The sequence below is a fragment of the Microcaecilia unicolor genome, chromosome 8, assembly GCF_901765095.1.
Source record: "Microcaecilia unicolor chromosome 8, aMicUni1.1, whole genome shotgun sequence".
Lineage (NCBI taxonomy): Eukaryota > Metazoa > Chordata > Amphibia > Gymnophiona > Siphonopidae > Microcaecilia > Microcaecilia unicolor.
The window spans coordinates 78,163,225-78,235,313 of NC_044038.1; the positions used below are offsets into that span (position 1 = coordinate 78,163,225).

General features: G+C 43.5%; 1 protein-coding gene across 1 annotated transcript; it reads left to right on the plus strand.

The window, feature by feature from the left end:
• Positions 1-2,632: 2,632 nt before the first annotated feature.
• On the plus strand, positions 2,633-45,181 carry LOC115476272 (hyaluronan synthase 1-like). Its single transcript, XM_030212556.1, has 4 exons — positions 2,633-3,337; positions 12,070-12,295; positions 12,521-12,653; positions 44,422-45,181. The coding sequence occupies exons 1-4, from the start codon at positions 2,633-2,635 to the stop codon at positions 45,179-45,181; spliced, it is 1,824 nt and encodes a 607-aa protein (XP_030068416.1).
• Positions 45,182-72,089: the final 26,908 nt, after the last annotated feature.

Sequence of the window (72,089 nt, forward strand, 5' to 3'; positions counted from 1 at the left end):
GTGTCAATAAGTGGCAATTATCGGCACTGGTTGGCTTGTTAACTAATTAAGTTGCATGCACAAATCCGGAATACAACCAGATTTGCACATGCAACTTGTCACGCTATATAGAATCCAGGGGTTTGTGCTCAGTGCATTTTTCTTTTGTGACTATTTATAAAAAAAAGTCTAAGGGAAAAATGCACAAAAACAAGTGATTGGGATATACAGGGGGTCAGCATTCTTAGCAGACTGGCCACCCAGATATCCCAGCAGAACATAGGGGGCGTTGCAGTGGACTTCAAATAAAAGATCCCAGGTACACGTCTCACCACGTCCCCCTTATATTGTATGGTGAGCTCTCTAAAACCCACCAAACACTTACTATACCCAACTGTTTACCACTACAATAGTCCTTATGCTGCTTAAATTGCTGCATGATATATAGAATAACGCCAATCACCTCTCCACATGACCAAATATAGTCATAGTCATTTACGCCATATTTTACTTGGTGTAAATCCTGATGCCTAAATTAGGCGCAGAGCAGGTGTAATCTATAACAAAGCGCATAGATTTTAGACATGCCCACATCCTGCCCATGGCCATGCTCCCTTTTCAACTAGGCGACTTAGAATTTAGGCGTACCAAATTACAGAATATGCTTTGCGAGTTGTGTACGTAAATCTTAATTAATGCCAATTAGTGATGATAATTGCTTGTTAACATCCAATTAACAGCACTGATTAGCTAGTTAACCAATTAAGTTACACACATTCTTATGGAATACACTTCGATTTCCACGTGGATATTAAGGTGCCATATACAGAACCCTAAGGTATATTGAGCGGGTCTGATTCCATCTGCATTTCAGCTGAATATTGCTGTTACACAGATAAGTCTTGGTATCTTCTCCTCTATCTTGGTCCCTTTTTATCCCATTAGTATCTGGCTATTTAGCGATCTAAGGAGCCAAATATTATCTAGATAACTTTTAAAAATATCTGAATAGGTGAGTTATATGTTGCCCAGCCACCGGCCAGTACATAACTCACTTTGAATACTGACCCCCATGTCTTCCATTGCTTCTTTGACATTTGGCAAATATCAGGTTGGAGATAAAGCTCTTTGGGCTATATGCTCCTTGAATAGGAGCAATAAAAGAAGAAAGCTTTTTTTTTTTCCTGATTACCAACAATTCAATTTCTCTTGGAGAAGAATTCTCAGAAATGTGATCTGGCTTCTTTCCCCCAAGGAGATGATTCCTACTATGATGGTGTTACAGTAACAACTGGGGTTGACCCCTTCTTTTTGTGACACTGTATTCCTGTAGAAGTTTATGGTTGCTAACAATGCATATTTTAGTTTTCATTATTTTGATTTCTGAAGTCTTTCATCCAAATGGGTACTGAATAACCTCATAGTTGAGGAACATAGAAGCAGCCTCCATCGATGTCCTGTCTGCACATTTTAGGTACCTGTGTTTACATGAAGGTTTCTCGAGGAGCAAGAAGGAAGAAAAGAGCATTATAAATGTTATTACCAAATTCCATCTGGGTAATGTGAGGTGTGGAGATAAAGTAACTTTTTATAAGCTCCCATGGAGATTCAGTGGCAGAGCTGGACGCTCTCTTCCTCTTTTTCATAGGTTTTCTGTTTTCTAGATCCCATCTCATCCCAACACATACATTAATTTTGGGTCTAAAGACATTTAGGATGTACCATTCTTCAAGGGAAATATTAGCCTTAGGATTCATGTCAGTCAATAGACTCCTGTAAGCCAATAGTCTGAGCAGAGGAGCGCCTCACAAGCCATTTTGAACTGTACCGGTATGAAATCGTAGACCAGACTCAGCTCTTGATATCCTATATAATAAAATGCACCTCCAACATTCTGAAGCTGACTGCATGGCTGAGGCATTCTTGCTCTCTGTATCCATCTCCTGAATTGACATCACATACTTCCGGGTTCGTCACAAGCAGAAGTGACCAACCACACGAGGTTTCTCGGCTTCAGAATGTTGGAGGTGCATTCTATTAAATAGGATTGGTCAGTTCCTTGAAGCACAGCCAGAGCTCAGCGTCCTGCACAGTAACGCTCAGACACCAGGCAGAGAGAGAGAGAGAGGGGGGGGGGCCTGACACCAGAGAGGGGGGGAGGTATCCCTGTCACACGCACTCTCTCTCTCTCTCAGTCAATGTCTTTCTCTCTCTCACTCTCACACACTGTCTCTCACACACTCTATGTCTCACACTGTATCACATTCACTCTCTATGTGTCACACAGTCACTCACACACTCTCTTGGTCTCATACACTCAGTCTCACACACACTCTCTCTCTCGCACATACTGTATCTGTGTGAAACACACTCTCTCTCTCTCACACTGTCTCACATATGCACTTGCACACACTCTCATTGTCACACACACACACTCTCTCACAGACACACTCGCACCCAGACTCACTCTCTCTCTCACACACACACACTCGCACATTCACTCTCTCACACACACAGTCACTCTCACATACACTATCTCAAACATACACACTCCGAGGAAAACCTTGCTAGCGCCCGTTTCATTTGTGTCAGAAATGGGCCTTTTTTACTAGTTTTACAATAATTTACTCTTCTTCTTCTCTTCCTTTTAGATATGGGGTACACCAAGCTGCACAAAACCACATCATCCTTGGCACGACGCATCATTACCATTGTCTTTGCTGTGGTTGTCTTTACTTGTGTCCTGGCTGCCTACATCATTGAGTTCCAGATCACTCATGACCCCTTCAAGCTCACTTCCTTTGGTCTCTATGGTGCCATCTTGGTTTTCCACCTGCTTATGCAGAGCTTCTTTGCCTACTTGGAGCATCGCCAGATGAGAAGGGACAACCTAGTGTGCAGTTACCAAAAGACAGTAGCCCTGACCATTTCAGCCTTCCAGGAAGACCCCACATACCTCAGGCAGTGCTTGGTCTCAGCCAAGGACAGCAACTACCCATCAGATAAGCTGAAGGTTATTATGATTATCGATGGTAACAGCCGGGAAGACTTGTATATGATGAACATGTTCCTAGAGGTCTTCAGGGAAGAGAAAGAGGTGGGGACCTACATCTGGCAGGAGAACTATCACTCTTGGTGGACAGAAACCAGGAAAGAAAAGAAAGGAAGTCTCCATGAGATAAACCAGAAGAATAGCCAAGGGAGTCTCCATCACTCCTTGGCAGATTCTGGAAGGGAGAAGGTAGAGGAACTCATCAAGACCAAGCGTTGTGTCTGCATCATGCAAAAGTGGGGTGGAAAGAGAGAGGTGATGTATACTGCATTCAAGGCTCTTGGAGATTCAGTGGATTATATTCAGGTACAATCTGTTTTGCAACCCTTTGGGGATGAAAGGCTAAAAATGAGATGCTGGATTATGCTTGTCGATGACTGCTCTGTGACTTCCACCTCATATCTGCTTGGTTTTATTTATTTTATCGTTTTATTTATTTATTTTTTATATTCTCATTTGCAGCACAGTAGCAATAGACTACAAAGTTCAGAATGTGTTTTGCACTGAAATGATAGCCAGCTGACAGTTTGCTGACATACTCAGAACATGACCAACTGTTGATATGAACCTGAACTTTATAGTCCATTTATTAAAGCAGCAAAATTGTCTGCACACAGCATTACTGATAGTTAATACCCATCCAGAGAAAGGTGAATGTGGACAGGGCATGAACTGTTAGTAAAAGCCCAGTACAGAGGAGGCTACTGTATTTTCTTAGGGGTCTTTATTCAGCTGGTGGCACTCAGCATTTCTTTTGGCTGCTGAAGGCATTATGCTTGAATATTCAATGCTGGCCATAGGAGCCAGCTCTGTGGGTGCTGTGGGTGTTTGAGCACTCCCAATATTGAACAAACTTCTTGACTATGTCCAGAAAGAGATAATTTGTGTTGGGTTTAGCACCCCCAATAATTTTGAAAAGTGGGGGTGCTGGCCATATCTGGGCATTGACATTGAATATACAGTTATGGTTGGCCGGCTATCACTTATTTGGTTAAGTGCAATGTTAAAGCACTTAACCGCCTAAGTTACACCAGACAAAGATAGAACTGAGTTTCATGTGGTCATTTTTTTTCAAGATACATTTTTTGTATATATTAAATAATGCAACAAGCAAAAATATAAATTAACCTCAAACAGAGGCATAACTCAAAAGTAATTGAGTAGTAAAATAAAACACATGTTAAGTACCCTGCAACATAATTAAACATTTGCAGGGAAACATAAGGTCATTTACTACTACTACTACTACTTAACATTTCTAAAGCGCTACTAGGGTTATGCAGCGCTGTACAATTTAACAGAGAAGGACAATCCCTGCTCAAAGGAGCTTACAATCTAAAGGACAAAGTGTGCAGTCAGTCAAATTGGGGCAGTCTAGATTTCCTGAATAGGGTATAAATGTTAGGTGCCGAAAGCAACATTGAACATTTATCCAATTAACTTAGAGGCCTTTTTATCAAGGTGCACTAATGGATTTAGCACATGATAAGGGCCTTATTCTATAAAAGTTATGCTCCTAAATTATGAGCACACTCCGTTCTCCAAAATAGATTATGCTCCTAATTTAGGAGCATAAATTTAGGAGCATAACATTTATAGAATAAGGTCCTAAGGGGTCCATTTACTAAGGTGCGTTGAAAAATAGCTTGCAGTAGTGTAGGCGTGGGTTTTGGGCACAGGCTGGTCTATTTTTCAGCGTGCCTGTAAAAAAGGCCTTTTTTTATTTTTGCCAAAAATAGACGTGTGGCTAAATCAAAATTGGTGCGCATCCATTTTGGGTCTGAGACCTTACTGCCAGCCATTGACCTAGTGGTAAAGTCTCACATGGTAATGACCTGCGCGAATCCGATATGCGTGTCCGAAAATAAAAATTATTTTTCAGACATGCGTTTCGAACGCGTACTAAAAATGAAATTACCGCAAGAGCCACACGGTACCCAGGCAGTAACTCTATTTTGGCACACACTGGGTGCACGTAGACGCTTATGTGGCTTAGTAAAAAGGCCACTCAATCTGTTAGCACACTTTGGTAAATGGACCCCTTAGGCAGTTAAGTGCTGAATATTGGCACTTAACCGCGTAAGTGCCAACTCTGCCCCTGGCTCGCCCACAAAATATCTGTCTACAGCTTTAGTGGTTATTCAGGGGCACTAACCGCTGCGGATATGCTGCGGAATAGCAGTGGATAGCTCCACACATACAGTTTCACTGACCAGGTTAAATCGCTTTGAATATTTATCCCTTATTATTTTGGGCATTTGTAAGCTAAAAGCAGTGGACTTCACTTAAGAGCTAAGAAAGTAGTAGAATGTCCATTATTGACGGATTTTTGAAGCAGTGTAGACACATATTTCTGGAATTGTTTAGGGGTGTTGAATATAGTTTGGAAGAAGAAATGGACTAGATTACCTTTGAGAGAGTTACATGATTCCTTGAACTTTCTTCCACCTATATCATTCTATGATCTTCTAAGAAACAGTTACAGTCTAGGGGTCATGTTTGCTAAGCTGTGCTGTAGGCGCGCTAACTTTTTAGCACACGCTAAAAATTAGTGTGTGCTAATGATAGAGACACCCATTATATTCCAATGGGTGTTGCCAGCATTAGCACATGCTAAAGTTGTAAACAGGGCCCTAGGTGGAGTTAAAATCTTATTTTCTAATTAATCAGGTTGACAGAGAAAGTATTCTGTTTTCATTTAATTTGGGTGGCCTGCTCTTCAGTAGCCAAAGTTATATTCCCTAATTCCCTTCACCTGTAGTGTTAAATGAATCCTGAAAGACTTGATTATGTTATAAACTCACTAATATACCTTTCTTAGTTGAAAAAAAGGGTTTTAAATCCCTCATAATACATGGAGCTGATGTAGCACTAAACACTAGCTAGCACCGCCACAAATGATCACTTATACAGTCATAGATCTGAAATGTCCATAATTATTTTGGGAAAATTTTTAATGCATTTGAACCTGGTATATATTCTGGCAAGGACTAAGTTTCAGTTCTTCTCTGCATCAGGGGGATCAGTGTTTCTGAACAAGCTGGCATTTTCTGGTCATCCACCCTTAGAACACATATGGGGCAATTCTTTAAATTGGCATCTCAGTTTGGGTATTCCAGTGCCATGCACATGGCATCAATTCTATAATGTCATCCAGTTGCCAAGATTCCATTATAGAATACTAGCTTACGTTATCAGTAGTCTATAGTTTATTGCAGGTTTTATATTCCTAAAGGGACAATAGGCTCAATATGTGCTAATGTGATAAATATAAAAACAAATAGACCAAAGAGTAGGGTAGTCTGGCTCTTCCAAAGGACTCAAGGGAGATGCAATAGTTCTTACATATAGCAATTTAACTAAGAATGCACCAAAGACTCGACATAGCAGCTGTGGTTTGGCGCTTATAAAGTCATATATATAAAAACTTACATAAACATATACAGAAATCATAAAATGTAGTATAGAGTCAGATCTACAATACTGTACTGAGTATATAATCTGTTACAATAATACTTCAATAATAATTAATAACAATCTAAATTCTTAAAAATCATATAGGCCTTAAAAAAACACACACTTGCTATATAAAAGAGGCAAAACATCACATAAAAATTTCACATAAAGGTGTGCTTCAGAAAAAATACAGAAAACACACATATGTCTTCCATAAATTGAGTAGATCTGGTAAATCTGCATGGATTACAATATATGAACATCCCCATCTCTTGCGTTCAGGAGAAAAAAGGCAGGATAACTAATTTAGGAGCTCTTTTACAAAGGCATGGGTGGACCTACACGCGTACAGCATGTGCCAAATCAGCACTACCACTCAGCTAGTGCATGAGAAGGGCGGTAATTCTGAATTTGGCGTGTGGTGAATCCTGCGGTAGAAAATAATTCTCTGTTTTCTACTGCGGGCCGCTTACCCAGCAGTAAACAGCAGTTGGTGCATGCTTACTGTGTGGGTATCGCATGAGACCTTACTTCTAGGTCAGTGGGTGGCGGTAAGGTCTCTGGCCGAAAAGGGATTTGCATTGGTTTCAATTTTAGCACATGTCCATTTTCCAGCCCCTTAAAAAAGGCCCTTTTTCCTAGACATGGTAAAAAATAGCCCAGCATGCCAAAAAGACGCACTCACCCCACCGCAGGCCACTTTTTACTGCGGCTTAATAAAAGGACCCCTTAAAGCTTTGGTGTAAAAGAGAGAGCGAAAAATTGCTAACCTGGGAATATGATGTGCATTAGGATATGTTGTGCCTCCGATATATATATATATATATATATATATATATATATATATTTTTTTTTGGTTCACTGATACTGCTCACTGCACTACGTGATGCGCTGTTGCGATATCAACCTAAAGACTTCTCTAAGGTCTTTTTCAAAACCGTTTCATTTTTTTTTCAATACACATTGACCTACTTGGTTTTACATACCATCGAGACTCCTGAGCCAGGCCTGTGGCCGAAACACAGATCTGTGTTGAGTCATCAATAAAACATTATCAGTTTCTGATTTAACTGTCCCAGTCTCAGAAGTTCTTGGTCCACTTCCCACTTTCCCCTGCATTCTGTTTGGTCTTGTGAGACTTCGTTGTCCATCCACTTGTGGATTTTTCTTCCTTCCTCCAATATTATACACAGGAAATATTGCTGAGTAGCAATATGCTTCAGTAAAGCACAACTCAATTCCTAAATATGAAGATTAATGTTTACAATACATATCACACAGGCAACAAACACATAATGAATGTGTAATTGGAGAATAAACATCATTTTGATCAAAAAAGACCAGATAATTTAGTAAAAAAGACCAGATAATTTACTAAATGAACACCGAGTGGTAGTCCTCCAATTGTATCAAAAACATGTTGAAAATAAACGGCGAGACATGCTATAGTGATAGTAAAAACCATGCGATGCCAAGAAAAGAAAACAAAAAACAGCAAGTAGGTAAATAAACTCTACTGAGGATTATTGAAAAACAGGAGGAAAAGACTTCAGACGCTAAGGGGATTTTTTACTAAGGCGCACTAGCGTTTTTAGCATACACTAAGAATAGGTGTACGCTAAATGCTAGAGATGCCAATGTATTCCTATAAATAGTCAATGTCCCAAACATTTATGTCAAACACAGGATTTAGCAACATACCAGTTGGTACCTGGGGAAAATCAGATTAACTGCTTCTCACAACCATATGAACAATCTTGTTCTATCGCACAGGCGAAATGGTGTGGAGCAAATCCTCATATATTCCCCTTATTTCTTTTAATATTAATCTTATGCTTTTTAATTCTCAGGAACTGTGCAAGTACGCATAAAGCATTATATTTATCCTTTACAAACATTCACTTATCTGTAAGGCAGCAATCTAACAGTAACAGGGAACCCCCGCCTGTTACTGTTAGATTGCTGCCTTACAGATAAGTGAATGTTTGTAAAGGATAAATATAATGCTTTATGCGTACTTGCACAGTTCCTGAGAATTAAAAAGCATAAGATTAATATTAAAAGAAATAAGGGGAATATATGAGGATTTGCTCCACACCATTTCGCCTGTGCGATAGAACAAGATTGTTCATATGGTTGTGAGAAGCAGTTAATCTGATTTTCCCCAGGTACCAACTGGTATGTTGCTAAATCCTGTGTTTGACATAAATGTTTGGGACATTGACTATTTATTGTGATTTCCAGTCCCCACAGTGTGCGATTTGGGTGATACTTTATTTAAGAGTTTCTAATGTATTCCTATAGGCATCTCTAGCATTTAGCGCACACCTATTTTTAGCATGCGCTAAAAATGCTAGCGCGCCTTAGTAAAAGATCCCCTCAGTAACCTGTGCATTACAAGCACTATTCCAACTGAGGAGCTACTTCATAAGTCTAAAAAAAACTCCCATTAAATTTTATTTTAATTATATTTCAATTAAATCTTCTTCTTTATCAGTTTTTCGTTTTTATTCATTTAAAATATCATTATCAGTATCAATATGGGACACCACTTATCTGGAAAAAAGATGTACTCAACAGAGCACTGCCGTTTCACAAACAAGTTTAATCAGGAGCAATAGCAGTAGACTCCTTGACAAACTTCAAATAAAATTTGGAATAGTGCATGCAATGCACAGGTAACTGAGCGTCTGAGGTCTTTTCCTCCTGTTTTTCAAAATACTCAATAGAGTTTAATTACTTACTCGCTATTTTTTTGTTAGGTTTGATATATCACCAATACAAAATTAATTGATCATAACAGTTTACTGCTAATCGACCAACACCAAGGACCCTGTGGAGGGGAGTGGAGGAGTAGCCTAGTGGTTAGTGCAGTGGACTTTGATCCTGGGGAACTGAGTTCAATTCCCACTGCAGCTCCTTGTGGCTCTGGGCAAGTCACTTAACCCTCCATTGCCCCTGGTACAAAATAAAGTACCTGGATATATGTAAACCGCTTTGAATGTAGTTGCAAAAACCTCAGAAAGGCAGTGTATCAAGTCCCATTTCCTTTCCCCTACTTAGGTGCACTAAAATTAGCACATGCTAAGGCTAGAGACACCCATATGTGTTTCTAGTGTTAGCACACACTAAAAATGCCTTGTGCACCCTAGTAAACAGAGCCCTAAAACAGAAAGGAACTCCATTTCATTTTTCAATAGGACAAAAATCATTCATACACAAAGGAGACACCGTAGAGGCTGACAACCCTGAGCCCGTGACAGCAGGTAAAGAAAGCAAATTACTGAGACATGGCCATAGGCCCCAGGGCCAACTGAAAGTGAGTCTTCAACACTGACTTAAATTTAGAGAAAGAAGTTTCACTTCTGATTGATGGTGAGAGGTCATTCCAAGATTTAGGAGCAATGAAGAAGGATGCCAAAGAATGTGTGGACTCATAATGGGCCATTTCAGGGGAAGGTAATCTGAGACAGTTGGCATCTAGTGATCTAAGAGAGTATAGGGTATAGGCTGGGAGTGTAGGGTCTAATCAAGGAAGAAAGATAGGAGAGAGAGCCTATGTGAAGGGCCCTATGAGTGAGACAAAGGATTTTTAAAAAATGAAGCCAGTGTAATTGTACCAGAAGGCATAAGTTGGCATGCGTAACTGGGAGACACATCCATGGTCTGCCCCTGTTCCGTCCATGAATATGCCCCTTTGCTGTTAGGGGCTACCGCAGAGAATAGCACCTAGTGTACATAGGCCTCTAATTGTCAATTAATGGCACCTTTGATATACGTAAGTGGCACCTGCCTCTAGGCACCAGTTTATAGAATTGCCCCAAAAGTGAATTTATACACATCACAATGTAAATCACATACTTTTAAGCAAGCCAACTTTGTTGCTTCATGCAACCACATGTAGCATAAATTTGGTCGTAGCAGCCTCCATTTTGAAATCACTACATACAGCCCATTACTATTGAAATCATTGTCTTCATTCAGACTGTAGCTCAAAAATCCTTCCAATTCAGGATTGCTGTCCGATCACCTCTTCTCCATAAGAGAATAATTTGTGCAATAATAAACCACTCTATATCTTTCAATTGATGTGATTTTTCTAGGCAGTGTGGAACAAAGTGTTGTCAAATTTCTAATACACAAACAGCTGTGATATTCCATTAATCTGACCTTTATCATGATGCTGGCCACATAAGTCAAATTACAAGGACAAATGCTAATGTAGATAACAAACAGAATTTGAAATTTATGGTTTCTCTTAGATGCTATATCTGAGAGGAAGGATGTTCCTACCGATGGCCATGTGAAGGTTAATTCTATAAACAGGTGCCTATTTTTAGGCTCCAAGAACTTGCCTAATTGGAGCCCATTCTATAAAGGAAAGTGGACACTTGGCTTTCTATTTAGGATACTAGTGTAACAGGATACATACACACCTAGGGGCACTTTTACTAAAGGGCTGCTATGTGGCAACCTGGAACTACCGCCAGCGGTAGTTCTGCCTCCAGCGTGTGCCATTTCCAGTGCTACTGGATTTAAAAAATATATACACTGCAGGGCAGCGCAGGAGCCATTACCGCCACCCAAGTGTTCCCTCCTCCCGCATGGCCATGTGGGTTTTTTTGGACTTTTTACCCGCTGCAGTAAAAAGGGCACTGGCGCGCAGCAAAAATGGCCGCCACCACTACCACAGTACCCTTTTTACTGCAGCTTGGTAAAAGGATCCCCTATATTTTAGGTGCAAGCACTTAACACCAGTTATAGAGTTGGTGTAAATACTAGTGCCTAGATTATGAAGTTATGTGCACACATTATAGTATTTTATCTCTGTGCATATAAGTGAGCCGCCCTCTCCCCAAACAATACTCATGTGAAAGCCTACCTGCAAAATATACGCCATCGAATATTGATGGGACTGTACAGAATAGCATTTGACACTTTGGGGTCAATATTCAGTTGGTAACAGTGAGTGTTTTTTAAAATGCTGATCATTGCTGGCTACATTAGACTGGATATTCAGTGCCGGACCATATCCAGGCACTGGCACTGAATATCTGGGTTAATGGAGGCACCTGAAAGTTATTTGGGTATGGCCAATATTCAGTGCCATACTGCCATAGCTAACTGGGCAAAGTTAGAAATGCCTTTTGTGCCCAGTTAGCTATGCAGGCACCCACACTGAGGGATCATTTTTACAAAGGCGTGCTAGCATGTTTAGCATGTGCTAAAAATAAGCATGCACTATATGCTAGAGACACCCATATATTCCTATGGGCGTCTTCAGCATTTAGCGCGCACTAAAACGCTAGCGTACCTTTTTAAAAGACCCTCTGAATGTCATTGGAGCCCACATAACTTCCAGCTTCTCCCTGCCTTCCCTCCTGGACTGCTCTGGCACTAACAAGTGCCACAGTGGTCAGAGGGCATATTCAGCGACACTGTTTGATTAAATGCAGCTGACTATCCCCTCCTGATCTTCTCAGCACAATTTAACTGGGCAGGACTTTCTCCTACCCAGTTAAATCTTTTTAAATATTGGGACCTTCAAACCTAGGCATCACCATTCTTGATTTGATTGCTAGGTCTGTGACTCTGACACGAAACTAGATCGATTGGCCACTGTTGAACTGGTAAAAGTCCTGGAGTCCAACGAGAGATATGGGGCAGTGGGAGGAGACGTAAGGATCCTGAACCTCTCTGACTCCTTCATTAGCTTCATGAGCAGCCTCAGATACTGGATGGCCTTCAATGTGGAGAGAGCCTGCCAGTCCTACTTCGACTGTGTCTCCTGCATCAGTGGGCCACTGGGTGAGTTGGTGGACCATCAAGGTAGGGGAGGCAAACAGTGATGATTGAATTCAGGACAGTTCAGCGGTAAGAGTTTGATCTGGTCCATATATGAGGACCACATTAAACTTCAGTTGACAATGAGGTGGCTAGTTTAAACCTACCACAAATCAGTAGTAGACATAAGCCTTTGATGGCCAATTAGTATCCATCTCAATCCACCCATTGCTACATTTTGCACTACAGGCTTGTACCGCAATGACCTTCTGCAGGAGTTCTTGGAACCCTGGTACCACCAGACCTTCCTAGGTACCCATTGCACCTTTGGAGATGATAGACATCTGACCAACAGAATGCTGAGCATTGGGTATGCCACCAAGTAAGTAAAGAATCCTTTCCCTGCTCCCCCACAAGTTATCCAGAAATAGATACTAGGGGTGCGCAGCCTGAAAATGTTCATGTCATCTTGTTTAGCAAAAAAACAGCACAAAGGGCCTTTAAAAACAAACGGGAACACAGTTTTTTCATATAAAAAGCTTTTAATGGTTAACTTTGCACAAAGGGCCTTTAAAAACAAACGGGAACACAGTTTTTTCATATAAAAAGCTTTTAATGGTTAACTTAAAAGTTAACCATTAAAAGTTTTTTTATATGAAAAAACTGTGTTCCCTTTTGTTTTTAAAGGCCCTTTGTGCTGTTTTTTTGCTTGGTTTGTTTTTGTACTTAGTTCCCTCTCTTTGTTACTTCATGTCATCTTGTTTCCCATGTCATTTCTGGGAAAGTTCATTTTTTTCAATTTTGATTTCTTTTGTCATCACGGGAACAATGTTAAGAGTGTGTGCTTGTTTTGAAAAAATGCACATTCTTTCAGACACAGTGTGTACTCCTTCAATAGAACACACACTCAGTCGAAAGATGATTGTGGTTCTTTTTCTTCTTGTTTTCATTTGTCATGAAATGATACAGGAAATGTTGTCTCAAAAACTCTATGAAGAGTCCAGTACTCTGGTAATATATAATTCTTTCTTATATATTGTTTATCTTAAAGAAGATGAGGAAAAGACCTCAAAACGCCCTATCGCTTACTTTCAATTTTCAGCGGCTTTAACTGGAGGCATGGTGGCAATCACTGGTCATAAAAACCTTGTCATTTCATTTTTAATTTATTTTTTGAAATTTTTAGAAACTTATTCAACTTATATTCTTAATTGATTGAAAGTTTTCAATGCTTGTTGTGAACAATTCTTCAACAAAGCCAACTGCTAACAGGATACAATGAAATTATCAATGCTACTTATGTCAATGCACAGCCCTTGAAAAAGCCAATCAAGCAAAAAGGATGTGGTCGCCGTCGGGCAACAAATAAGTGCTCAACCTTTTTCTGCTTCAAATAATTGCTAATAGCATATAAGATAATGGCCTTTGAAGAATTGTTCACAACAAGCAATGAAAACTTTAAATCAATTAAGAATATAAGTTGAATAAGTTTCTAAAAATTTCAAAAAATAAATTAAAAATGAAATAATGAGGTTTTTATGACCAGTGATGAACACCACGCCTCCAGTTAAAGCCGCCGAAAATTGAAAGTAACCAGTAGGGTGTTTTGAGGTCTTTTCCTCGACTTCTTTAAGATAAACAATATATAAGAAAGAATTATATATTACCAGAGCACTGGACTCTTCATAGAGGTTTTGAGAAATTACATGTTTAGAGTTTCAGATTGCTTCCTCCTCTTTGCTATTTTACTGGAAATGTTGTGACATTTTCTATGTCATTTCAAAAGAATGGATATCCCTAATAGCTAAAGAAACAAAAAAAAAAAAAAAAAAAAGGAAGAACTAGCCTTTACACACACATGCAGAAGCACAAACAGCAAAGTTGACACAAAAGTCCAACAAAACGAATGGTGTGGTGCAACAATTTATTCCAATATTAATGACAGGTATCGATGACTCGACACAGGCAGTGTGTTGGTCACAAAGGGCCTTCTTCAGGAGTCAATACCATAAATGCACTTGATCAGTATGTTCTTATAGGATGGAATAAAGAAAGCACCAATCGAGCACAAAGACAGCGCTATGATAAGGTAGATGGTATTGACTCCTGAGGCAGGCCCTTTGTGGCTGAAACACGGTCCGTGTCGAGTCATTGATACCTGTCATTGATATTAGAATGAATTGCTGCACCACACCATTCATTTTGTTGGACTTTCATGTCACCTTTGCTGTTTGTGCTTCTTCTATCCTACTGCTACTACTACTTAACATTTCTAAAGCGCTACTAGGGTTACGCAGCGCTGTACAATTTAACATAGAAGGACAGTCCCTGCTCAACGAGCTTACAATCTAAAAGACAAGTGTACAGACAAAGTGGGGCAGTCTAGATTTCCAAAAGGTTAGGTGCCGAAAGCAGCATTGAAGAGGTGAGCTTTCAGCAAAGATTTGAAGATGGGTAGGGAGGGGGCTTAGCGTAGGGGTTCAGGAAGTTTGTTCCAGGCATAGGGTGAGGCGAGGCAGAATGAGCGGAGCCTGGAGTTGGCGGTAGCTACCAGTGGCTAAAGATCCCTCTTTTCATCCTCATTCCTGAATTACTGAAAAAGGTTCCAATGGTGCCTGCCTGAACCCTCCTCCAGAGTGTAAATCAAAGGAACTAACCAGTTCCATTGATTACCCCAGCCTCCTCACCTATCCCATTGTATACTAGCTACTCAATGAACGAGAAAGATGGCACCACTGCTTTGGTCCTAGCCCAGGTACCTCCAAATTTAAAAAATGGCACCATGTGATCTCATGTACAGGATCATTTTTAAAATTAAAACTGCAGTGATGACTGGAGACAGTGGTGCTCCCTGCCCCATAGTTACTCTGCATTCAAGTCTGTTGATTGATGGCAGAGCTTCTCTTGGGATAACTGGTGAATTGCAAAGTGTAAATCGTGATGAAAAATATCTGAGAGAAGACATTTCTCTGGGTAAGTGAACATTATTTTTCTCTGTGCTTGGTGATTTAAAAATTGGGGATAAAAGAGAAATTGTAGGTTTATTGATAAAGACAGTTTGAATTAAAAGAAAAAAAAACTATTAACTAGTTTCCATACTGTAAAACCCTTTTCCCCATAGTTTCGAGTAAAGTGGTGTGGTAGCTGTGTTAGTTCACTTTTAATTAGGATAACAAGACTGGAGCTTTCATTACAGAGTTTTAATTACATTTCATTACTTTCTGAGAAGCAAACACTAAATAAATCACACAACATACCATATAATCTTAAGGCTCTTTATATTAGACTAATATTCCTAGTACCTTAAAAAGTTTTAATTAATTAAACAACTTAATAATACTAGGATGCAGGTAGCAGTCCAGCAGTGAAAGAGGTGCTATCCAGTCTTTTACATTGATTGTCACATGTATGCTTATCTCCAAGTTGGCAAAAGTTATATGTATGTGATCGATGCAAAGAGCTCCTTGCTCTCAGAGAATGAGTCATTCTCTTGAAGCTAGATTAGCAGACTTGGAAGAGCTGAGGAAGATAGAGAAGTATATAGAGGAGACCTACAGGGACATTGTAGAGAAGTCCCACCTCAGCCCCTGTGCTGCCTTGGAAAAGGAAGGTCTCCTAAAAGGACAGCATCACCCTGGTGAAATAGAAAGTAATCCTGTAGCCTGGACCTGCCCACCAGGGGATGCAATATTCTCTCGTACCAAGGATGTGTCTCCAGGAGCTTCTGCCCAGGAGGGAAGGTTTAGGACAGCTGTTGTGGTTGGTGATTTATTAGGCATGTGGATAGCTGGCTGGATGGTGGAGATGAGGATCTCCTGGTCACTTTCTTGCCTGCTGCGAAGGTGGTGGCCCTCACGTGTCACGTTGATAGGATTTTAGATAGTGCTGGGGAGGAGCCAGCTGTCTTGGTACATGTGGGTACCAATAATATAGGAAAATGTAAGAGGGAGGTTCTGGAAGCCAAATTTAGGGGCCCTTTTACAGAGCAGTAAGGCTAATGCAGGCTTACTGCTCGCTCTTTTGGGACTACCGCCAGCACAATGCAGCCACCAGCAGTAGTCCCGCCCTGAGCATGTGCCATTTCCGGTGGGGGGGTGGGGGAACCTCCGGAAATGGTTTGTGCAGCAATAACCCCGCAGTAATTGGGCATCACCTCGTGCTGCCCAGTTACCACCGGGTTAGCGCAGGAGCTCTTATCACCACCTCAATGGGCTCCCTGTCGCATGGCCATGCGGTAAGAGTTCTCTTACCGCATGGCCATGTGTGCCTGGGGTCTTTTTACCCGCTGCAGTAAAAAGGGCCTTGGCTTGCGGGAAAAATGGCCCCCACCAACAGCGCAGGGCCCTTTTTCCCACAGCTTGATAAAAGGGCTCCTTAGGCTCTTAGGTAGACAGCAGAAATACAGATCCTCCAGGGTAACATTTTCAGAAATGCTACCTGTTCTACGTGCAGACTTGCATGGAAACAGGATTCACGGGGTTCCTATGGGGACAGAAAACAATTCCTGTGGGGTTCCCGTGGGGATGGAAAAAATTCCGTGTGGGGGGGGGGGGTTCTGTGGAAGCGTACGCTGCACTTCTGCCAGCCTCTCACCTACCGAGTACCAAGTTCTTTGAGTGTTGTCTCCTCCTCCTTGCTTTAACAACACAGATGTGGAAAGTCTCCATTAAGGAGGTGGTAGAGACATAAATGGTGACAGAATTCAAAAAGGCATGGGAAGAACACAGAGGATCTCTAATTAGAAAATGGAAGTTATAAAAAACCTAACCTTAAATGGCTGCATGTGTGGGGATGTGTCGAGTGACGCTTAGATGGTGAATCCAGCTGTGATGAACTAGGGCCGACACTGGGCAGACTTGTAATTTCTATGTCTCATATATGGCAATCTGGTTTAGGATGGGCTGGAAAGGGCTTAGATAGCAACTTTTGTGGCTGGAACATGAGGACAGTACTGGCCAGGCTTTTATAGTCTGTGTCCTGCAAATGAGAAGATGAATAGGCTGGAGTGGGCTTTGACGGCAACTCCAGCAGTTGGAAAATAAGGATAGGGCCGGGCAGACTTCTATGTCTATGTCCCAGAAACGCCAAAGAAAGATCATAATCAAGTATATAACATCATGTTCATTATTGATTTAATTATGAATTGATAATGAGTGTGACTATTGGGCAGACTGGATGGACTGTTCAGGTTTTTATCTGCAGTCACTTACTATGTTTCTATTAATCCTCTTTGTTCCCGGGCTGATGCGCAGACCTCAGCTCTGACACAGGCACAAGCATCAGATGTCACCTGACCTACTTTCGTGTGCATATGGCGACCTCTTAGAACACAGTGCCAGTGAATCAGAGACAAGTCTTACATGTGCACAGCAGAGTGTTCCAACTTCCAACTTCTGTTCCTTCCTTGCCTGCAGTGCTGTAGCTTGAACCCAGAGAGAGACAAAGAGCAGACAAGAATTTTTTTTTATATACCATTAAATTCTTGCGGGACTGAGTCGGGACAGGTTAAAGTCTTGCGGGTACGAGTGGGGACAGGTTAAAGTCTTGCGGGGACAGGTGGGGGCGGGTTAAATTCTTGCAGGGATGGGTGGGGATGGGTAAGATTCCAGCGGGGATGGGCAGGGATGGGTAAGATTTCTGTCCCCATGCAACTCTCTAGCACAGAACGAGAGACAGGAAGAGCTCCAAAGTCTCAATGCATGGTTGAGACGATGATGTGGGGATAAGGGATTTAGATTTGTTAGGAACTAAGCAACATTCTGGGAAAGGGGGAAACCCATTCCAAAAGGATAGACTCCACCTTAATCAGGATGAAACCTGGCTGCTGGCACTAACATTTAAAAAGGAGATAGAGTGGCTTTTAATCTAAAATGAGGGAGGAGGGGAGGCAAAAAATTGCCCAGCAACGCCTGGTTTGGTGTGGAGTTTCCTTGAAGGATACTATTGAAACAGGTCATTTAGGGAATCCCAATAGAGAGATTACAACAATGGTGAAAAAAAATGCCAGGAGTGTTTAAGGGGGGAGCAGAGTAAAGGATGCAAATTATCCGCATCAACTTCAAACCAGCTTGTAGATACATGAAAAAAACACAGTTTGAAGTGCCTGTATGCAAATGCTGGGAGCCTATAAAATAAGATGGGAGAGTTAGCGCTGCGTACGTCTAGTAGCGCTATAGAAATGATAATTAGTAGTAGCAGTATATAGCACTAAATGAAGAGGTAGATATAATAGGCATCTCAGAGACCTGGTGGAAGGAGGACAATCAATGGGACACTGTTGGGCTCATTTTCAAAAGAGAAAAATGTCCAAAAAGTGGCAAAAATCTGGAATTGGATGTTTTTCTCAGAAAAACTTCCAAATTGATAGTTTCAAAACCAATTTTTAGATGTTTTTCTGTAAAGTCCATCAGAAGTGCATTCAAATCACAAGGGGGCATGTCAGGGGCATGTTAAGATTGGGATTTGGGCGTTCCTAACACTTAGATGTTTTTCAGCCATAATGGAACAGAACAAAATCATCAAAGACTAACACTAAGATGTTTTGAGCTAGACCAGGTGCCCTAAATGACCACTGGAGGGAATCAGGGGTGACTTCCCATTACTCCCCCAGTGGTCACTAACTCCCTCCCACCCCCCAAAAATGTGATTTAAAACATTACTTGCCAGCCTCTATGCCAACCTCAGATGTTATACTTAGGTCCATTAGAACAGCATGCAGGTCCCTGGAATAGTCTAATGGTGGGTATAGTGCACTGCAGACAGGTGGACCCAGGCCCATACTTCTCCCTACCTGTTACACTTGTGGAGGAAACTGTGAGCCTTCCAAAACTCACCAGAAACCCACTGTACCCACATATAGGTGCCCCCTTCACCCGTAAGGGCTATGGTAGTGGGTTTTGTGGGGCTCAGCAGACAAGATAAGGGCGCAATGGTGAGATGTGTACCTGGGTGCATTTTATGAAGTCCACTGCAGTGCCCCCTAGGGTGCCCTATTGCTTTCCTAGGATGTCAGGGGGACCAGTCTACTAAAAATGCTGGCTCCTCCTACACCCCAATGGCTTGATTTTGTGCGTTTTGCAGTTGGACGTTTTTTGTTTGAAAATGGACCAAAATACAAAACATCCAAATCACAAAATCTTGTATTTTCAAAAACATAAGATAGACGTTTTTCTTTTTGCAAAACGTCCAAAGTTGGTCTTAGACGTCATATTGAAAATGCCCCTCTGTGTTATCAGGGTACAAATTATATTGCAATGACAGAGTGGATCAAATTGGAGGGGAGAGGGATTGTGCTACATATTAAAAAGTGAATTGAGTCAAATAAAATAACCATTCTACATGAAACAGATAGCAGTGTGGAATTCTTATGGGTACAAAGGGGAGGAGTATGCTGGTAGGGCTGTATTACCGTCCGCCAGGACAGAACGAACAGACAGATTAATAAATGCTTACAGAAATGAGGAAGCTGGCAAATTGGGTAACATTATAATAATGGATAATTTCAATTACCCCAATATTGATTTGATAAATGTTACATCAGGGCTACGGGGGTAAAATTCCTAGATGTAATAAATGACTGCTTCTTGGAACAACTGGTCCAGGAACCAACAAGAGGGGGATCTCATTTAGATCTAGTCCTTAGTGGAATGCAGGGCATAGTACGAGAGGTAACAGGGTTTTAGGCATTATTTTAGACTCTTCATTGACTTTCAAACCTCAAATAAATCATTTGTGGCAACAAACATTTTTAAAATTAAGGCAGTTACTTCTGGTGAGAGCTTATTTCGATCAGCCTACTTTTCCTCTTTTGATTTAAATGTTAATCCTTTCTTGTGTTGACTACTGTAATGTTTTGTATTTGGGACTGTCATCTAGGTTAATGGATAAACTTCAAATGATTCAAAACACTGCTGCCTGATTTATTTTGGGGTTAAAGAAATATGATAGGGTTACTCCATGTTTATCAAAATTACATTCGCTCCTAATATGAAAACCCAGATAATACATGGGTTTACATCAGAGCTGTTGATTGATATATTTAAAGACTTTTTCAGTTATTTAGCTCAGTTAGAGTCATTATTACTATTTCATCCACCCAGTTCTAGGGGTTTGCTTTTCTAGTATTTTTAATACTTTGTTCTCATTTGCTATAGTTCCTTTATGGAATTTATCACCTGATGTGGAGAGGCATTTTCTATATGTCCAGAATCCGAATAGCGAACATAGCCATTTTCAAAAAAGCAAAATGTCTACCTTTTTTTTTTTTCGAAAGTATGCATTTAACGATTTAGGCCATTAAAAAAAAATACATCCAAGTGAAAAACAGAGAAAATCAAGCCATTGAGATGTAGGAGGGGAGCCAGCATTTTTATTAGACAGGTCCCCCAGACATCCCAGGAGAAGAATGGGGCACTGCAATGGACTTCTTATAAATGCTCCCAGGTACACATCTCACCATTTCTCTCTTCTTGTCTGCTGAGCCCTCCAAAACCCACCCAAAACCCGCTATTCTACTACAACTACTACTATTTAGCATTTCTATAGCGCTACAAAGCGTACGCAGTGCTGCACAAACATAGAAGAAAGACAGACCCTGCTCAAAGAGCTTACAATCTAATAGACAAAAATAAAGCAAGCAAATCAATTAATGTGTAGAGGAAAGAGGAGAGGAGGGTAGGTGGGGCGAGTGGTTACACGTCAAAAGCAATGTTAAAGAGGTGGGCTTTCAATCTAGATTTAAAGATGGTCAAGGATGGGGCAAGACGTATGGGCTCAGGAAGTCTATTCCAGGCGTAGGGTGCAGCAAGACAGAAGGAGCGAAGTCTGGAGTTGGCAGTAGTGGAGAAGGGAACAGATAAGAAGGATTTATCCATTGAACGGAGTGCACGGGAAGGGGTGTAAGGGAGGACGAGTGTGGAGAGATACTGGGGAGCAGCAGAGTGAGTACATTTATAGGTTAGTAGAAGAAGTTTGAACAGGATGTGAAAACAATAGCCCATGTGGGTGAAGGGGGCACCTATATGTGGGTAGAGTAAGGTTTTGGTTAGTTTTGAGGGCTCACAGTTTCCACCACAAGCGCAACAGATAGAGGGAGGTATGGGCCTGGGTCTACCTGTCTACAATGCACTGCACCAACCACTAGACTACTCCAGGGACCTACTTGCTACTCTAATGGACCTGGCTATAACATATGAGGCTGTCATAGATGCTGGTAAGTAATATTTTTAATCATATTTTATGGGATGGGAAAGGATCAGTGACCCATGGAGGAGTAAGGGGGAGGGTCATCCCTGATTCCCTCCATTGGTCATCTGGCCATTTAGGGCACGTTTTTGTGTCTTATTCGTTCTGAAAACAGGTCTAGACCAAAACGTTGATGTTTCAGCCATAGACAATTTCATTTTGTTCCATTATGGTTGTAAAACGTCCCAGTGTTAGGAACGCCTTAAGCCCATCCTCATCCAAATCCCCAAATGCCCCTGACATACCCCCTTGTGATTTGGATGCACTGCAGATGAATTGCATAGATAGATGTCTGCAAAATAGTTGGACGTTTTGAGCAGAAAAATGTCCAAATGCAGCTTTATAACACTTTTTGGATATTTTTCTCTTTCGAAAATGAGCCCCATAGTGAGGTTGGAAATTTTATATTTTGTTTTTAGGAAAAAGTTGTAAACCTTTGTATTTGATTAGTGTTGTTGTGTCTTATGTTCTGACTATAATCCTTATGGAATTTACTATCCACTACAGTGAGATTGGAATTTTTATATTTTGGTTAAGGGTAAAGCTAAAAATCTATTTTACTGCTGTTGTTTTATGTACCTTATTTGTTTTGAATTGATGTGCAATTGTATTTTTGTAAACTGTGATGAACATGATAGGGGAGACAGCAGTATATAAACAATAAATTGATATTGATATCATAACATGATCAAATTTGAGCTATTATCTGAAGTCTCTCACGGCCATGGTCATGCCCCTGCATCTCAACTCACATTTCCTTCCAGTGGTCGGGCTCTGCAGCTTCTCCAGACTGGTTCCCCATCACTATGTTCCTCCTGCACTGATGTCTCAGCTGTGTGTTTCCTATTTTCCAAGCCTCATTCCAGAGACTATCCAAGCCTCAGTCTGATATCCCAGTATTCTAGCCTCTCTCTGGTGCCCTTACTGTGTTCTTCAGGACATCCCTGATTCCAGGGGGGGCTATGGTTTCGTGGACAGCTTGAGAGGGTCTGTTGGCTGTTGTTTTACTCCAGCCCGGTGCTCAAGCTCCAGTCCTATCTACAAGATCCAGTCATGTCTACAAGCTCCAGCCTTGCCTTCAACTCCAGTCCTGTGATCCATGTTCATGCTCCAAAGTTCATCAGCAGGTTCCACCAAGTGATTTCTCATAGACTCAAGAACAGACTGAAGGGAGGAAGGTCTTTGGGGAGGAGGTACTATCATGACTGTGGCCATGCCTCGCTTCCCAACTCACTTCTATTTCTGGTGGTCGGGCTCCGTGTCTTCTCCAGACTGCCTCCCTGGCATTATCTTCCTCCTGCACTGATGTCTCAGCTGCCTGTTTCCCTGTTTTCTAAGCCACATTCCAGAGACTATCCAAGCCTCAGTCTGATATCCTGGTATTCTAGCCTCTGTCTGGTGCCCTTGCTGTGTTCTTCAGTGCATTGTAAGCATCATCCCAGAGCACCAGAGGTTGTGACATCATTAGTGAGGGCCTTTATAAGGAACTATGGGACTCTCATGCATTGCCTTTGAAACAAGGTTTCCTGCCTAGTTGTGCGTGTCTGGTATTGCATTATTTTCTGTTTGAATTTGACCTGCTTTTCCTGTCTTCAGCTTCAGTTCCAGCCCTGCTTGTCTTCAGCTTCAGTCCTAGCCCTGCTTATCTTCTGCTCCAGTCCCAGCCCTGCTTGACTTCAGCTCCTGCTCTGCCTAGCCTGGGTTTTGCCTTAGTGCTTTGTCCTGTCTGTGTGGTTCACCTGCTGCTAGCTGGTATCTTGCGGCAGTCCAAGGGCTCACTTTCCCTGAGTTTGTGACAGAGTGAAGTAAATGTAGCAGCATTTTCGAAATGGCGACTATGATAAATTGAGGAAAATGATTAAAAAGAAGCTAAAAGGATTACCTGCAAAGGTTAGGACTTTAAATAAGGCATGGACGTTGTTTAAAAATACCATCATGGAAACCCAGACCAGATATGTTCCACATATTTACAAATGTGGAAAGAAGAGCAAACGACTGTCAGCATGGTTAAAAAGTGAAGTAAAAGAGACTATAACAGCCAAAATAACATCCTTCAAAGAATGGAAAAAGGACTGAAATGAAGAAAAAAAAAAGCAATATAAGAGCTGGCAAGTTAGATGCAAAGCATTGATAAAGAAGGCAGATGTAAAAACTCACAGAAACAACTTTTTCAGGTACATCAGAAGCAGAAAGCCTGTGAGGGAATCTGTGGGACTATTAGATCATGAAGGAGCAAAAGGGACACTCAGGAAGGATAAGGCCATAATGGAGAGAGTGAATGAATTCTTTGCTTTGGTCTTTATGGAAGAAGATGTAAGAGATCAACCTGTATCAAAAATGGTTTTCAAGGGTGACAATGTGGAGGAACTGAAAGAAATCTTGATGAACCTGGAAGACATATTGAGCCAAATCAACAAATTAAAGAATGGTAAATCACCTGGACCAGATGGCATGCACCCTAGGGTACTAAAAGAACTCAAACATGAAATTGCTGATCTGCTGGTGGTGATCTGTAACCTATCGTTAAAATCATCTGTAGCACCTGAAGATTGGAGGGTGGTCAATGTAACACTGATTTTTAAAAAGGGTTCCAGGGGTGACCCAAGAAATTATAGACCAGTGCTGGGCAAAATAGTGGATACTATTCTAAAGAATATGGAACACATAGACAAATATGGTTTAATGGGACAGAGTCAGTGTGGATTCAACCAAGGGAAGCCTTGCCTCACTAATTTGCTTTATTTCTTTGAAGCCTAGCACTTACACATGCATCTTATAGAATGCTAGAATTATGCACCTGACTGTCTACGGTTAAGTGCAAGCATTTACATCAGCCATTGAACTAGCATAAGCGCTTGCGCCTAAAGTTAGGCAAGTAAATGCTGATTTTTGCTAGAATTCTATAAGTGCAATTGAATGTTCAATTGCCATTATAGAATTCACACTAAGAGTGCATTATTCTAGAACACAAGCCCAGCATCCTGTTTCCAACAGTGGCCAATCCAGATCACAAGTACCTGGCAAGATCCCAGAATAGTAAGACAGAATTTATGCTGCTTATCTTGGAAATAAGCAGTGGATTTTCCCAAGTCTTTCTTAATAATGTTATTTATTTATTATTGGGATTTATTTACCGCCTTTTTGTATGGCTTATGGAATTTTCTTTTAGGAAGCTAGCCAACCCTTTTTTAAACCCTGCTAAGCTAACGGCTTTTACCATATTTCCTGGCAATGAATTCCAGAGTTTAATTACTCTTTAGGCGATCTATAGAAATTACCCCCTTACCCCTGGATTCTATATAGCGTGCCTAGAGATCCGCACTGAAATCTAGACGTATTCTGTAATAGCATAACTTAATTGGCTTAACAAGCTAATCATCGTTGATAACAGCACCTAACAAGCAATAATAAGAACTAATTGGTGACAATTAGAATTTACGCACACAACTCGCTAAGAATATTCTGTAATGAACTGCACTTAAATTGTATTGCACAAAGGGGTGTGGCTATGGGTGGGGAAATGGGCATTCTAAAATTTATGTGCATAGTTCTAGAATATGGTCCAGTGCGCATAAATCTACACACAGGGATTTATGCCATGTTTTCGTTGGTGTTAATGGAGGCGCATAGTTTTAGGTGCTGGGATATCGACTAAACATATTCTATGTTTCGATAACCTTGTATCAGGGTGATAGTCCTAACCAAAACATCGATGAGTTTTCACGGCGTTGCTTTGCTTTCAAGATGGCACTTTGGGTAGGGCTATGACCCAAGGAATAGCAATGGGATTTGAACCAGGACTACCTGGTTGTCAGCCTGATGCTGTAACAGTGTGCACTATTAACAACACAGGGAAAAATCGGAAATTTCTGATTTTTCACATCATTTAAGGCAAAAAAAAAAAAAACACCAAACGTTGACATTTCCCATGTCATGTCAAAGGAATGCACATCCCTAGATGTTACATCCATCAACATGTATTTTGGATCCAGTTCACTAAAGACTCATTACACAATGTTAGATTGAGGAGAGGTCCAGTGGAGGTTATTGGACATATTTAATGCATCTTTAAGTAAGGGTTATCTCCCAGTAGGATGGTTTGAACAGGACACTTTGCTGTAACAAAGCTGAAAACAATTTTGTTTCCTGATGATTTCACTCTTAGAATACTAGATCGAAATGGGTTAATTATGGCTGCTTATTTTGTTCTTTATTATCTCTTTTCTGTAACTCTTTGTTCTAGACATTTATAGGCTTGTGAACCATTTTGAATTTCAAATTTTGATCAGGAAAATGGTATATAAATGTAAGTTAAGTAAATAACCCCCTTGTTTACTAAGCCGCACTACTGGCTACCGTGCAGCAATGCCGAAACAGCCCATTCAAGTTTATATTACTCTCTTGGTCTCCCACCCCCTCCTCCTAGGTCTGCCATCATTAGCCTAAACCTTCTCACCTGTTCAGTTGTAGGTGCAGCAGGGTGACAATTAAAATATTTTCAAACCTCTTCCCGCTTTTAAAAATGTTTATTTAGATTTATTTTCATTTCTCTAGCCTTTCCTTATTAATTTAGCTTTTCCACATTTCCTCTCCCCTCTGATTTCTAAGTTTTCTTCTTACAGATTGGATAACTGATCATAAACTAAAGCTCAAACCTGATAAATTTCAGGTCCTACTATTCTCTGATCCAGCTAAGGCACTTTCTTCTTTTTTTCTTTGTGGCATCCAGGTTCCCTTAGAGGGGCATAATCGAACGGCGCCGGCCAAATAGCTGGCTGGCCATCTTCGGGGCCAGCGCCGTAAGTGGGCGGAGCCAAATGTATTTTCAAAAAAGATGGCCGGCCATCTTTTTTTTCACTAATACGGTTGTGCCCGGCCAAATGTCAGAGTTTGCCAGGTTTGAGATGGCCGGCATCGGTTTTCGGCCATAATGGAAAATAATGCTGGCGATCTCAAACCCGGCCAAATCCAAGGCATTTGGTTATGGGAGGAGCCAGCATTTGTAGTGCACTGGTCCCCCTCACATGCCAGGACACCAACCGGGCACCCTAGGGGGCACTTCTAAAAATAAAAAAAAAAAGCTCCCAGGTGCATAGCTCCCTTACCTTGGGTGCTGAGCCCCCCAAATCCCCCCCAAAACCCGCTCCCCACAACTCTACACCATTACCATAGCCCTTATGGGTGAAGGGGGGCACCTACATGTGGGTACAGTGGGTTTTGGGGGGTTTTGGAGGGCTCCCATTTACCACCACAAGTGTAACAGGTAGGGGGGGGGGATGGGCCTGGGTCCACCTGTCTGAAGTGCACTGCACCCACTAAAAACTGCTCCAGGGACTTGCATACTGCTGTGATGGAGCTGGGTAAGACATTTCAGGCTAGCATAGAGGCTGGCAAAAAAATTGTTTTTTTAATTTTTTTGGGGGTGGGAGGGGGTTGGTGACCACTGGGGGAGTAAGGGGAGGTCATCCCCGATTCCTTCCGGTGATCATTTGGTGAGTTGGGGCTCCTTTTTGAAGCTTGGTTGTGAAAAAAAGGGACAAAGTACAGCCGGCGAAATGCTCTACAAGCCTGGCTTTTTTTTCATTAGTGGGCGAAGCCGGGCATCTCGTGAGCATGCCCCCCGACCCGTCCCCGTCCCGCATTCACTACCCTACTGACAAGCCCCCTTGATGTTTCGCTGGCTCCGCGACGGAAAGCAGTCGAACCCAGCCAAAATTGGCTTTCAATTATACCGATTTGGCCGGGTTCAGGAGATCGCTGGTATCTCCCGATTTGTGTCGGAAGATAGCCGGCGATCACTTTCGAAAATGAGCTGGTTAGTATCTCCATATGGGTACTGAGTGTTACCTTGAATAACACACTGAGTTTTCATCTCCAGATCTCATCCGTAGTCCAACACTGTTTCTTCAAGCTACACATGATAAAATCACTAAGACCTCTCCTGCAACAATCTGCACTTCAGGTTCTTGTTCATTCTCTTGTACTTAGCCAAACTGATTACTGCAATGCATTGTATAAAGGCTTTAAAACTAAGTGACTACACTGCCTACAACTGCCAAATTGATTACTGCAATGCATTGTATAAAGGCTTTAAAACTAAATGACTACTCTGCCTAAAAATGAAACAGTTCTATCAAAGTTTTAACTGGAACTAGAAAATGTGACCATGTCACTCCCCTACTTAACTCCACTCACTGGCTACCCTTCTTGCATAGATTAACACATAAAATTATTTTATTAGTTTTCAAAATTCAATACACAGACCTTCCATTATTTCATCTTATTTATTGATATAGTATTGCCCACTACATGCCCTGGGATTCTTTCAACAAAAATGTCTGGTAATTCCCTCCTTCAGACAAATTAGGTATAATACCACTCGCCGTTATATTTTTCCATCATGGCATACTGTTTTCGTTTGCACCACTTCCACCGGGAGGCCGTTCCACAAATTCACCACCGTTTCTGTGAAGAACTTTTTCCACAGGTTACTTCTGAATCTGTCCCCTTTCAACTTCATCCTATGTCCCCTTGTTTCAGAGCTTCCTTTCAATTGAAAGAGACTCGCCTCCTGTGCATTTATGCCATGTAGGTATTTAAATGTCTCTGTTATATCTACTACTACTACTAATAGCATTTATATAGCGCTACCAGACGCACGTAGCGCTGTACATTTGACATAGAGAGACAGCCCCTGCTCAAAGAGCTTACAATCTAGGTAAAACAGACAGACAAGACATTACGGGCAAGGGAATTACAGGGTAAAGAGGAACAGGGGAGGAGGAAGCAAATGAGTAGCGGTTAGGACCCAAAGGCAGTAGTGAAAAGGTGAGCTTTCAGCATAGATTTAAAAACAGGTAGAGATGGAGCTAGACGTATGGGTTCGGGAAGACGGTTCCAGGCATAAGGTGCCGCAAGATAAAAGGAATTAAATACATGATACATTCACTTAAGAAGTCACAGACATAAATCCTCTGTTTTGTCACCCTCATGTTATCCACACCATTAGGGATGTCTACCCTACTGCAGGTGTTGGTATCATCCACAAAGAGGCAAACCTTATCAGAGAGCCCTTCAGCAATATTGCTTACAAAAATGGTAAAAAGAACTGGCCCAAGAACTGAACCTTGTGGCACACCACTGGTAACATCCTTTTCCTCAGAATGAGCTCCATTTACCACTATCCTCTTGTCACCTTCCACTCAAACCAATTCCTAACCCAGTCAGTCACTTTAGGGCTCATACTGAGGGCACTCAGTTTATTTATTAGTCGTCTATGTGTAACCGTGTCAAAGGCTTTGCTAAAATCTAAATTCACTACATGTAGCGCTCTCCATAGATCAAACTCATTGGTCATTCAGTCAATGAAATTAATCAGACTTGCCTGAAAAGCCCTGCCTCTAGTGAAACTTAAGTATTGCCATACTGGGACAGACCAAAGGTCCATCAAGACCAGCATCCTGTTTCCAAACCATGTTGCCTCGGGTCCTGTAATCCATTAGATTCCAAAATCTTTGCTATTCTCTGTTTTAAAAGTGTTCCCAGTAATTTACTTACCACAGAAGTCAGAATTACCAGCCTATAGTTCCTAACCTCTTCCTTACTGCTTCAGTTCTCCAGGACTACTCCCGACTCTAGACAAGCATTGAAAATGTCAGCCAGAACGTCCCAAAGTTCCTTCAGTACACTCTAATATATGCCATCCAGCCCTATTGCTTTGTCTACCTTTAGTTTAGCCAGCTCCTCACGAACACAGTCCTCTGAAAATTGTTCAGGGACTACCACCCTTCCATTCCTATTTGTCTTTGTCTTCTGCGGTCCTGCTCCCGGCCCTTCAGCTGTGAACACAGAACAGAAGTATTTGTTAAGTAATTCTGCCTTTATCAGCCTCTACATATTCCTCCCCTTCAGCTTTGAGTCTCACAATGCCACTTTTGCACTTCCTCCTATCACTAATATCTACTCTAATAAAACGCTCCCTCAACGTTCTGAAGACAACGTTCTGAAGCCATCAGCTCACTCCCTGTCCCAGAAGGGTTCGTTACTTCATGGTGGTGAAGCCCTCCAACTCACCATGTCTGTGCCCCGCCCTCGCTTCAAATGTGACGATGTCGAGGGCGGAGCACAGACGGTGAATGGACGCGGATGGTGGAAGAGAGCAAGACGGACGTCAGCCACGGACAGGAGCCGAGAAGGGGGAGAGAGCGCGACACACGGAAGCATCAGGGGAGCAAACGCGGAGGAGGACGCAGCCTTCAGAGCTGGGGGAACGGTAAAGGGACGTGGACGGCGATCCACAGCAAGACGGACACCACGGACAAGAGAAGAGAGGGGGAGGGTGCGTGACACACAGATGCATCTGGGGAGCCGACGCGGAGGAAGCCGCAGCCTTCACAGACTGAGAGATGCCATCCGACAGCGTAAACCCCAAGGAAAATGCACTCTACTTCCCTACTCCTGCCCCTGCCTACGAATTGCTACAGACTCGCAGCAAACATCCCCAAACACCTGCACAACGCAGCAACACCCCCCCCCCCCCTAACAAAACCCCAGCGCTGCCGTCAAACCGTCAAACCCGATCTTCATACTGCCCTGGGACAAAGCAGAACACAACAGAAAGACGAGAAGTACTTCACAAAACAACAACAACAAAAAACCCTTTACTTCTCTCTCCACCAAATTCAAAGTGTGGGAGAGAATAAAGCAGCAATCGGGAGCCTAAGTACAGCCATCATTAGCTGTTGCTAGCTGTACTGAAAGGAAAAAAAACACAGGGAATTTGCATGTCTTCTTCTTCACCCCCCCCCCCCCCCCTTTCTTTTTAAAAGAAAAATACAAGGCTTACTATAAAGGAGGACAGGCTCAGTTCCAATACCAAACACCACAGCAAAAGCAGACAAGTTACACAGCTCCACCACACTCCTTCCCTCCCTCACGCCCAAATAAATAAACAACATCTAATATGCAAAATATGCATCAACCACTTACACCCATACAAAAAACCAAACTCAAAACCCTCCACACCAACATACACACACTGCCATGCGCACACAGCATCTCTCTTTCACACTCAAAGACACACACTCCCTCCCCCAACCCCCTCAATACAGAAAGTGTAACAACATTTCTCTCTCACACACCCACACACACCTACAGACTCCATGTGACTCAACCCCCCCCCCAAAAAAAAAAACATGTCACAATCTTCCTCACAAATGGCATCATACCCAAAACTGTCAAATGCAAAATCAACATCTATCACACACACACACACACACACTGTGCCATGCACAGACAGCAACTCTCTCACTCGCACACACACCTATGTACCTCAATCACCCCCACACACCCTATGACCCCCCAACTCCTCCACTCACACAGTCACTCTCACACACACTCTCTCAAACATACACACTCCAAGGAAAACCTTGCTAGCGGCCATTTCATCTCTGTAAGAAACGGGCCTTATTGACTAGTATCTATATAAAAAAAGTCTTGTCCCCCATTTTATCGTATTGGCTACTTTTTCTTCCATATGCATCTTTGCTTTTGTAACTACTCTACCAGTTTCTCCTAGTTTTTTCAGATATTGTTGCCAGTCTTCCTCTTTCTGTGATCTCTTGTAGTTCATAAAGCTTAACCTGTTTTTCCTTTCCTTTTCAGCCGCTACTTTTGAGAACCAAAGCTGCCTCTTTTTCCTTACTTTTATTTATTTTCCTTACAAAAAGGTCTGTTGCCCTTACAATAGCTCCTTTCAGTTTTGCCCACTGCTTTCCAACTTCTTCCAGATGTTCCCTTCCAGACAGCAATTCCTTGAGGTAATCCCCCATCTGAGCAAAGTTTTTTTTTTTTAAAGTCTAGAACCTTCACTTTTGAATGAACCCTCTCCACACCTATCTTAATATTAAACCACAAAATGTGGTGATCACTGGATACCAGATGATCACCTACTATAACATAAGAAACACTCTCCTCATTAGTAAGCACTAAGTCCAGTATGGTCCCATCCTGCGTGGGTTCCATTACCAAGGGCTCCTTTTACTAAGCAGCAGTAAGCAAAACACAGGTTTACCACTCACTATACAGGAAGTACCGCCGGGCTGCTGCCCTGTCATTTCTGGCGCTACTAAAATTTATTAATTTTTGTAGTGCCTGAGTGTACCTGGCAGTAATTGGGCTGTGCCATTGAGGTGGCGGTAAAGGCTCCCCCACCAACATGGCCACGCAAGTGCTTTACTTGTCACATGGCCATTTCCTGTAGGAAAGTGAGACTTCCATTTTACCAGCTGCGGTAAAAGGGGGCCTCGGCACACGTATAAAACATGCCGATGCCAGTGCTGGCCCCCTTTTGCCGCAACTTGGTAAAAGGGGCCCTATTTGCTGGAATATTTCCCTCTGTAGAGAATCCAGAATCTCCCTGCTTCTATAAGACCCCCGCAATGGGGATACCCCAATCAACATCTGGCATATCAAAATCACCTATTAGTAATACCTCCCCTTTCACAGCTATATAGGTTTTCTGTAGGAATCTGTAGCAGTCTAGCATCTTCTCTTTTCTCAGCTGGTGTTCTAAAATATTTTCAGTGCTGAATTTTCATAGGTAGGATTGGTTTGCTACCACCCCATGATCAGAGCTCCCGAGCATGTGAAACAACGCACTTGCGGGCTCTGACTGAAAGTAGAATGCAAATGCATGCTAAACATATTCCTCCCTAATGATCAGTGGACAGTGTGCCAAACATTGGTGCGCTGTCTGTGGCAAACCCTATGCCTATTCCCCCAAATATAACCCCCCCCCCAATATAAACTCCCTTATATGGCAGCATATCCAAGGATTTACATTCCATTTTCTGCTTTTTAAAAATTCTCCTTCTCTTCTTCCTTTCCTCTCTTATATCTTTTCTCCATTTCTCTTATCTGCCTATGGCTAGATTTTATTCCTCCTTGTCTCACCCCCCCCCCCCCCACACCAGTCTTCAGTTTCCTCCCACTTATTTATTTATCAAATTTATATCCCGTATTATCTGTAAAATCAAATTGGGTTACTATCTCATATCCACCTTAAAGATGGTTAATAAATCCAATAAACAAAACCCATTTCCATCCTCTGTACTCATCCTCTCCCCAGCTAATTTACTTCTGCCTCTCATTCCCTCAGCAACCCCAGTTCCTTCCCTGTCACTCATCTCTTCATTTCCAGTTCCTTCATTTTGTTACCCCCTTGTCCAGACTCTCATTCTCCCCATTTGCACCCTCTTTCAACTCCTTCAGAGATCTGTCCCCTTCCTTTGTCTATCACCCTCTTCATAACCCTTCTTCTCTTTCTCCGTCATCCATTACCCTTGCTTCTTCCACATCCCTAGCATCCATTCTCTGCCTTTTCCCTCTATCCCCCTCCCCAGCATCTGCCTACCTATCTCCTTTTCCAATATTTATCATGCCCATCCTACTTACTGTCCCCAGCACCCATTCCTATGCTCCACTAAATCCAATTTCCACTGCATATGCCCTTGCTTATCCTCACTCTGTTACTTTTTCCCTCCCTTTTCCCTCTCACTTCCCCTGCCACATCAGCTCTCTTCTCCCACTACCACCATCTGCCCCTTTTCTCATCCCAACAAGTGTTAGGTCTTAACCTCCATCTCCCAGCCTCAGCATCAGATCCTTCTAAAATCAGTCCCCTTCTCCCATTTGCAGCCTCCTTCTTCTAGCCTCAGCATCAGATCCTACCATGCACTAGCATCAGCCTTCTTGTCTCTTCTCCCTCCCCAAATCCAGCAACTCCTTTCTCTCTCCCTTTCCCCCTTCTCTGTGTCCAGCATCTCCTCTTTCTCTTCCTAGTGCCTCTCCAACATAGTCCAGCATCTTTCCTCTCCTGCACCCCATCATGTGATCTAACATCTCCCTGACTGTCTCCTCTCCACCCTTTCCTACCCAGCATCTCCCCCTCTTGCCTCCTTCTAGTCCCCCCCCCCCCCCGACAGGTCCACCTCCTTACCTTCTTTGTTACTGTGTGACTACAACCATCAGCAGTAAAAGAGGAGAGAAAGAATCACAAAGCCTCAAACGCAAGCAATCTGCAAGGATTCCCTGGTCCTGTCCCCTCTAATTCACACTTTCTGATGCTTTGGGGGCAGGACAGGCAAAGGGGGCAGGACCAGCAGATCCTTGCAGAGCATTTGTGTGAAGCTCTGCCGCCCGTTCTTTCCTTTTTTACTGCTGACAGTTGCAGCTGCATGGGAACAAAGGTCTGAGGGGAGGAGCTGGACCAATGGGGTTTAAGCATGCGGCTTTCACTGGGGGTGCAATGAAGATTTTTTGGGGTGTATTTGCACCCCCTCTCACCCCCATAGTGACACCTATGCTTTGCACTTGTCCACATTAAATTTCATCTGCCATTTGAATGTCCAGTTTTCTCCTGTAATTTCTCAACAGTCCGGATGTGATTTAACAACTTTGAATAATTTTATTTGATCACCACACTTGTTGTTCCCATTTCCGGAGCAGAAGATGACTGGGGCTGGGTAGGAGGGGGAAGGAGTAGAAGATGGATGGGGCTAGGGGGTGTGGGTGTGTGGGGGTGGAAAAAGGGGTGGAGGGGAAGAGTAGATGAGGATAGGAGGTGTGGGTGGAAGGGAGGGAAACGGAGCAGAAACTGGATGGGACTAGGTGTAAGGGGGGAAAAGAGGAATAGAGCAGAAGATGACTATGGGGAGTGGGACAGATCAGAAGATGTATATGACTAGGGGGAGGATGGGAAAAGGGGAACAGAGCAGAAGATGGCAGAATGGGAGAGCACTGGGGAGCACAGCAGGGAACTGTAGATGGGAGAGATTGTGGGAATTTTGAAGGGACAGTGAATATTTGGCAGTTTTAGGAATGAGTGGGGGTATATTGATAGGTTGGGAGTACAAGTGAAGGTGTAAAATGAGGGATAAGAGAAGAGGGGCAAGAAAAGGGGATGATTTGGGAAAAGATTGAGACATAATGTAAATGACCTGGAAGATTGGAGAGAGGATGAGAAACATTGAAAAGTGGTAGGGGTACTGGGGAGGGGTATGGGAAGAAAGGGATGAGTTTATGAAGGGGTTGAGTAGGTGTTGAAATGAGGTTAAAAAGATGGTGAAAGAGAGGCAACAGGACATGTGGTATAGGGTAAGAGATGTAAGAATGGCCTTGGAGGCAAGGAAGGAGAGACAGAGATGGAGCTGGGACTGATAAGGTTATGAGATGCAGTGGGGGGTAGATGAGGGCTAAAGGGTGAGTACAGACAATGGGAATGGAAGACAAAGGAAGTGGGTGAAAGATGGGAGGATTTACGAGTCCAGGGAAGGGAGAGACAGAGGTGGCGATGAGAGTGCTGGAGAGGGAATGAGAGGGACTAGAGGATCAGAGAAAGGGAGATAAACGCAGAGAAGAGAAAAGTGGGAAAAAAAACATAAAATGCAAGATCAGTGCTAGACAGATGTAGAGAAGGAAAGGAAGATGAGGTGAGAGGCGAGAGGTGAAATGGAAAAGCCAACCTGGAAAAGAATTTAGGAGAAGACTGACACATGGAGAGTGGAAGAGACGTGGAGAGTGGAAGAGATTGGGACCAGCCCAATTAGAAAAATGAAATGCTCAAACGACAAAGGTAGAAAAGACTAAATTTATTTTTATTTAATACTTTTTAAGAACTGAAATTTGCCTGCTTTGTGAAATGTACATTTTTTTCTATTTTTGTATTTTGCAGAGTACATGAGAAAATACATTTCTGTTTCTCTTTTACCAGTATTTGCATTGCTTATAAAGTCTGGCATTCTTAGGATCTCCATTTCAGTTTTTATCTGCATGTTTTTTGTGGATCCCTATCTTGTATCACATGAGGGTCTGTCCTTGTTCTGCATGTGTGACTGAGGTGAAGGATTCTGCCAGCATGTAGTGATTGTGTAGGAATGTGTAACAGTCCAGCTTGTTTCAGTTTCCCAGTAGCAGGTGTATTGGTGCTCTAGGGTCCAATGTAATATTTATAGCACTGTCTTTTATAGGTTTAAGGGTTGTTATGGTGTGTTTTCTGTATATGTTTTGAGTGTTTTTTGTAAGGTTTTATGTTTCGTATTTGAATGCAGTCCTGGTTGTCACCCAAAATAAAGATGCTCAACACCAGTGGTCTTCACATCTTGTATGTAGAATTATGATACCAACAAAAACCTGTCTGCTTTAAACAAGTGACTGGCAGTGGAAGGAACGTATGCTGTTCCTGAGGTAATGATCACAATTTGAATATTTGTATGTGGTACGTTGTAAGGGGGATAAAATACTTAGCCTGATAGGATAACCGCATAAATAGGACTGAATAAAACACAGTCTTATCTTCATGCAGTTCATCCTAGCCGGTTAAGGGGTCCTTTTACCAAGCTGCGGTAAAAAGGGCCCTGTGGTAGCAGTGGGAGCCGTATTTGCCGTGACTCAGGGCCCTTTTTACCGCAGTGGGTAAAAAGTCCCTAAAAAATACATGGCATGCAGTAAGATTATTCTTACCCCATGACCACGCAGGGGGGGGCACTTACCGCCACCGCTCTAGAAATTATGGAATTATTTTCCATAGCACTAGAAATGGCGTGCAGTTGAGGCAGAACTACCGCTGGCAGCCGTGTTGGGCCGGCAGTAGCTCTGGGTTGCTGCACGGCAAGCCTTTTGCCACGGGGCAACCCTTTAGTATAAGGGCCCCTAAGTGCTGAATATCACACTTAACTAGCTATGTTTTATCTGGCTGAGTATGCCTGGATATTCAATGCAGGTGCATGGACATGGCCCTGGCATTGAATATCTGCGAATAAAGCTGGCAGTGGTTGTCAAACACTGACTGCCACTGGATGAATAATAATATGTCTGCTAGGGAGGGATTATGTTGCTGATACTGAGATGAAACCAGATTCAGAATTTATTTTTTATGGTGAATTCTATAAGGAAATACTCTAGTTCAGCTTTGCACCCATTGTTGCATGAGGAAGGCTCCTGTGGATACAGAATATATGCTTGCATTTAACACTGTGATAATGCAGAGATAGGGGTCAGTATTTTTTCATTTTAGAGTTCCAGGCAACATAATTTAACTCAAATAATTCTGTTGAGTATAACCAGTGTTGGCAGTTTTGTTTTGTTTTTTATACATTTTGGGAATATAAATTGCATTTTTTATTGGGGGGGGGGGGGGGGGGCAACTGCCTGACTAGTGTTTAGAATAAGGGGACCTCCTCATCCTCCTTCCTGATCAGAGTTTTCAGTGGGTTCTCTTTTTCGGGTGCCTGGGGGGTGCCGCCTCATCCCTCACCTCAGACAGCAGATTGCTGTGAGCTGCCCCTTGGGGTAAGTGCTATCAGTGGAGGGGGCCAAGAGGAAAAAAGTTATGCCTGAGGGGTAAGTGTTACTTCTGGGTGAGGAGGGTAGAAAAAAAAAGTGCTGCCTCTAAGGTGGGGGTGAGGGAGTGCTGTCTGTAGATGGCACCAGGGAAAAAGTGCTGCCTGTTTGGGGTGGTGGAGCGGAGATATTTTTTCTATGTGGCATGGTATGGGCAATTGCTGGTATGGAGGAAGAGAGGGACGGAGAAAGAGTGGGATTTGGAGAAGGAGAAAAAGGGATGGTGCTGATATCAGGCCTAGGAAGAGGGAGAGGGAAAGTGCACTCTCCCCTTGCTAATTCATGTGAATGTGAGAGGGGGCATAATGAGAGAAATTTCCCATGGTGCTGGCTCATTCACTTAAAAAAATATCTTCACTGTGTTGATATGCAGGCTTCATATTCAATATTTTAGTATGATGTGTGTGTGTTTTTAATAACCATTATGATAAATATTTATGAGATGTATTAATGCACATGAATATGGTAATGTACCAAGCTTCACCCTCCCCCCCCCCCCCCCCACACACAAATGAATCAGTCAAACTATGCCCATACTGTTTTGTATCTTTTAACCAGTTCTCAATCTACAAAAGGACTTTGCTTTCTATCCCATGGCTTTATAATTTTCTCGGGAGTGTCTCATGAGGGACATTATCTGAAGCTAATCTACATTTAATGTAGCCAGTTTGATCTGTATGTATCAACTGAAAAAGAAAATTTGTCAAAAACGTTCTGAAAATCTAAATACACTCTATTAACTGCCTCACTTTCATCCATGTATTTATTCACGCCTTCAAAAATAAGTGTAGCAAATCGGTGAGTGATCCTGGCCCTCTTAGAACATGTTTATGCTTCAGTATCCAGGCAGTATAAACCTCACACATCAGCACACACAAGAAGCCTCTGTTCTTTTCTGAAATTTACTTTATTGAATAACTGTAGTTAATTTACTCACAGTTTGTAGATTTTCAGAAGCTTCCTGACATAGGGCAAGAGGCTTTGAATTTTTGAAGGCTGTAACTGGAGATGAAGGTGGAGATCTGAAAAGAAAGGGCTTTATAGCAGAGGTTGGGAGACATGGCAAATAGATGGAAGTAGTTCAGAGGTGAGATGCTGATTTATGCAGTAGTAGTAGGAGAAGGAAGGTAAAAAATGAGTTCATTTCAAGGAAGCAGAGGGGCACATGCTCCAAAAGCAAGATGGATGCCACTGACTTACTGGGTCAGAAGGGAGCATGAAGAACACCCATGAGGCTTGGGGGCAAGGTGAAGGGAGCAATAGGAGCAGAGCCTTAGATCAGGCCATAGAGAAGGTTGTACTCTGATTGACCTATCAGAAAAAAGATAGTAAAGGTGATCAGGAAATAGCAGCAGATAGACAAAGGGCCCAAGCTCGGCTGAGAGAAAGGTCTTTGCAGAAGAGAAGACCACTAGGAATGAAGCTTATACACTAAGCAGGGGTGGCTGCAGTACATATGGGACTGCATTACGCACAATGCATTCCTCACATACCATGAAAAGGATCTGGGAGTCATTGTTGGCAATACTTTGAAACCCTCTGCTCAGTGTGCTGTGGTGGCAAAGAAAGCAAATAGAATGTTAGGTATTATTAGGAAAGGAATGGAAACCAAAAACGAGGATGTTATAATGCCTTTGTATCGCTCCATGGTGCGACCACTCCTTGAATACTGTGTGCAATTCTGGTCACAGCATCTCAAAAAAGATATAGTGGATTTAGAAGAGGTATAGAGAAGGGCGACAAAAATGATAAAGGGGATGGGACAACTTCCCTATGACAAAAGGCTGAAACGGCTTGGGCTCTTCAGCTTGGAGAAAAGATGGCTGATGGGAGATATGATGGAGGTCTATAAAATACTGAGTAGAGTGGAACGGGTAGACGTGAATTGCTTGTTTACTCTTTCCAAACAATACTAGGACTATGGGACCCGCAATGAAACTACAAAGTAGTACATTTAAAATGAATTAGAGAAAACATTTCTTCACTCAACGTGTAATTAAACTCTGGAATTCGTTGCCAGAGAATGTGGTAAAAGCAGTTAGGGTTTTAAAAAGGTTTGAATAGCTTTCTAAAAGAAAGTCTATAAGCCATTGTTAAAATGGACTTGGGAAAATCCACTGCTTATTTCTGGGATAAGCAGCATAAAATGTATTGTACTGTTTTGGGATCTTGCCAGGTACTTGTGACCTGGAGTGGCCACTGTTGGAAACAGGATACTGGGCTTGATGGACTTTCGGTCTGTCCCAGTATGGCAACACTTATGTACTTATGAATAAGCAAACAATTGAAGTAGTCCTGGACAGAAGGGAGATGACCCTTGAAAACAAGGGTAAGTATTTTAAACTTGATATGAACAGAGATGGGTAGCCAGTGCTCAGCCTGGAGGAGCAGGGTAACAAGGTCAAATGGTTTAGAGTTGTATGTAAGAGGCAGACAGCAGTGGACTGAATGAGTTGAAGACATTTCAAAGAGTAGTGACAAACCAGCATAAAGAGAGTTACAATAATCAAGATAAGTGATCAAAAGCTGAGGAGAAGAGCGAATTGCTTGAGTGGGAAAAATGATGTAACTGAATGAAAGTGATGGAGTATAAAGAAAGCTGCTTGAAGAACAGAATCAATTTGAGCCTTGAAAGTAAGGCAGTCATCAAAAATCACACCAAGGATTTTAGTAGAGTCTTTAAAGAGGACACTCATTCACAAGAGGAGGGTAGGGGACAGGTACAAATGTATTATGGAAATGTATTGCTTTACATTTAGAGGTGTTAAGGAAAAGGTGGTGATCTCTTAGCCAGGGCTGGTGTTAGACATGCAGGGGCCCAGGGCAGAAACTGGGAAGGAGCCCCCAAAGCCTGCCTGCAAGCTACGCCTCCTTCAGCTTGAGGCAATCTGTGGCCCCATGTGACATGGAGGCCTAGGACAATTGCCCTGTTTGTCACCCCAAACACCAACCCCGCTCTTAGCCAGTTGGATACCTTGTTGAGGCAGAGATTGAGTTGAGAGAGATCAGGAGGGTTGGTGAACAAACGATAAAGAATCTGAATATCATTGGTCTAATATCATAGGCATAGTGATGCAGCATGGGAAACAGTTATTCTATAATGGCATCTGGGTGCTCAGATTTATAGAATACTAGCCTAATTTGGCTTTGGCACGCCAATAATTTACACACTCACAGTTACACCAGCCTTAGAGCTAGCATAATTGAGGGTGTCTAAGTGTGGCAAAGGCATGCATAACTTACAGTATTCTGTAAATTACATGCATCAGTGGGAGACATGCCCATTTCTCACCGATGCTTCACCCACTGCCCTCCTTGCAGTTATGCACTACTGCGATTCATGCGCACCCTTATAGAACAGCCCTTAGGGCACTTGCATGCACAAGTGGTACTTTTACCTGCATTTATACACTCAAGTGGTACATAAATGCAAGCATGTATTTATAGAATTGCGCTTTTAATGCAATTAAAAGAGATTTTTATCAATAATCATCCATATTCTCTTGAATTCCAAGCTTTAAGCTTGACTGAACTTATATTCATTTTTTTGTGGATGGTCCTGATAGATAGAGGAAGTAATGAATTGTCTTGGAGTTTACAAGTTTATTATGGAATCCCTCATAACCAGTGGCATAGCCATGGGTGGGCCTGGGCCCACACACTTTGGGCTCAGGTCCACCCAAAATTCTGGCACCCTTGTTATGGCTGGCAGGGATCCCAAGCCCAGCCAGCTGATGAGGTCTTCTGGCAGCCAGAACAGGTCACTCCCTTACTCGTTGTAGCCAGCAGCACTGTCCATGGGCTGCCATTGGGCCGGCCTACCTCTCTCATGTATGCTCAGTTTGCATAAAAACAAAGCATGCACGGGAGGGGGGTGGGGGTGGCAGCAGTATGTGTACAGTGCCACTGGCTGCAGCAAATAGGGGAGTGAGTGACCTGTTCTGGCCGCCAGAGGGCCTCTTCAGCTAGTGGGGCTTGGGGATCCCCACCAGCTCAGGTATTTATTTTTGGGGGGTCATTAGTGCAGAGGTGGGGAAAGAGACAAATGGGATGAGGCCCACCCAAAATAGAATATTTGGCTACACCACTGCTTAGAATTCTTCTCTGATGCCCCTTTAATTTAATATATTTTTGTGCCTCCTGGTTTGGATAATTCAGTCCTTAGGTGGGAAAACAATAAAGAAGTTGAATTATTATTTAGATGCTATAGCTGGGTGGATTCAGAAGAATTGTTTATTGTTGAATAAGAAAAGAGGAGAGGTGTTATATATGGGAAAGGTAGAATGGTGGGACATGGGAGTAATGCCCTGCTTGGGGGGAGAGGGAAGGTCATTGTGAAAGAAAGCATCTAATTTGAGGGTTTTATTGGATGAGGACCTGACATAGAAAGTCCAGATATTGTGCCTTTTGTTTTGGACACAGTGTAAGGCGTGGCTCTCTGTGGCAGTTTATGGGGAATGATGGGAGATCAGGGGTTGTACTTAACGCCCTGTATTTTGGATATATGGTATGGCTGTTTGTGGTAGTCTATGAGGTGTGATAGGAGATTGGGGGGTGGTATTTAATGCTCTATATTTTATGGATTATGTTTTTAACTTTTAAACCATTTGCAGCTTTATGAGGAGAAGGTATATATTGTTAAATAAATATTTATAAATTATGTTTGGTAGTTGAAGCTTTTTTTTGAACGATGAGGAATGTGTCCTGTATACATGCTCTAGTTTTAAGTTTTGTAGATTATGGGAATGATTTTTATATAGGTCTCCATTGGAAACTGGTACAGTGGCTTCGGGTAGTTTAGAATGTAGTGGGTTGATTGGTTACTAGTAGTAAGAAAAAGGCATCTTCTGCACCCTTATTAAAATCTTTGCATTGGTTACCTGCAATAGCATAATTTAAATTCAAACCACTGGTTTTGGCTTTTCATATTTTGCATCTGGATCAGCAGCTATATTAGTTTGACTGCTTGAGATGGTATGTACATGACAGGAATTTGAGCTCCAGTCAGGCTTGGCTGCTGGAAATTCCTTTCTGGACACACTCTGGGGCCCGTTTACTAAGCCGCGTAAGCGTCTATGTGCGCCCAACGTGTGCCAAAGTGGAGTTACCGCTCGACTACTGCATGGCTCTTGTGGTAATTTCATTTTTGGTGTGCATCCGATACATGTCTGAAAAATATTTGGGCGCGTGTAATGGACGAGCGCCAAGTGGAATTTGGCGTACATAGGTCATTACCACCCAGTTACGGCGTGAGTCTTTACCGCTAGGTCAATGGCTGGTGGTAAGGTCTCAGATCCAAAATGGACACTACTACTACTACTACTATTTAGCATTTCTATAGCGCTACAAGGTGTATGCAGCGCTGCACAAACATAGAAGAAAAGACAGTCCCTGATCAAAGAGCTTACAATCTAATAGACAAAAAATAAAGTAAGCAAATCAAATCAATTAATGTGTACAGGAAGGAGGAGAGGAGATTACAAGTGGTTACGAGTCAAAAGCAATGTTAAAGAGGTGGGCTTTCAGTCTAGATTTAAAGGTGGCCAAGGATGGGGCAAGACGTATGGGCTCAGGAAGTTTATTCCAGGCGTAGGGTGCAGCGAGACAGAAGGTGCGAAGTCTGGAGTTGGCAGTAGTGGAGAAGGGAACAGATAAGAAGGATATATCCATGAAGCGGAGTGCACGGGAAGGGGTGTAGGGAAGGACGAGTGTGGAGAGATACTGGGGAGCAGCAAAGTGAGTACATTTATAGGTTAGTAGAAGAAGTTTGAACAGGATGCGAAAATGGATAGGGAGCCAGTGAAGCAACTTGAGGAGAGGGGTAGTATGAGTAAAGTGACTCTGGTGGAAGACGAGACGGGCAGCAGAGTTTTGAACCGATTGGAGAGGGGAGAGGTGACTAAGTGGGAGGCCAGCAAGAAGCAGATTGCAGTAGTCTAAACGAGAGGTGACAAGAGTGTGGATGAGGGTTTTGGTAGAGTGCTTAGAAAGAAAGGGGCGGATTTTACGGATGTTGTAAAGAAAGAAACGACAGGTCTTGGCGGTCTGCTGGATATGAGCAGAGAAGGAGAGAGAAGAGTCAGATGACCCCAAGGTTTCGAGCTGAGGAGACAGGAAGAATGAGAGAGCCATCAACAGAAATAGAAAACAGGGGGAGCGGTAGTTTTCATTTTGCTGCACGTCCATTTTTGGTAAAAATTTTAAAAAGGCCTTTTTTACAGGCACACTAAAAAATGGGTCGGCACGCACCCAAAACCCACACCTACATTACCGCAAGCCATTTTTCAGCGCACCTTTGTAAACGGACCCCTCTGTAAGACTCATATTAGAACCTTTTAGAACTAGGGTATTTTTGGTAGAGATGCTTTCTCTATGGAATGGATTGCCATTGGAGTTTCATATGGAAGAAAATCTGCTGGTGTTTAGGGTACAGCTGAAAATCTTTTGTTTCCCAAGGATTGGAAGTGTGTGTGTGTGTGTGTGTGTGTGTGTGTTTATCATTTTTATGTTAGTGTTTTATTGTTTCTTTGAATTGCAGGTTGATGTAATTTATGTATATACTTTTGCGCATTGCTTTGGTTGTTGCTTCAGGAAGCATTTAGGGTCTTTTTACAATGCCACGGTAGAGCTACAGCAATGTTGGTGCACATCAGCTTGGCACTACTGCCAGGCCACCACGCACCATTTCTGGCATAACTGGAATAATTTTACCACCAGCTTAGCGCAGGAGGGGGTAAGGGCTCCTCCAGGAAATGGCCACATGGCAAGTTTGTACTTACCGCACAAACACTTCCTTTAAAAAAAAAAAAAACCCCCGCTGTGGTAAAAGGGGCCTCAGCACATGACAAATCCAAGTGCCACTGCAGGACCCCTTTTACCACATCTTGGTAAAAAGTCCCCTAAATAAATACTTTTAAATAAATTAATTAAATGGCTGAATGGATAGTTTCTGATGGAGCAGATGAAATGTGTTACTTTATGAAGGAGAGGAAGGAATTGGAGAGAATTATTGGGCTAGCAAGGGACTTCAATGTTGGCTCAGGAAGAGGGAGAAAATCAAGCTGGCACCATGAGAGACCTTTCTGGGGGACTTGGAATGTGGAAGAATCTTCAACCACTGTGGATTAGTTGATGACCAGGTGAAGGGTAGAGAGTGGGGGTCTGTAGACCAGGGTCCTTTAATGTAGACTTGATGGTAGGAGTACTGCTGCCAGTAACACCATTGTGCTACTAGCAATAGTAACAGATATGTGTTAAGTCTGGTTCTAACTCTAGATTTATTACATTGGATGGTAAAATCCTGCATTAGCACCTGATTTCACTGTAGTTCAGTTAAAAAGTTCTGCTGTTCTGAGTGTCCGGTATTACTTTGCATTGACTTCCTTCCCTTCCCTGTTATTGCCACTAGCAGATTGTACCTAAAAACTGAAGTTTACTTAAAGACAATCCCAAGGTCAATGTTTCACATGCTCAGATCTCTTTGTTCTTAATGTTCTTGCTTATTCCAGATACACTGCCAAGTCCATGTGTTACTCAGAAACACCAGCTCAGTATTTACGGTGGTTGAATCAACAGACCCGTTGGACAAAGTCCTTCTTTAGAGAGTGGCTCTACAATGCTCTGTGGTGGCATAAGCATCACCTTTGGATGACCTATGAGTCTGTTGTGGCTGGAGTTTTCCCCTTCTGTGTGACTGTGACTGTGGTCAAGATCTTCTACACTGGTGGCCTCTGGCATATCCTTTGGGTCTTGCTTTGTATCCAGATCATGGGGTTGGCCAAGGCTCTTTATGCGTCATGGTTCCGTGGTAACTTCATCATGGTCTTCATGTCCCTCTACTCTGTACTTTACATGACAGGGCTGCTTCCAACAAAATACTTTGCCATTCTCACAATGAACAAGACCACCTGGGGAACATCTGGGCGGAAGAAGATAGTAGGTAACTATATTGCACTGGTTCCATTGTCGATATGGTGGATGACCCTCCTAGGAGGACTGGCCTACACTATCTCTGAGGATCTTGCAAAAGACTGGGATACCCTAAAACAGCAGAAATTTTATCTGTTTTATGGATCCCTGGCCTATATACTTTACTGGGTCTTCATGGTTTTACTCTATTGGGTCTGGGTCAGGAAATTATGCCACAGTAAATCGAATACCTATCAAGTATCCAATGGCAATGCTAACATAGAGTCCCAGGAGCTCTATGAACCAGTGGGAAAGAGAAGCATCTATGGGTTATACATTCCTAACTCAACATTTGTGTAATACTCCTTCTCTGTCATCTAAGTGGCAGATTCAAAATTGGCAAGTATTGTCCTGTCAAAAGTGAAATCTGAGAACCAAAGTATTCATTCCATATGAATAATTTACTAAAAATCACCTTTCTACAATAAACATTATGGGCCCGATATTCAGCCCGTGGAGGTTAGTGATTTTAAGGCGCTGACCACTATAGCCTGACTTTGACCTGAATATTGCTGTGCTTAATCTGGGCACAGCCCTGAATATCCAGGTCTTGCTCAACCGCAGGAACTTATCCGAGTGTCAGTTGATGTTCATTCTGGTACCCAGACAGCTAGTGCAATTTAAGACTGCTATTTGTGTGGTCTTACTTGCATGGATAGTTATCTAGGAACCAGCACTGAATATCAGTGGTGCCTGGATAGCTTTCAGGACTACCCCATCTCTACCCCTGGATTTCCTGGAGAGTGCCATGTCAGTCATAGCAGATATGCCACAACACTCTCCAGTTAACTGCCGCTTAATAGCTCCTCAAGGGCTAGTCAGTGTGATTTAACCAGGCAGGAGCTTCTTCTGCCCAGTTAAATTGTTTTCAATACAGATCCCTATTTTTCTATGCTTAGAGAAGGGTATTATAAACATGAACAATATATTTTGAGGTTATAGTGCAAGAATATGCCATAATTCTCAGGTCCAACAACCAAAGAGCGGGAATCAAAGATGCAGTGAACAAAACACAGCATAAAAGAGCACAATGGGCCTCATGAAGTGGAATGAAGGAAACAAATTTATTAGAAGACATGTTTCCGCAATGTGCCTGTGTCAGGGGTCAGCTCGGTGAGTATTTCAACACAAGTAAATAATTCTATTCACACAGGTGGAAATAGGTTACTACAGCACATGTACAATGTCACATCCAGAAGTGTTTCATATGAACATATGAAAATGGAATATGCAAAATAATACTTGATATAGCAGGCGTGCACTGCTAATTAGTGATCAGAGATGACCCTTGAGACAGGCATATTGCTGAAACATGGCCTGTGTGGGCTCTTTTAATAAATTTGGTTGGTTGCTTCACTCTAATTCTTGGAACCTATTGTGCTTTTTTCTGTTTTATAATTCTCAGGTCCCTCACTTCTCTTTACATGTCTTACTGTGTTTTCTAAAAGACCATTTGTCATATTTTGACCAGTAGGGTGAAATATTTTCTGTTAAACTTGATAGATATTTTAGCAAAAAACATACTTAGTACCAAATTCATGTGAAGTAATTTGCCATGAAGGATTTTTACCACATTGATATCCTTAGTAGTAATAGGATTGTCAGTTCCCTATCACCATCTTGGACATCCCAGTTATCTGAACTGTCTCCAGGTTTAGAGGAAGTCCAATTAAAGATTATGTGTATTCTAAAAATGAAATGCTATGTGAATTTGCCCTCAAAAAGCTTCCTGAAGTTTTACAGAGCCTCTCTACACATGGAGAGTTAGTTGTTCTGTACTCCTAGTGCGACTGTAGTCTGTTCCTGATATGCAAAGTTTTATGAGAAATATAGATTTCTGTTTAACACAGCTGGAGAAATGTGTGTCTCTTTGGCTCCTCATTCCTGACTTTAATGCAATAAATTACTATCTAATAAAAGCGGCAGTTACCAAATGGCCTGTTTCTGGTTTCTGTTGCCTCCCTTTTTGGTCTTATTCCTGGGTTTCCTGTTTATTTCATGTTTTTTTTTTTATATTTGTCTGGAGTGGGAGGAATGGGGAATAAACAGCATACCCCTTTTATTACAGTTGTAGAAGTCTGGCACAAGGAATGCTGATATCCTAAGCACAATCAAAATGTGACAGTCCCTCCTCCCAGGACCTCCATAATTTCAGTTGTCACTACCAACCACCTGTTTTTTTCCAGAGCAGTAGGGTGTCTGTGCGTGGTGGCATGGCTGTTCGCTGTGAGTGGTGGTATGGTGGTTATCATTCCTTCCCTCCCTTTGCTTGAGATTGCCAAGACAGCATACCCTCACAGTCCTCCCACATGCTCCTGGACCCCCACAATTTTTGTGTTAAACAGGAACCTGACATGAGATGAAGCAGGACCTCATGATGCAGGTGATGTGTCTATTGTTGTGAATGGATAGAAATGGGGTCTGTAGACTCCTTATTATAGAAAAGGTGCAGGTAGCAGTAGCTGGAGGGGGCAAGGGGAGATAGAGGCATGAGGAGGAGTAGCAGGAGGAAGGAAAAACGAGGCAGTGTTGGAGGCCCACAGAGGAGCTTTTGTCCCACCCTGCAATTTGTTGTCATGCCCCCTTCCCATCCCTAGAGTTAAAAATCTCCTTTTCCAAGTAGAATTACCAACTTGCCACTAACCCTGAAATCTTTTCCTCTGTGGTCATCCCTATCGCCAAGTGACCATCTCTCATAAGAGGTGGGCTTGTTCTGGGCCTGACTGTGGCTATGACACCTGTTAGAGAGTGCACTGCTCCCACACCCCATAGCAGTGCTGACTTACCCTGACTTCTAGCAGAAGTTATGATAGGATCAGAGAATAGCATGCTCTCCTCACTTCCTGTCCTTTCACTGTTAGGCCCAAGACTCAGCCCTGTTACATGACATGATATCTGTGAGAACTATGCAGGAAAGGGCTTGTGTAAGAATAAACAAGGGCAACAAAGAAACATATCAAATGATGGAAGATAAAGACTAGTATGGCCTATCTACACTACCAGCAAGGTATTGGAATTGCACCTGCCGCTCCTTGCAGGTTACACCTCTCTATGATTTGTTTAGGGCTGTACCTGCCGCTCTGTGCATATTATCCCACTCCTATGTCTTTGTTTAGGATTCTGCCTGCTGCTGTTTGCTGCTTACACCCCTCTGGCTTTGTTTAGGGTTGTACCTTCCGCTCCTTACAGGTTTTGTCCCTCTATACCTTTGTTTAGGGTTGTACCAGATGCTCTGTGCAGGTTACACCCTCTATGCCTTTGCTGGATTGTACCTGCCGCTCTGTGGCGGTTACAATCTTCTGTGCCTTTGTTGGGTTGTACCTGCCACTCTGTGCAGGTTACAACCCTTTATGCCTTTTTTGAAATGTCAAAGTCATTTAGGGTCATTTTACTAAGCCGCATCGAAAAATGGCCTGCGCTATTGTAGGCGCATGTTTTGGACATGCACAAGTCCATTTTCCAGCGCACCTGCAAAAAAGGCCCTTTTTCGGGGCAGAAAAAAGACGTGCAGCAAAATAAAAATTGGTGTGCATCCATTTTGGGCCTGAGACCTTACCGTCACCCATTGCATTAGCAGTAAAGTCTCACGCATTAACTGGGTGATAATCATCAGCGTGGGTACACTGCCAACTACCACCCAGTTAGTGCTGCACGGTAGAAAATAAAAATATTTTTCGATGCGCATATCAGACGCGTGTAAAAAATGGAATTACCACACGGGGCATGCGGCAGCCGGGTGGTAGTTCCAAATTGATGCACGTTGGACGCGCGTGGGCACCTATGCGCTTCAGTAAAAGGGCCTCTTAAGTTTTGCTTTGATTCTATCCTCTTGCTGGATAGGGATCCTCTGTGTTTATAATCAGCCAAAAACAAACCACTAGAAAATTAACCAAACAAAGCTGTATTGATCAAAGAAATGCTAAAATAGTGGGAGGAAAACCCTCAGACCCCGATCCGGAGCCAGACGTGTTCTCACAGATCATAGCGGGGTTCCTCACAGGCAGGGGTGTGCTGGTAAATTTTTAACAACGGGCTCTCTCTCCTGACATAGCCTGCCCTGAAATTTGGGGGGAGGGGGAATACATGCCTCTCTCTCCCCTCCCTTGTGCGGGCACGCTAGGCATACCTTTGCCGAGCCCCACCAGCCAATAAATGGACTGCCACCATTCTCTGCTGCTTGTTTCTGGCTCTGAGCAGTATGATGGAACCTTCTTGCGCTTGCATGAAAAGTCCCAGCCTGATGCTCAGAGTCAGAAACAAGGAGCAGGGAGCAGCAGCAGTCTATTTACTTGGCTGGTGGGGCCAGCATCACTGCCAGCAAAGTAAAAGAGAATTCAGGAGGGGGCCCAAGCCTACATTTTGGGAGTCAGTTGTTAGAATAGCCATGGGGAGGCCTACTTTAACAACCGGCTCTCAAAATTCTTAAAAACTTAACAAACGGCTCTCGTGAGCCTGTGAGAGCCCGCTCCAGCACACCACTGCTCACAGGCATAAAAACCTCCCAACAAACATTTTTCTGCTTTTCTGTTATAAATGTCAAAATTTGAGTGACAAGCAACTAATAATTCTCAGAAAGTTCATGCAGGGTAGAGTGAAAACTGTCATAAAAATATTGAATCAAAATGTAATAAATTTGTTGAGTTCACTTACTCCAAGTGTGGCATTAACCCTTTCTTCCTGGTTATGCCTCTCTCTATACAGTTTAACATCCTTCTGGCTGTGGCCACCACCTATTCACGTTATTTTGTCACCTTCAGATTCTCAGATGTCATCACTCCAAAGTTTCTTTCTACGTCTGCACACATCAGCCTCTCTCCTCCCATCTCATGCAAATCCTTTGGATTTCTGCACCCAATATGCATCACTCTGCATGTATTTGTTCACGTTAAAGCTTAACTGTCAATTATTAGCCCATGCTTCATATTTTTGTAGACCACTTCTTGTGTCATCCACTCCCTCGCAGATCCTTGTGTTACCGGCAAAAGGACAATTTTCCCTTCTAACCCTGATGAAATGTCACTCATGAAGATGTTGAACAAATTGGCCTCAGGACAGGCCCCTGAGACATTCTACTACTCACTTTTCTTTGTTTTGAATGAATGCCATTTACCACTACCCTCTGTTGTCTTGTCAGTCAACCAATTTTTTTATCCTGTTGACCACCTTGGAACCCATCCCCAGGCTGGTCAGTTTATTTATAAGCCTTCCAAGGGCAACTCCATCAAAGGTTTTGCTGAAATCCAATGACACCAAATTCAGAATATTTATGCTTGTTCATATTTGCTGTTGACCTTCCTGAAAGAAAATTAACTAGATGAGTCAAACATTGGCTAACTGGCAACTCTCTCACCAAGAAGCATTGAGGCCAGAAAGACTTCTCCCAAAATATTCACTTCATTGACTCTAGAACATGGAAGTCTCATTCTAAGCCAATGAAAAATTATCCTCAAGGGCACATGAGAAAAAGGCAACTCTGATTTGAGCCTCTGATTTACTGCAAAGTAAAAACAGAGTCCAAATTTTTTTTTTTTGCAAAAGTGGTACAGAGGTAGGTGGACATTTTACAGATGATAAGACCTGCAACAAACCAGAGTGGATATGGATACGTCTAATAGAACTGACAAAATAAAGAGCTACCTCAGAAAACCAAAAGAGTGGTCAGGAATTTGGCAGCTAAGATTCAGTGGGAAAAAAAGCTGTTGAGATATAAATTTGGGGTGCAGAAATCCAAGGGAATGGTTCACAATGTAGGAGAGATACTAAGAGCACTGAACAAAAAAGAGATCTCACTCAGATGATCTTGAGGTACAAAACCGTGACTAGGCAGTAGCCAGAGCTAGAGGGATGCTCAGGTAAATAGAGATATAACCTGTAGTCAAAAGTTAATGATGACACCTCTGCTCAGATCATTGGCTAGACCTCATCTGTAGTATTGTATCCCATTCTACAAGGATACAAGCACAAAAGAGGCAGCAGAGGCAGCACAACGAAGAGCTTCCAAAATGGTAAAGAGCTTGCACCAAAAGCTCGATGAGGCTTGGAGAGCACTTTTCAGAACCGTGTAGTGAGATAACTCAGAAGTCACAGGGTTTGAAAATTTCCCCTTGTAAAGTGACTTTATGTAGATACCTAGGAGCTGATATTCAAAGGCACTTACCCAGTTATCAGGAGCTGCTAACCAAGTAAGTGCCAGTCAGAGGGCTATTCAGCAGAACTAACCAGATATTGCCACTGAATATTTCCTCTGACCATCAAGGCATTTGCTGGATATTGCTGGGGCAATCAGTGGGTGGAGCTTGCACAGAGCTAGAGATTATTCGTTAGCAGCCATTAAGTGTACCCACCGAGCAAAACTAAGGGGCCAATATTTTATTACAGTGGCTAGTGTTTAAGTAAAATTTCAGTCACCATGGTTAACATGAAACCAGGTATTCAGGGTCGCTACCCTGCCCCATTACATTTCCCCCTCCAAAAAGGCTTCCTCTTTGCTCCGAAGCTCCCCACCCTCTGGGCCTACCTGGTGAGATTTCCTAGAGTCTAGTGGGGTTGGGACAGGAATGACTCCCATCTGCTCTTGCCCCTACAGGGTTGAAAATGGTGCCAGCAACTCCTCAGATCACTTCACTGGCTCCCTGTCCGCTTCCGTATACAGTTCAAACTCCTTTTACTGACCTTTAAATGCATCCACTCTATGGCCCCCCCACTACCTCTCCTCTCTCATTTCTCCCTACATTCCTCCCCGTGAACTCCGCTGTCTGAGCAAATCTCTCTTGTCGTCCCCCTTCTCCTCCACCACCAACTCCAGACTTCGTTCCTTTTATCTTGCGGCACCTTTTGCCTGGAACCAACTTCCCGAACCCATACATCTAGCTCCATCTCTACCTGTTTTAAAATCTATGCTGAAAGCCCACCTCTTCACTACTGCCTTTGGCTCCTAACCAATACTCATTTGCCCTCCCTTGTTCCTCTTTACCCTTAATTCCATTGCCCGTATATCTATTGTCTGTCTGTTTTTACTAGATTGTAAGCTCTTTGAGCAGGGACTGTCTCTCTATGTCAGGTGTTCAGCGCTGCATGCGCCTAGTAGCACTATACAAATGCTATTAGTAGTAGTAGTAGTAATACCATGAGACTATCACTAGGGGTTGCCAGTTCCAGCTTGAACCCAGCAATGGCAGGATAAGGAGGACCTGGGAATCGTTCCTGCCCTGTCCTCACTAATCCACATGAAATTTCACCAGGTAGGCCCTGGGGAGCCTAGGAGAGGGTAAGGGTCTTTGGGGCAAAACAAAGGCCTTTTTGGAAGAGCTCTCTGTGGGAGCGGGAATATGTAATGTAGGGGACTTTGGGCGGATGTGTCTGCCAGGGGAGGGGCATCGGGGTAGGGAGAACTCATGCCCAGTCCTTTAAAGAACAGTCCCAGGAGCACTGGGTCACATCTTAGAGGCTCGATGCTCCTGGGTAGAATGATTGATCACAAGCTGTGCTATTCAAATATTGTGGGAGTCACTAACCTGCTGTACTGAGATACCACAGGCTAATAATGACTCCTGTGGTAAGTGAAAGTGAAGTAAAAATCTAAATTTTCCCACACATTAATAACTACCCCCTTAAGTGAAATGTGCCCTTCAGACAAGGACATCAATGGTTCTATACCATTAATATTGCATTCCACATACATATGACACTTTTCCTATATGCGTTAAGGACATTTTGGAAGGGAAACACCCTGTTCAGTTTCCCTTAAGTAATTTGCCAACTTTGGGCTTGGTTAGCAGTGTCTATGTACTTTTCCACCAGACAGCTTATCAAACATTGCCCTTTTCAGGACCTAAATACATGTATACCCTAAACAGAATCAAATTGGAGCTGGCAGTCAGGCACCACCCAAATAAGATGGCTGGTTCCCAGCACATGAAAAAATCCAGAGCCAGAATGTTATGCATCAGAGGGCTGTGTGAGGCAACTTGTTCCCATTTCCTGATTCAAGTTCTTATTACTGCTGGGACTGCTGACTGCTTCCATGGTGTTGCACTGGCAAAGGGTAGACTCAGGAAGGAAGAGGCAGCCTTGCCCTGCCATGAATTATGCAAGTGCAAAAAATAAATACAAGGACTTAAAGTATAATGTAGACATCTTTAAGATTCTTTACTATCAAACAAAATAGGATAACTCATTGACTCAGTAGGCTAGTGATACACAGTGGCAACTGGGAGAGCTGAGTTTGATTTCTAGGCCTGGATTCTGTTTCCTGGGGGAGTTCCCTTCACACCCCTGAGGGAAAGAGTCTCAACCATCAACAATGACTCCTACAGTCAAACTTGAGCCCAAATTGGTTGGGGGAGGGGAGGAATGAGGGAAGGTGCACAGGAAGCTATGCTTTGTGAAATCTGGGTCACAACTGTACCTGCAATAACTGAGGTGATGGGGGGGGGGGGGGGGAGTAGGATATAAAACTGAGAGGGGGAATATCCCTATACTGGGTAACAGAAGGCTGGTGGTGCCATAGCTCAAACGAGACCACTTATGATTGAGCTAGAAGCCCAAAGAAGCAGATGGAAACTGCTGAGCCAAATAACGTTATTATACAACCAAACACGAAACCACCAAAGTAGTGGCAAAGCTGGGATTAGATCTGAGTCACAAAGTCACACAGAGAGGGAGAGACTTGATCTGCAGTGCTCATGTCCCAGTTGTGGCTTGCACATCTGTTTTCTGACCACCAGCCCACACATCCCCTCCCTACACATTTGTACTGTCTTGAAGGGGGCTACTCACGTCACAGAAACGCAAGAGAGGCAGACACTGGAGCCAGCCTTTCCCTCTCTGCTGCTGGGCTTCACCACAGGAAAGGTCCCTGCAGTCTGCGGCAACAGAGCAGAGGGACACAGTGCTTTTATAGACTAGCTGGGACAATGACTAAAACAACTCACCCACAGGCATTTGGCCAGCAGCAGACTGCTGCCCTACAATACATAAAAACATGAAGGAAAGCAGCAGAAACACCAGAACAGAGCTCTGGTGCCCTAAGACAGGGTCCAGCATCTCTCACTCTCCAAGTGTTTCCAGCTGTGGTATTATTGTATTAATACTTCTGGCTAATTGTTCCCAGACTGCAGACACCTGCTACAGAACCGCTGAACTTCTTCAGCCAGAAACTCTGACTCCTTCTCCAGTTCCTACTGTGACAGTGCAGAAAGAGAGACAACTAGTCTCACACAAACAGAGACTAAGACAAAGAGGGACAGACATACTCAAACTGGCAGAGACGCTCTCACAGACTAACAAAGAGAGAGCCATACACAGAGACAGAGACTCACACAAACTGACACAAAGGCACATAGAGACAACTGTGCACAGACTGACTTACAGTGGCGTAGCCAGATGGCTAATTTTGGGTGGGCCTTAACTGAAGGTGGGGGGCATGCAATTCTCTCTACCCCCACCCACTCATGACCCCAGTCTCTGTCCTTAGTTCCTCCAAATATAAGTACCTGAACTGGCAGAAATGCCAAATCCCGCCAGCCAATACTTTTTCCTGCCTGAGTCGCGCCTCCAGCAGCACTTATTGGCTCTCCTGAACATGCTCAGTTAGACTTGAACTGAGCATGCATAAGAGAGCTGGGATTAGCAGCCGAAGCACACCTGCTGAATAAGTAGTGCTGCAGGCGCAACTCAGGCAGGAGAGGTCTTCGTCTGGTGGGGCTTGGCATCTCCACCAACCAAGGAAGCAGAGGGGTCCCGAGCCCAAGGCGAGGGTGCCCAGGCCCTAGAGGCCCCCCCCCCCCCCTCCGCCATGGCTACAACACTGATTCTGAAACAAAGAGACAGCTATACACAGACTGACAAAAAAGCAGAGAGACTCACACAGAGAAAGAGACAGCCATACACAGACTGACACAAAGATACAGAAAAAGAGACAGCTATAAGCAGAGAAAGAGACAGCCATACACAGACTAATACAAAGACAGAGACACACACACAGACTGATACAAAGACACAGAAAGAGACAGCCATACACAGAATGACACAAAGAAAGACAGACTCGTGCAGACTGACAGAAAGAGACAGCTATGCACAGACTGACTCAAAGATACAGAGAAAGAGACAGCTATACACAAACTGACACAAAACACAGAGACTCACACAGAGGAAGAGAAAGCCGTATACAGACTGACACAAAGACAGAGACACTCACAGAAACTGATACAAAGATACAGAGACAGCTATACACAGCCTGACACAAAGATAGACAAAGACACAGAGAAAGAAAACCATTCACTGACACAAATAGAGAAAGAGACAGCTATACATAGACTGACTCAAAAACAGACTGACACAGACTCAGAGAAACATACAGCCATACACAGACTGACACAAAGAAAGAGAGACTCACATAAAGACACAGAGAAAGAAACAGCCACTTACAGACTGACACAAAGACATAGAGAAAGAGACAGCTATACATAGACTGACTCAAAAACAGACTCACACTGATTCAGAGAAAGATACAACCATACACAGACTGACACAAAGACATAGAGAAAGAAACAGCACAGACTGACACAAAGACACAGAGAAACACAGTCACATACAGATTGACACAAAGAGACACTCCCACAGACTGACACAAAGAAACAAAGAAAGAGACAGCTATACACAGATTGACAGGAAAGCAGACAGAGAGACTCACATAGACTGATACAAAGAGACACAGAGAAAGAAACAGCCATGCACAAACTGACAAAAAAAGAGACCTTCTCAAAGACTGATACAAAGACACAGAGAAAGACAGCCATACACAGACTGATATGAAAAAAAGACAGAGGGACTCACAGACTGACACAAGACACAGAGAGACAAAGACAGTCATACACAGACTGACACAAAGACACAGAGAAAGAGACAGCAATATACAGACTGATTTAGAAACAGACTGACACAAAGACACAAAGAGATTCATTCACAGACTGACATAAAGACAGGTAGCCCCACATTAATAACATAGTCTATGATGGCAGATAACAACCTACACAGTCCATCCAGTCTACTCAATAAAGCAGCCAGAGCCCACACCTTCCACTCTGTTCCAGCAACACTCCTTTATAATCAAACAATGGTATCATAAGCAGGTCAATCTGCAAAGTGCTACCTGCTATGCTGTCTTACCCATTCCAGCTCATCCAGATCCGTCTTTCCATAATTGGGTCACAGACCTTAGAAGTCTGCCCTGTTATGCATTATTTGAGACTCAGACCAGCACTAAGATAAAGAGAGAGCCATAGCCTGAGACAAAAAGCAGATAGAGACATCACACAGACTGACACGATAATACAGAGAGGCATCCATAAACAGACAGGCAGCCATGCATATTGAGAGATGGGCCCACACATAGATTTATGAAGTCACAGAGTCAGAGAGAAACAGCAATCCACAAAGAGATAGCTAAAGAGCTACACAGACTAACATAAATACAGATCAAGACAACCACACACAGAGACTAACACAAAGACTTTCAGTGAGACTGCCTTAAACAGAAACAGCCATAAACACGGACTGTTACAAAAATGCAAAGAAAAATACAGCCATACAGAGACTGACGCAAAGACTGAGAAAGGGATTGATGGAAATGGAGACATAGAGAGAGAGTGAGAGAGAGAGAAATGAAAAGAAGGAAAGGAAAATGAATACAGAATCAAAAAGAATGAAACTAATGTGCCTCTGTGTGTGTGTTTCTGTATGTTTCTTGGCATGTCAGTTTTCATTTGTGCATCTGTATAAGATGGTTGCAGTGAAAACTCTGAAGCCCAGTCCATGTATTTCAAGACACAAATGCCTGTAATTTGTCTCATTACCCTTAAAATAATAAGATGTTATCATAAGCAGAGAACCACAGCATAAGGCGCTGGGACATTTCCCATCTGCAGAAAGACCAAACCAGAAAAGGATATGTAGAGGAGGAAAGAATTAACATTGTGGACATAATTTATTACAAGGACAGGGCTTGGACAAAAGCTGAAAAAGAACAAAAAACTATTAAAGCAGTTAAGGGCAACTTTCACTTTTGTTAAGCTATTAATTTGGGGTCCCTGAACATTTCAAATCACTGAGAGGATCAGATGCAGGTGAGGTCCCTACTAGAGAGGCATTTAATAAACAGGGCAAGAAACGACCACGTCTGTCCCTTTCAGTGGTTTCAAAAGCTGGAGGAGAGGAGAAGGGTTTCCAGGGGTGTGGCTGATAGCCCTACCCCATGCTCCCCCCCCCCTTTTTACCCACCATCTTCCCTTGGGAGAGTGGAGGGTGTGAGTGTGGGATGCATTCTATCCTACTCATGCCCTTTAAACACACTTCTATCTCCTTTCCTTTCCTCTCCCTCCCTTCATTCCATTCTTCCCTCTGTCTCCTCTTATTCTGTGCTCTCATTACAGTATTTGAATACACACCTCATCAAATGGGGCTCTCCTCTCCTCTCTTACTCTCTCTCTCTCTCTCTCACCTGCACCCCCTAACCTAGCCTGCAGCCTTACAGCGCCTATTTTTGCTCAACAAATTATTGCTTGGTGACGCTTTATAGACAACATTTTTTGTTGTGGGCAGGTGATAAAAACCAACTATATGACTTTGTGACATGACTGAATGCATGTAATTTAGCTATACAGTTTACATATAACTTTTCTGCCTGGAAGACCCACTTTTTGGATGTAAATGGGACACAGTTGCCAAACAAATTTTCAACTAAATTCTATAAAAAAAATTGACTGATCGCAACACCCTTCTTCAATATCAAAGCTGCCAACCACGGTCCCTTAAAAATAGTCTACTCTTATCACAATTTTTAAGATTCCGAAGAATACGTACAGATTAGGTAGACTATAAATTACAAGCAAAACGTTTGGTGCAAGACCTGGACAAGTTTGGATGTCCAGCTAGAGTACTGAAAGAAGCTTTCACTAGAGCTAAATGTAATAATCAACAGTTGTTACTCCATTCTACAAAGAACAATGCTAAACAAGACTCATGTGAGGCATGTGTGCTCAGGTTTTTGACGGGAGGGGAAGTGGTGGCTGCTATCATGCGGAAAAATTAGGATATAATACAATCTCATGCGGTGTTCCAAAAGCAGAGATCATGTGTAGTGTTCTCCAGAGGACAAAGTTTGAAAGAACTTTTAAGCCCAGCAAGTCTTCTGATTTTGAAGAAGGACATGGACTGTATAGGAAGTGCTGGACATAATATGCAGCAATTGCCGCTTTTGCACTATGATGGAGTTTTCTGAATTTGTGAATAATATTAACAGCAAGGTTTACAAGTCAAAAAGCAAGACTGATTTTCAAACAGATTTTCTTGTGTATGTGCTCAAATGTCCTTGTAGACGCTTATATGTAGGGAAAACTATAAGAAAGTTAATCAGTTGTTTAAGCGAACATAAATCTTGTATAACTTGTGAGAAACCTGGAGCTCCTTTAGTGGCACATTGTGTGGAGTTCCATCTTTCTTTTGACCAATTACAATGCTTTGTTGTGGATTGGGTACCAGCTGATATTCGAGGCGGGGATTGAGGACGCAAGTTACTCTGACTAGAACAACGCTGGATTTATAAGTTAAGAACGCTCGAACTGTAAGGATTAAATGCTACAGTTGAATGGTCAGCTTTTTTATGAAAGTATTTTAAAGAATGAATCAGCTGTACCTTTGTGATGATCTGTTATTTTCTGTTTGGTTGGATAGATACTCACTGAACTGTGATTGGTTACTTAAGGATTGGTGTCCTAGTTTTAACTGGGCGCCATTTTGACAGAACTTTGACAGTGGTAAGCAGAGCTCACTGCAACGCTAATGTGAGTAGTATTAAGCAGAATCTTCCTGAATTGGACATTTTCTTTAGTGCAAAAGAGGCTAATGTATTTTTTTCTCTTTTTTTGCAGAAGATAGTTCTGGGCACACAAAGTCTCCTGATGAAGTTATAGTGAAACGGAAACCCCGTCGAGATTTGTCCAGATAAGTGCTTATAAACATATTCTTCAAATTGATTTTTTCAGAGACTGTTTTGATAAAAGATATAAATAAGGAGGTTTTTGGCCAATGATTATAAAGGAATCTGTTGAGATTATAAATTCAAGATTGATATAAGTCCGCAGACAAATTCTGAGTTTTTTCCCTCCCTTTTACAATTTAAAACCGAGCTTCTCTGGGTCCCTAACACAAGTGGATACATACCTGACATCAAAATCTTTTTTGGGAAGTACGAACTTCCCCTCAAATCACAAGTCAGAAACCTTGGCATACAATTAGATTCAACACTTACTCTGACTCCCCAAATCCAAGCAACCTTCAAGAGCTGCTTCTACTATTTACGACAACTACACTGCCTCTTTCCTTACATCGAGAAGGAAAATCTTATTCCAGTTGTGCATGCCATGATAACATCAAGACTGGATTACTGTAATGCACTTTACAACAGTCTGATTATAAAGGACATGCACCAGCTCCAATTGATTCAGAATGGGACTCGGTATACCGCTTTTCTACAGTTTTTGCAACGACATCCAAAGCGGATTATCTGGGGCAACGGAGAGTTAAGTGACTTTACCCAGAGTCACAAGGAGCTGCAGCGTGAATTGATCCCAGTTCCCCAGAACCAAAGACCACTGCATTAACCACTAGGCTAATAGAAGGTTGCAAGCAGTGTGACCACATCACACCATTTTTGCAAAAACTTCACTGGCTACCAGTACAATACAGAGCTAAATTTAAAACTCAATGTCTGATCTTCAAGGACCTTAAAGGAAGTGTCCCCAAGTACCTGAAGAATAGGATGATCATCTACGCACCTCCAAGGACACTAAGGTCCTCTCAAGGACTATAACACCCTCTCCAAATGACATTATACGATGTGATACCCACAAGTGAATCCTCTCCAGAGTAGCCCCCACACTCTGGAATGCACTCCCTGAAAGGCTCTGCTTAACTTCAGAAAGCAGGTAAAAGCTTGGCTCTTCAACCATGCCTTTAATGGAAGAAGTATCTAACTTGTTAGTCTCACTCATAAGCACATAAGCACCGCCATACTGGGAAAAGATCAAGGGTCCATCAAGCCCAGCATCCTGTCTCTGACAGCGGCCAATCCAGGCTTCAAGAACCCGGCAACCCCCCCCCCCCCAAAAAAAAAAAATTAATAATGTTCAATGGACGTTTCCCTCAGGAATCTGTCCAAACCCCCTTTAAATTCCGTAAGGCCAGCTGCTGTCACTACATTCTCCGGCAACGAGTTCCAGAGTCTAGCTACACGCTGAGTAAAGAAAAACTTTCTCCTATTGGTTTTAAATCTACCATATTCTAGCTTCATCTTGTGTCCCCTGGTTTTGTTGTGGTTTGAAAGTGTAAACAAACGCTTCACATCTGTCCGCTCTACTCCGCTCATTATCTTGTAGACTTCTATCATATCACCCCTCAGCCGCCTTTTCTCCAAGCTGAAGAGCCCTAACCTTCTCAGCCTTTCCGCATAGGGAAGTCGTTCCATTCCCTTTATCATTTTCGTCGCCCTTCTCTGCTACTTTTCTAATTCCTTTATATCTTTTTAGAGATGCGGAGACCAGAATTGGACACAATACTCGAGGTGCGGTCGCACCATGGAGCGATACAACGGCATTATAACATCCTTGTGTTTGTTTCCATCCCTTTCCTTATAATACTCAACATTCTGTGCGCTTTATTAGCCCCGGCAGCACACTGGGCAGACATTTTTAACGTCTTATCAACGATGACTCCCAGATCCCTTTCTAGGTCCGTAATTCCTAACGTGGAACCTTGCATGACATAGCTGTAATTCGGGTTCCTCTTACCCACATGCATCACTTTGCACTTGTCAACATTGAACTTCATCTGCCACTTGGACGCCCAATCCCCCAGTCTCGCGAGGTCCTCCTGTAATCTTTCACACTCCTCCTGCGACTTGACGACCCTGAATAATTTTGTGTCATCTGCGAATTTAATTACCTCACTAGTTACTCCCATCTCTAGGTCATTTATAAATATGTTAAAAAGCAGCAGTCCCAACACAGACCTCTGCGGGACCCCACTAACTACCCTTCTCCACTGAGAATACTGACCATTCAACCCTACTCTTTGCTTCCTATCTTTCAACCAGCTCTTAATCCATAGTAATACCCTACCTCCGATCCCATGACTCTCCAGTTTCCTCAGGAGTCTTTCATGAGGCACTTTGTCAAACGCCTTTTGAAAATCCAGACACACAAGGAGTGACATGGGCTGCACATACTACAGAAGGACATATTTATCCACTCCTAGCCTAGCTGAGATAATATTTAACCATCTCTCTGACCTCATGTGTACCTTTCTTTAAAATAGTCACCTTAATTTCTAACTCCTTTTACTCTCTCACCTATCTATATGCAGGGCCGGCTTGGGGGGGCAAACAGGGCAATTGCCTGTAATAAAATTGAATTTTAAAGATTGTTTTTTCAACTCTGCCTTGACCGACCAGTGCACTCGGGGTCTGTATCTTTAATTAGAAGTAATTCTGTTTAAATTTAATTGCGTGAAAATAAGTTGGAATGTAGAAGATAAGACATAGCTCTAATTAATTTGGTATGTGAAGAGGGGGATGGCACTTGTTTTCGAGTTCAGACTGGCCACCTGGACTTGGAAACATGTGATCACATTCCCACAGTATGGCTTGTTTACCTATTCTCAAGCATTTTGTAATTTTCCTTAGCTCTGAACATGAGTTCTAAGCCTAATAAAAAGGGGAGTTTCTTTCATTGAAATTGGGAGCTCATCCGTGAGTAACATACGAACTGCGCAGAGAACCATGTTTCCTGGTCAAAGAAGCTCCTGGCTTTCACTGTGAACAGCCCCCCCCCCCCCCCCCCAGCTGATGATAACAGCCTGGATGATGATTTTATATAGTGTATTATTGCTTCTTTTCCTGGTCTAGGAACTCTTTGTATTGCTTGGATGTAGAGACCAGTGATGTAATGATTGTTATATATAGGTATTGTTTTTTTTTTAGTTATATAGCTAATCATTGTGTGTATATAGCTTAATCATTGTATACATCTTAATCATTGTAGATTTTAGAACCTCTAATAAAGGTCTCATTTACTTAATACGAATCCAAAATAATCCACAGCAATTATTGTGTAGTCTGTGTCAGTGAGACAGGCTATAAATCCATAGCAGTATATTGCCCTGGGCTGCACAGCTCCAGGGGGCCCCGCAGTCTGCCATATCTTCCCCCTTTTTGCCACCTCGATCCCAGGTCTCTGTCCCTTCCCTGACTACCATACATCCTGTCCTTGTTGATAGGAGATCATCTCCATGGCAGCAATTCTGATATGCTGCCTGTGACTGCCCCAGCACTGTTCCTCTGCCATGCTCCACCCCCTTCTGCCACAACTTCCTATTTGGAATGCGGTGGTGGCAGAGGAGCAGTGCCAGGGCAGTCACAGGCAGTGTATCAGACTTGCTACTGTGGTGACGATCTCCTGTCAACAAGAACAGGATGTAAGGTAGACAGGGAAGAGACACCTCGGATTGGGGTGGCAAGAAGGGCAAAGAGATGGAGGGCTGCAGGGTGCCCTTAGAGATATTTTAAAGTAGATCAAGGGGAGGGGATAGTGGAGGAATAAATGATGGGCCAGGGAATAGGGGAGGAGATGGTGATGGGGTGGAGGGAAGGAAGAGAGAGGGAAAGATATTGGACTCGGGAGTGGTGGGGAGAGCAGTTAGGAAGAAAGAGAAAGATGTTGGACCCAGGGAAGGAAGGGAAGGAGAGGCAGGTGTTGAACAATGGAAAGAGAGGAGATAGGGAGAGATGCTGCCTTATGTGGGATAGGGTGGGAGGGGGAACAACAGCAGCAGGAAAGAGAGAGGGAGCAATGTTAGACCATGGAGGGGAGAGAGAAGAGGAGGGTAGGAGGATAGAGAGATAGGACAGGAAGATGATAGAGGTGTGGAGAAAAAGGGACAGGGAGATGTTAGTCCATGATGGTGATGGTGGTGGGGGATGGGGAGAGGAAATATTGGGCTCCAACAGTGGAGGGAGGGAGGGAGGGAGGAAGGGAGGGAGGGAGAGGGAGTGGAAATTGTGGAACCATGTGGGACAGGCCAAGAAGGGATGGCAAAATAATGAGTGAGACGAGGATAGTGAATACACAGGTAGTAATGGAGGGTAGATGAAAGATGGAAGGGAATAGCAGGTTGGGGAAGGAGTGATGGGAAATGGGACAGCTAAGGAATGAGAGAAGAATATGGAAAGTTAATAGGTAGCTGAAACGTTAAAAGAAGGAGAAGGGTGAGAAAGAAGAAAGCTGAGTCGATAGAGAGGCTGAAAAGAAAAAAGGGAGACAAGACAGATAAGGGAAGGATCAATATGTCAGAGACAGGTGTAGCGAAGGAACAGAACAAGACAGGAGAGAGAAGAAAAGACAAATAGACAAAAGTTGCTGGAAAAAAATTAGCAGAAGACGGAGAAACTGGGACCAACATGATGGAAAAATAAAATGTCCAGACATCAAAGGTAGAAAAAGGTGTTTTATTTTCAATTTATTAACTGGAATGTGTTAACTTTGGGATTTGTGTAGCACAAATTACTTTGTATTGTGTTCATTGGCATAGCCATATGGTTGATTGAGGGGAAAACAAGGCTGAACTAGTGGGTGAGCACAAAATTCTTTCCCTGCCCCCTCCCCCCCCCTCGCCTGAATGCAAAATATAAATACCTGAGCTGGCAAGGATCTCCAGGCCTCTCCAGATGAAGACTTTTTTTTCCTTTGCTATTCTGACAGCCAGAACTCTTCCAAGCTCTGCAGCCAGTGGGTGTCCCTGAGCTGCTGCTGCCACTGCTGACCCACATCTGTGAATGCTTGTTTTTTATGCATACATGAAAACTGAGCATGCATGGGGGGGGGGGGGGGGGGGGTAGCAATAGCGGCACCAGCAGCTTGAGGACACAGCCACCAGCTTCAGAGCTTGGAGAGAGGATCAGAGGAGGTGGTCTTCAGCTGGCACAGCTTGGGGATCCCTTCCAGCCAGGGGTGTAGCCAGACACCCAATTTTGGGTGGGCCTGGGCCCAAGATGGGTGGGCAGAAGAACCTTGCCCCGTCCCACAGGTGATTTGGTCTCTCCTCTCACCTGCATGCCATATGGTCTCTCAAACATCCCCCCTCTCCCGTATACCTTTTAAATAGCAGATTTTCACCAGCAGCGAGCAGCAACTAATACACACTGCTCATGTTGACCCCACACCCTTCCCTCTGATGCAGCTTCCTGTTTCCGCCTAGGCAGAAATACATGAGAAGGAAGGCTGTGGGGCCGGTGCGAGCAGTATGTATGTCACTGCTCACTGCAGGCGAAGATCTGCTATTTACAAGGTGTGCAGGAGGGACATGTTGGGAGTTTTCGGCTGGTGGGGCTTGGGGATCCCTGCCAGCCACATCATAGGTATGCTGCTACTAGATGGGCCTGAACCCAAAGTGGGTGGGCCTGGGCCCACCCAAGCCCACCCTTGGCTACGCCACTGCTTCCAGCCACAGAAAGGGTGATGGCTAATTTTGGGGGTCTAAGCCCAAAGTGGGGGGACACAGCTCTCCCCCTTAGTGATGCTACCAACTGTGTTCAATAGAAAAAGGAAGTGCATTTCTATTTTTATTTTTTTTAATGTTACAGTACTTGCCATGTTTCAATTTTGGTGTTCATATTTCCATTTTTCTAATTTCTGATCCCTTGTTCTGTATTTGGTGAAGGCCTGTCTGTGTTTTGTGTGTGAAGAAGTCATTTAAAGTTGTTTCATATGTGGCAGCAGTGGTGGGTGGGGAGATTGGGGTAGGGGGCCCCCTCCTTAATTTCTGCCCATGGCCTCAGCCTGTCTAAAACTAGCCCTGTCTATTTGTTAACCATCTCTCTGACCTCATGTGCAACTTGCTTTAAATTAATCACCTTATTTTCTAACTCCTCTTACCTATCTATACGTTCCATCTTTGCTTATACCTTACACTGTCAATGAAAATGTTCTATTACTTGAGGCTTTATTTATTTAAATTCATAACTTCAAGTCCTCTAAGAATTTGACAGCTAATCTGAAGTCTACAGTTTATACAAACAAAGAGCATTTGTTATGTGGAGGTTTTCAAATAGTATACTGTCCAGCTTATAATCGAAAGAGAAAAACGCCTATATTGCGATCCAAATCGGGAGATGGGCGTCTTTCTCCTGTGGGCGTCCAAATTGGTATAATCGAAAGCCGATTTTGGGCGTTTCCTACTGCAATCCGTCGCGGAAACGGGTAAAGTTGATGGGGGCGTATTGGAGGCGTGGTGAAGGCGGAACTGGGGCGTGGTTATCAGCTGAGGAGAGATGGGCGTCTTTAGCTGATAATCGAAAAAAAAGGCGTTTTTACCGCGATTTTGGGTCACTTTTTTTGGACCCTTTTTTTTCACGAACAGGTCCCAAAAAAGTGCCCCAACTGACCAGATGACCACTGGAGGGAATCGGGGATGACCTCCCCGGACTCACCCAGTGGTCACTACCCCCTCCCACCAAAACACCCCCACTTTAAAAACTTTTTTTCCAGCCTCTATGCCAGCCTAAAATGCCGTACCCACCTCCATGATAGCAGAATGTGTTCTATCCTGTGACAGCCTTTCCCTGGTTCTGATGTGGCTCTCGGGAGAGTGTGACACCTTTTCTGTTATGCGCACTGCAGAGTCACATCAGCAATGCATTGTGGTGGGTGTAGGGTATTGGGCTTCGTGATTCCACTAGCTTGTGGCAAATGCTCACGATGTTGGTAGTTGGTAGGCTCTACTCCCAAGGTGCTTTTCCCCCTGCTTACTGTGCCCTGTTTTGTTTCCAGTAGTCCATGAGGTAGTGGCCATTTTTGTAAGCCAGTTTTAGATCCCTTTCACGTGTTAGCCACGTTACAGAACTTAGTTCTTCCCTTGAATGTGGCTGAAAGAGGGCATTGTACAGCATTCTGCCAGCTCGGACCTACTGCTCATCTCAGTACCAGGGAGACTCGTTGCCAGTGGGGCACAACCTCTGATCTGCAGTTAACTGTGAGTAAGCGTGCTTATTCCAATAAAGGACATTTTCGGAGAGTTTAGTCTTCAGGTGTCAACTGATGTGCCAATGTTATATAGCAGCAACAAGTCCTAGAGGCCTGCGTGAATGCAGGTCCCTGGAGCACTTTTAGTGGGTACCGCAGTGCACTTCAGCCAGGCGGACCCAGGCCCATCCCCCCCACCTGTAACACTTGTACTGGTAAATGGGAGCCCTCCAAAACCCACTGTACCCACATGTAGGTGCCCCCTTCACCCCTAAGAGCTATGGTAGTGTTGTACATTTATGGGTAGTGGGTTTTGGGGGAGGGGGTTGGGGGCTCAGCACCCGTGGTAAGGGAGCTATGCATGTGGGAGCATTGTCTGAAGTCCACCGCACTGACCTCTAGGGTGCCCAGTTGGTGTCCTGGCATGTCAGAGGGGCGAGTGTACTACGAATCATGGCCCCTCCCACGACCAAATGGCTCGGATTAGGACGTTTTTAGTTTCCATTATCGCTAAAAAAAACAAACGCCCAGCTGAAAAACGTCCATTTTTTCGAAAAATACGGTCTGTCCCGCCTCTTCACGTACCCGTTTTCGGACATAGACGCCCATGGAGATAGGTGTTCGCGTTCGATTATGCCCCTCCACGCCATATTTTGTATTGTTGTTTGAATATTTTTACTGCTGTAATTGTCTGTTTCTCATGTTTGATTTATTCTTACTGTACACTGCTTTGAGTGAATTCCTTCACAAAGGCAGTAAATAAATCATAATCAATAAATAAATATTTATTTTTGCATGTATAGCTCATTCAGAATTTTGTTAGTTTGTAGCTATTATACAGTACAGAAATACAGAACCATGTAGAGACCTATTTCTCAAGATCACTGTGTTGTCTTCTCCAGTCAAAACCATTGTGAAGCAGAAATCAAATTAGCAGAAGTAAAACTGGAAACCCTCTGGATCTAAGAATGAAAGTAAGAATAAAGAAAATGCTGTAAATGTAAATGAACAAACAGGAATACAGTAGGTGTACATACGGTATTGCATAAAACTCATTGTGCACAAGAATCTTACCATGGTTCCGTTTCTGCAAAAGCACGACCTCAGATCAAAAATGGATCCCTGGCAGGAAAAGCAGGCAGGGCCGCCGAAATTGGGGGGGGGGGGGGGGGGGGGGAGCAAAATTCCCTGGGCCCGGGCCTTCAAAGAGGGTCCAGCGCCAGGGTCTCTCTCTCTCTATGCTACTCTTGATGGGACCCGGGTGATTGTGTCCCAACAGGAGCAGGAGAGAGAAAACTTTGGTGCTGGGCCTACCTTGGAGGCTGGGGAGGACCTGGAGGAGCAGCAGACACAGCAGGCAGAAGAGATCTTCTTCACAGTCGACTGCCGCATTGCCTTCCAAGTGGCTGCTTTTCCCCTCAGGCATGCATGCTCGGTTTTGAAACCAGGGCCGGTGCTATGGTTTCTGGCGCCCTCCTGCAGCCTATTAGTTAGCGCCCCCTACCCATCCAGGGTATCTATGGCTTTGCCTCTACAGTAGCCACACCCCTTTTACCTGCCATGGTGCATATAAGCAGGCATCATTGAAAATATTACACCAGAATAGGAGAAGAAAAATAACTTTTTTTTTTTTTTTCATTATAAATAATTTCTGTAAGCTGTTACAGCTCCAGTATACCCAAAATGACACAAACCAAATTAGCATACAGACCAGGAATTAGGAGAACAGTCTTGCCAAACCTGAAACAATATCTTATCAAAATCTCAGAACCTAACAAACAGATCTATATTCAGACACTTGGCCTTGCAGTCACATATGCAGAACAGAGATAGCCCCTCTTCAATTTTAACCTGAAATCCTAAGAAGCTAGACTCTGCATGCTGCACAAACCCAGAAAAACAGAAAGAAACACATTGCTATACATTGCAAAATAAGACAGCAGATGTAAATTCTCAAATTGGACATATTCCAAACACTCAAATGAAAATAAAATGATTTTTTTCTACCTTTGTTGTCTGTTTTTCTGATCATGCTGGTCCCAGTCTCTGATTCTCCTGCTCTCTATCTGTTCTCTTAACTCCATTTCTAGGGCTTCCTTTCCATTTATTTCTTTACTTTCCTCCTTTCTTCTTCATTTCTTGCCCTACATCCATAGGTAAAAGCTGGGTCCTCCGCGGACTTGACTGTAGAAGGTATAGAGTGGATCCAGCTTTTGCCTATTTTCTCCATCCGTGTGTAGTTTTTCTCCTCTTTTCCCTTTCCCTCATCTCTGTTCAGTATGCATCTCCTTCCTCTTTCTTCCCTCTCCTCCATCCATGTCCACCATTTCTCCTCTCTCTTCTCTCCTCCATCCATGTCCAGCACTTCTCCTCTCTCCCCTCCATCCATGTGCATCTCCTTCCTCTGTCTTCCCTCCCCTCTATCCATGTCCAGAATTTCTCCTATCTCCTTCCTCTGTCTTCCCTCCCCTACATGTCCAGAATTTCTCCTCTCTCTCCTCCATCCATGTGCATCTACTTCCTCTGTCTTTCTTCCCCTCCATCCATGTCCAGCATTTCTCCTCTCCTCCTTCTCCTCTATCCGTATGCATCTGCTTTCTCTGTCTTTCCTTCTCTCCATCCTTGTCCAACATTTCTCCTTTCTTCCCTGCCCTCCACTCCATCCATGTCCAGCATTTCTCCTCTCTCCCCTCCCCTCCATCCATGTGCATCTCCTTCCTGTCTTACCTCTCCTCCATCCATGTCCTGCATTTCTCCTGCCCTCCCCTCCATTCATCCATGTCCAGCAACTCTTCTCTCTTCCCTGCCTTCTCCTCCATCCATACCCAGCAATTCTCCTCTCTCCCCTGCCCTCCCCTCCATGTCCAGCGATTTTCTCCTTTCTCCCCTACCCTCCCATCCATATCCAGTGATTCTCCTCTGCCCTCCCATCCCATCCATGTCCCAGCCCCCCACCTGCCCCCCTTTTAAGCCTCCGAGTTCCAGTTCAACCCCAGCCCTCACCTGCCCACCCTCTTCTCCCACAACAGCCTTCCTTTCCTTCCTGCTGCCCTGCCTTTAAAACTTTTACCTCAAGTTGCAGCGGCGGCAGTGAAAGCGGCAGGCTTGGCTTGCCTCCAGCCTTCCCTTCCCTGTGTCCTGTCCTCCTCTGACATAATTTCCTCTTTCCGCAAGGGAGAGACACTGAGAGGGAAGGGAAGGCTGGAGGTGAGCCGAGCTGAGCCTGCCGCTTTCACTGCCGCTGCTGCGACTTGAGATAAAATAAAAGTTTTAAAGGAAGATGGCAGGAAGGAAAGGAGGGCTGTTGTGGGAAGCTAAGGGAGGGAGGATCATGAGGATCTCTCCCGGCAGTGGTAAGCATGGTTTGTGGTGCCCTTCAGAGGTTGGTGCCCTCCTGCCATGCTTACTGCGCTTACCGGGTTGTGCCGGCCCTGTTTGAAACTGAGCATGCATGACCTGAGATAAAAAGTAGCCGCAGGGGCAGGTCACGTGGCAGAACTGTGAATAAGAGCAGTGCTGGAGAAGACTCTTCAACAAAAGGCCTTGGGATCCCCGCCAGCCAAGGTATTACCAGTTGCGCCAGGTGGCAGCTATCGGGGGGGAGGGGGGTAGGCCCGGTGGCGATCCGTGGGGGGAGGATGGGCCCGACAGCAATGGCCCTGCCCTGGGCCTGGGTCAGTTTCTCAGTGGCCCTGAAAGCAGGCTCTCGGGTCACATAGTGCAGCATATCAGCTCCAAACATTTCTGCAAAAGCACATTCTCAGATCAAAAATGGTTCCTTGGCTGTAAAGCAGCTCAAAACATCTTTAATGTTCACTTTCTTTAGCAGTTCCTTTCTGTAAAAGTTTCTGATCTACAGACAAAACAACATTTTTTCTCTTTCCACTGGCCAAAAATTGCTGCCAAGCTGTAAAAGCAAGGTCTCAGCTAAAAACTTCCTTAACAGTTCCCTTGCTGCAAAAGCAGGGTCCCAAATCCAAAAATTGCTGCCATGCTGTTAAAGCAAAGTCTCAGCTTAAAAGTTTTTCAATGGTTCCTTCACTGCGCAAGCAAGGTCCCAGGTCCAAAAATTATGGTTCTCTTGCATGATCTCAAAAAACAGAAAAAATGCATGAAAGCATGATCTGAAATCAAAAAACGGTTCCCTCACTGCAAAAGCAGAGTCCCAGATCTAAAAATTCATGTGTAGAAGCATGGACTCAAATCACAAACAGGAAGAGAAACCACGCGCTTCTTAACTCGGATGAGGGGTGCATGAAGGTGTATCAGCTGCACCGCAAGGTTCCCTTGCATAGAAGAACGGTCTCAGCTGAAACATGGTTCAAAGATGGCTTCCTTGCAACATATGAAGCCGGAAAACAAGAAGAGAAACCGCGCGCTTCTTAACTGCAATGTGATGACGTCACTGACTGGGGGGGGGGGTCTTTCGGATATGCCAGAGGTCGGATTAGTGAAGGTCGGATAATCAAGACTGTACTGTATTTCATGCTTTTTCTGTTCATTTTCGTTTGCCAGCATCATGGGAAATGTTGACATTTCCTCTGTTGTTTGAAACAAATGCACCTCACTAATGTCTAGTAGAATTTTAGAAGCAGTGGCGTTCCATGGTCGGCTACCACCTGGAGCGGATTGCCGATGCGCAGCCCCCCCTCCCCGGGTGCAGCACGATGCAGTATGATGCAGCGCCCTCCCCGGTGCGTTACCATCCCCCCTGGCACATTACCTCCAAGCCCCCCCCCCCCCCCGGGTGCATTCTTCTTACCTGCTGGGGTGTTGGGAGCAGCAACGCGGCGTGGCTGTCGGCTCCGCTGGTTCCCTGCTCCCTCTGCCCCGGAACAGGAAGTTACTGTATGCAGGACTGCAGGCCGAACAATACGCTTGTTACTTAAAAACTCAACAGGGATCAGGCTGCTTTCATGAATCAGCAGGTTTTATTTTTCTGCATGATTTCAAGGCTCTCATTGTGGTGGCCTCCTCAACAGGAAATTCTGTGTCCAGACCCTTTCAAAGAACTGCACAAGCCCATGGACAAGACACGGTGCCTTTTCAGAGCAGCCTGCAAGGCTGTTTATACTGGCAGGACACCCAGGACACTCTTGTTTGTTACTTTTCCATGTATCACCCTCTGGGTTTGTGGTTCCTTGTTTATGTCTTAAGTTGCTTCATTTATTTCTGGGAAGTTCTCACTGACCTTGGTTAGATTTTCATGTGTTTGGGAGACCCCACCATAGTATGAGCAGAAAGTGAGTAAACGTCTTCATCGGAAATCCCATCACCACCAGATAGTACACAGCTCTGCCAATGCATCTCACTCCTGCCCTGCAGCACGCCTCTTCTGTTCCAGTTCCTCAGACCTCCACACATGCATTTCTGCTAATAAGCCTGATATTCCAACGTGGTTTATTTGTTTTTTTTATACTGCCTTTCCTGGTTAAAGAGGTTCATGATCTAAAAATAAAAGAGAAGAAATGAAACTCCATTACCTAATAGGATAGGACAGTGAATGTATAACAAATGCACCAATGTAGAGGGATACCCACAATACCGTACAGATCTCTATCAATGCACCTTATTCCTGCTCTGCAGTACCCTCTGCCATTCCAGTACTGACGCCCCCACATACAGCTGTCAATGTACCTCATTCCTGCCCTAAAACACGTCCTGTTGTTCTAGTGGTGAGAAGAAGCAGGGAATGGAAGCTTAGTACAGACAAAACATGGGTGTGGCTGGTGCTGATTGCATAGAGCTGAAACAATGTTTTTTACGGGGTGGTGGAAGTGAATGGCCACATGGGCCCTTGCCCTATACAACCTCCTTCCTGCTGCTACTGTTTCTGCCACAGCCACATCTTACTAGGCCTCCAGCAGCAGCAATTAAAGAATGAGTAATTCATGTCATGGAGCCTTTGAGTGGCCATGCATGTCTTAAAGGCCTTGACGTATTCTGACCGCTTCCTGTTTCCATGGGAGTGGGAAGCTCCATGGAATATACTGCTGCCACGAGCCCAGCGAGATGAAAGGACCATGGCAGAAAGTAGGAAGGGTAAATGCTGAAGCATGGGCAGAAGGGAAGGAAATGAGATGCTGGACCATGTTGGGGGCGCAGGAAAGAGAAAGGGGAGATGCTAGACTATGGTG

Coding starts and splice junctions, on each gene's coding strand:
- LOC115476272 (XM_030212556.1), top strand. CDS start 2,633: ATGGGGTACACCAAGCTGCACAAAACCACATCATCCTTGGCACGACGC. Junction 3,338..12,069: donor ATTCAGTGGATTATATTCAG/GTACAATCTGTT, acceptor TTTGATTGCTAG/GTCTGTGACTCTGACACGAA. Junction 12,654..44,421: donor AGCATTGGGTATGCCACCAA/GTAAGTAAAGAA, acceptor TGCTTATTCCAG/ATACACTGCCAAGTCCATGT.